Source organism: Cuculus canorus, chromosome 2 (genome assembly GCF_017976375.1).
Source record: "Cuculus canorus isolate bCucCan1 chromosome 2, bCucCan1.pri, whole genome shotgun sequence".
NCBI classification, from domain to species: domain Eukaryota; kingdom Metazoa; phylum Chordata; class Aves; order Cuculiformes; family Cuculidae; genus Cuculus; species Cuculus canorus.
Genome location: NC_071402.1, coordinates 157734573 through 157798738, shown reverse-complemented (window position 1 = coordinate 157798738; position 64166 = coordinate 157734573). Strand labels below are relative to the sequence as shown.

The following is a 64166-nucleotide window of genomic DNA, read 5'->3' as shown; positions in this document are numbered from 1 at the left end:
CAGATGACACCCTCAGATCACGATGCGGGGATCAGGTTCACAAAGGTCGTATGAGGACGTGGGTGAAGCCCCTGAGCAGGCAGACCTTTGCACCGAGGACGAGCTCCTTCCCACTGGCAGCTGCCGGCAGGCGAGTGGCAGCCGTGCCGGTGTTTATCCTCCCCTGCGCAGTTGAAGGGCTGCAATCCAAGCTGGGGAAGACGTCGTTACTCTACTCTTAAACACGATGATGTGTGCCAAGTTCATCCATCCACTGCTGTAAATCACAGCCCAGGCTGAACTGGCATCTCGCTGCCCAAGAGGGAGTCACCACCTCCCAAAGCTGCAAAATACACCTTGTCCCAAGTCAGACATTATTTTCACTTCAAGGAATCACAACTCCACTGGGAATAGCTTTTTTCTCTTTAGTAGGTGGAGGCAGGGATGGGAATCCACCCTGCAAATAGGATCCTCACCCATCAGACAGTCCAGCGAAGCTCCTGAATTTCAATTTTCTGTATTTTTCTTGCACTTAGTAATTTGCTGACCCATGGGTATCTGCTGCATCCAGCAGCAGCAAGGTTTTAATTTTCAGAGGAGGCCTTCTTGGATTCAAATAGTTATTCAGATTTTGTAGTAATCAGGTTTGCTTTTTATATGCAGCAATGCCAGTATTAGGAAGTTTACTTACAAGCCTTCAATTATAGCACGGTGAGGGGAAGATCTAAGTATTAAAGAAAAACTGCTTGGAGGAAAAAGGTGAAGACCCCCGATACACACTCTCAGATTCCCTACAAAACATTTAGGTTATTTTGCCCTGGGAAAAGAAATTGTAGGATCGTGGGTTTATGTTGGAATGGGTCTTCAGAGCTCATGTGGTTCAATGTCTTGCTCAAAGCAGGGGGGCTTTCTTCTTTTTATTTCCTTTCTGCTCTCTCAGTGCTCAATCCAAGGCTGTGAATGAAGGAGGAGCCTTAAGCTGTGTCCTTCACAAACACCAATACCTGAAGGGGGCCTACAAGAAAGCTGGGGAGGGACTTTTCATGAAGGCATAGAGTGACAGGAGGAGGGCCAATGGTTTTAAATTGGAGAGGGGCAGATTTAGACTACGTGTAGGGAGGAAATTCTTCTCAGAAAGGGTGGTGAGGTGCTGGCACAGGTTGCCCAGGGAAGCTGTGGATGCCCCATCCCTAGAGGTGTTCAAGGCCAGGTTGGATGGGACTTTGAGCAGCCTGATCCAGTGGGACGTGCCCCTGCCCATGGCAGAGGGGTTGGAACTAGATGATCTTTAAGGTCCCTTCCAACCCAAACTATTCTGTGATTCTATGATCTACCCTGCTACTGAGCACCAAGAAATAATTTTTGGATATCAAAACCCATGGCGAGGTGAGGCCGGGATCTGTCTATACCTACTACCCGGCTCAGCGTGGCTTTAGTGTCTTTGCATCCCTTGTGTGATGTCAGTGGTGAGAGAAATCAATTCATTAGCAGTGGGACTTGTTAGATTCGATGCTGTGCAAAAACATAGCATCAGAACTGGTGCCTGGGGTATTTTTTCCCAGTGTGTCACCTAAATCATAGAATCATAGAATCATAGAATCATAGAATCATAGAATCATAGAATCATAGAATCATAGAATAGTTTGGGTTGCAAGGCATCTTAAAGATCATCTAGTTCCAACCCCCCTGCCATGGGCAGGGACATCCCACCAAACCAGGCTGCCCAAGGCCCCATCCAACCTGGCCTTGAACACCTCCAAGGATGGGGCAGCCACTGCTTCCCCCGGCAACTTGCTCCTGTGTCTCACCACTCTCATAGTGAAGAAATTCTTCCTTATGTCTAATCTAAATCTGCCCCTCTCCAGTTTATACCCATTGCCCCTCATCCTATCACTACATATCTTTGTGAAAGCTTTCCTGTAGGCCCCCTTCAGGTACCAGAAAGTCACTATAGGGTCTCCTTGGAGCCTTCTCTTCTCCAGGCTCAACAAGCCCAACTCTCTCAGCCTGTCCTCGTATGGGAGGTGCTCCAACCCTCTGATCATGTGTTATAACAGAGGAGAGCACAGTGCAGTTGATGCTACCCTGCTTTTCGAACTGGTCCTGCCTGTCACTGGGATGAGTTACAGCAGAGGAACAGAGTGTTGCCAAGACTTCATTTTGGGGAAAAAGGGATTATTTCAAGTATTATTTAACTGCGAGTTTTAAGATAGAGACCTCTGCACTGGGTGCATCAGGCAAGCCAAACAACCCAAGCCAAGTTGTCCTCTGTTGCATTGGAGAAACAATCTCTATTAATAACTTGACCTGGCAGTTTTAACACGTTGGGGAAAGAAATACTTTTATTCTCCCAGCAGGTCTTTCTCTAGCTGTTATTGGCTACTGCTTTCCTGCATGAACCATTTAACTCCTGCTATATTCAGGGCATCAGATTCAATGTAAAATTCAATAAAATTTCAACTTTTTCATGAAAAAGCATAAAAATTCTGTGTTTTAGGTGAGAAAATCACAGGATTTCATAAATATATTTTTAAAAACCCTTTACATACTTGACAGGCTGAGAGTTGGGCTTGTTCAGCTTGAAGAAGAGAAGGCTCCAGGGAGATCTTGCAGCAGCCTTCCAGTAATTAAAGGGGGCCTACACAAAAGCTCAGGAGGGGCTCTTTACCAAGGAGTGCAGGGATAGGATGAGGGGGAATGGTTTCAAGATGAAAGAGTGGAAATTTAACTTAGATACTAGGAAGAAAACTTTTACTGTGAGGGTGGTCGGGCACTGGCTCAGGTTGCCCAGAGAAGTAGTGGATGCCCCATTCAAGGCCAGGTTGGATGAGGCTTTGAGCATCCTAATCCACTGAAAGGTGTCCCTGCCCATGGCAGGGATGATCTTCAAGGTCTCTTGTGACACAAACCATTTCATGATTCTAAGAACCCTAAAGAAACCGAGCTGTCAAAGGACTGGAGAGAAAGTCCTTTTATTGCTCAAAAGCTGGTTAAAGGACAAGAAGCAAAAGGTAGGACTTAATTGGTCACTTTTCAGAACAGAAATTAATCCATGGTGTGGCTTCCTGGAGACCAAGTCTGGGGATTTTAAATATCCTCATCAGCAATCTGGAGGAGTAAGAGCAGACCCACATTTCTGTGTTTGCAGGTCAGCTCCTCCAAGGTCACCAAGTGCCACAGTGATGGCAAGCAACTCCAGAGGGCTCTCAAAAAAAAATAAAAGAAAAAGCGGAGAAGAAAGTCCCAAATGAGCTTTGGTATAGGAATATATAAAGCAGAGTATCTGGGTGAAAAAGGTCTAAACCTTTAGGCCGTGCTTGTGGGATGCTGAAATTGGAACCGGCAGCCAGAGCTGAGAACTGGCAGCTAGAGCTGCTCTCTGAAATCACTAGCTCAATGCGTGGCCAAGGTGTGTTCAAGGTGGCAGCCAAGAAAAGCCAAGAAATTGTTATTTCAGTGCCTTCTGTGAGCACATGCAACACTTAGGGCATCTGCTGATGTGGAAACTCCTCTGCATTTTGAGTACTGTGTGTAGTCTTGATCTCCAAGACCAGCACAATGGTGGTAGAGAGGCAGAAAGAAGAACAACTAAAGTATCTAACAGTATCTAATACTATTAGATACTAATACTAATAGTATCTAATACTATTAGATACTATAGTATCTAATAGTGTCTAATAGAAGAACAACTAAAGTATCTAATGTGGCAGCTGCTTTACAAAGTGAGAAGATGAGCTCAGAACCTTCAGCCTGAAGGAGAGAAGGCTGTTGGGAGCTTATGAGCAAGGTACAGCAAATCATGAAGTAAATGAATATAGTAAATGCAAAACTATTACTCAAATGAGTAGCAGACCAGTTTGAAACAAATATCAAAGCCTTCATTTAGTCAGCAGGTTGCCACAAGAGCCAAATACGTCAGTGGGTTCAAAGAAGGGCTGAAGAAATTCACGGGCAATAGGTCTGCCAACAGGTATTAGAGGGAATCGGCACGGGTACCTGTGAACGCCCATGATGATGATGGTGAGAGAGGAGAAGGGAATGAAGTAAAGATGCTGCCTTGCATGTTCTCCTGAATTATTGTTGCCTGTCACTGCTGGAAAAGACTGTTAGGCCAGATAAACTCACAGGAAAAAGGTCCAGTTTACTGGACAAGGCTCTCCCAAATCCAGTAAGATCATAGGATCATAGAATGTTCTGAGTTGGAAGGGACTTAAAAGGATCATTGAGTCCAACTCCTGTCCCTACACAGGACAATCCCAACATTCACACCATGTGTCTGAGGGTTTTGTCCAGATGCTTCTAGAACATTGTCAGGCTTGGTGCTGTGACTGCTTCCCTGGGGAGCTGTTCCAGTGCTCCACCACTCTCTGCGTGAAGAACCTTTTCCTAATATCCAACCTAAACCTCCCCTGGAACATCTTCCTGCCATTCCTTCGGGTCCTATCATTGGTTGCCAGAGAGACGACATCAGCAACTGCTCCTCCTCCTCCCATTTTGAGGAAGCTGTAGACTGTGATAAGGTCTCCCCTTCAGTCCCCTCTTCTCCAGGCTGAAAAGACTAAGTGGCTTTAGCCGTTCCTCATGTAGCTTTATATCCTTGTAATACCATAGTGCCCGAAACTGCACACAGAACTCAAGGTGGAACTGCAGAGGTGCAGAGCAGAGCAAGACAATCCCTCCCTTGACCAGCTAGCGATACCGTGCTTGATGCACCCCAGGACACGGTTGGCCCACTTGGCTGCCAGGGCACTGCTGTCTCATGCTCTACTTGCCATCAACCAGAACCCCCAGATCTCTTTCTGCAGGGCTGATCTCCAGCCTCTCGCTCCCTAGTCTGCATGTATATCCAGGATTGCCATATCCATTGCGAGATGCGCTTGAATTACTACTTACCACCTCTAGAGTTCATCAAGAAGAAGCAATAAGCTTCACTCCTTGTCCAATCCGTAGCTAAATGTACAATAAGTGATTCCTGCATTGCACCATGCAAAAAACTTAAGGACTAGATATCTGTGACGGCTCAGAAACGCTTTGGTGTCACCTAAAAGTCATGTTTGCAGCACAGCGATGGGTTTGCTTGTTGACGCCAGGTGTGAAAGCTGCATGGGTCTTCCCAGCATGGGGCCTGCAGTTCAAAGGCATCTTTACATATCAAAGGATAACACTGTAAGAAACAGCATTTCATTAGTCAGGAAGTTATAAATGGATATCTTGATTGAAATAATTATCAAGAATTATAGGAATTACCTGAAGGTGCATTTATATTCAAGAGAGTCTTCAGGGAGCAGGTGAAACTTTGCCCCAAATAAGAGTTTCTGTTCAGGGATGCACCACATCAAAATCAAGTCCTACTTTTCAGACCCACCACATGGTCCTGCCTTTTATCAGTGTTTTTAGAACAAACCAGATTCTCACTTCTTTTTTTTTTTTCCACCTTAGATAATCTTGGGTAGGGACTGATTTTTAAGACTGCTGGGGAAATGCTGGTTCTTCATAGAATCATAGAATCAAAGAATGGTTTGGGTCGGAAGAGACTTTAAGGTCCATACAGTTCCTTCCATACACCTTCCACTGGATCAGGTTGTTCAAAGCCTCATCCAACCCAGCCTTGAACACCTCCAGGGGTGGGGCTTCCACAGCTTCTCTGGGCAACTTGTACCACTGCCTCACCACCCTCACAGGAAATTATTTCTTCCTAATATCACATCTAAATCTCTCCTCTTTCATCTTAAAACCATTTCCCCTCATCCTATCCCTGCAGTTCCTGATAAAGAGCACCTCCCCAGCTTTGCTCTAGCCCCCTTTTAAGTACTGGAAGGCAGCTATAAGATCTCTCTGGAGCATTCTTTTCTCTAGGCTGAACAACCCCAACTCTCTCAGCCTGTCCTCTTGTGTGAGATGCTCCAGTCCTCTGACCATCTTTGTGGCCTTCTCTGGACTTGCTCTAAAAGATCCATGTCCTTTATGCTGAAAACTTCAGAATGCAGATGAGGTCTCACAAGAGCAGAGTAGAGGGGCAGAATCACCTGCTTGGTGGAGTTGCGAAGCAGGTAGGTGTGATCTGCAATAATTTCGAAGCCCTGTTCCTTCACTCTGGCATTTGAGTCCCTGAAATCCATGGAGAATCTTTGCATCATGACATGGGTATAAATTGGCAATGTGAAAGACAAGAAACCATCTTATTCAGTAAATACTCATATATAGAAAAAACAGCGAACTTTCCTCCCCCACCTGAGCTGTGGAAAATAATCCCCCAAACAAAACCAAATTCAAGGGTGAAGTTCATATAGAAATATTTTTGTTTATCTTAGTACTAAAGTAAAATATGAAATGTTGGTATCTATGCTGGTATCCTCGATTCAAGGCGAATGCTGAAAGATATTCAGCAGAGAAGGTCACAGGGGTGAAGTGGAGGGCTGGAAAAGACGTCTTCGGGTGAAAAGCTCAGAGTGTTCACGCCGTCACTCAGGTTTTCAAAGAGAAAGTTACGGGGGCAGGGGATTAGAAACATGGTCTCCAAGGGTCACCATAGAAAACAAGCAACGGGCACCTTCAGTCAAGGGTTTGTAAGACCCAGCATCCAGAAGCTCAAATCAAAGAAGCTGAAGTTCAAATTAAATTTAGATGCCAGCTCCTGCTCCCATCCCTGCATCCCCAGCATGTCTGGAAGAGGAAAGATGGCACGGACAGATGACACGAAGCCAGAGGAAAGCAGTGCTTTAAGGAGGGAACATTGCTTAGCAGACTTATTTATGATCCGCCGGGAAACTGAAGCGATACACAGCTTGGGAGGCCCTGGGGATCTGTCCCAGGCCTGGTACAGCTCAAAATATTTTTTTAATAATTACTTGCATGAATAGAAAATTTGCTTCTTACAGCTGCAAACGATACCAAGCCGGGAGGGACTTCCAGTACTTCGGAGGATGGGCTGGAACTTCAAAACAATCTTGACACTTTAGAGAAATAGACTGGAAAAAAAAAATAGGCTGCAATTTAGTGGAAACAAAGGAAAAACTTGCTGCTTGTGTAAGAATAGATGAACTGCAGAGCACAGGCAGGGAATGGGTGAGATGGGATGCGGCAGCGCATCCCTGCCTGGACCAAGCAGCCCTCCTCATGCTGTTGCAAAAGCAGCAAACCACAGGGAGGGACAGGAAAATGTTGCCTGCAGGACACATGGAGTCATACTTCAGATCCACGTGGCACCATGAAGCCTCGGCTGGAGAATTGTTCACTTGGCTATGGTGATACAGGGAGGTTTTGGGCTGGTGGTCAGAGAGATGGACACAAAAAAGCCAACCAAAATCCCCAAATTCCCTCCCCCACCAAAAAAAAAACCCTCAAATAAACTGGAACTGTTTAGTCCAGAGAAAACTAGATTTGGGCAAAAGGTATTACAATCTTTTTACAAATATTTACAAATATTCCAGTACCTGAAGAGGGCTACAAAAGAGCTGGAAAGGGACTTTTTCCAAGGGCATGGAGTGAAAGGGAGAAGGGAAATGACTTTAAATTGGAAGGGGGAAGATTTAGATTAGACCTTAGGAAGAAATTCTTCACGATGAGGGTGGTGAGACACTGGCACAGGTTGCTCAGGGAAGCTGTGGCTGCCCCATCCCTTGAGGTGTTCAAGGCCAGGTTAGATGGGGCCTTGAGCAGCCTGATCCTGTGGGATGTCCCTGCCCATGGCAAGAGGGTTGGGACTGGATGATTTTCGGGCCCCTTCCAACATTCTATGATTTATGGTCACCTTTTTCCTTCTAAATATAGAAGTAGAAGGAAAAAGGTCATTCTCTTCCTCCCTAATTGCAAGAAGTAGCGGTGGACTTAAGTGGCAGCAAAGAGTTTTAGTTTGGACATCAGAAAATGTATTTATATGTATTTTTTACAGCATGGATAGTTCTGGCACGTTTGGTTTTGGCACTTCAACTGTTGCCTCTCAGCGCTGGCAGTTTTTACAGATAGGTTGGATAAGAACTGCTGCAATTTATACAGATAGAGTTGATTTTGCCTCTGGGAAGGAGGAAATGGTGCTGAAAATGTCCCCTTTTGCTATATTCTCTGGCAAAAATGTTTTCTGAAAGGCGTTGGTTCGAATCTATAGATAGAAATGAAAGATCATAGTGGCATCTGTGCAGTTTCCTGAAGAAAGTCTAGGAATTCCATCACTAAAGCTGTATTTCATTGTCAGTATGGAGGTTTTTTTTTAGATAGAGATGTTTCAATTAAAAAAAATTAGCTTTCTGGCTTTGTTTTCCTCTCTCCTTTAATGGCAAAAGAAGAGCGGTGTCTACCACATTCTGCATTGCAACACTCAGGACATCTAAAGTCATACCAAGTAGCAGAGGCACAAGTAGCAGCCTGTGATAATTTGTTGAACAAATTATCCTTAGACAGCTCTCATTTCTCTAATCACCAATCCTACCAAGCTCAGGAGGGAATTACATCTTCCCAGCACACTTGTGAGCTCTTGAGAGTACAGAATGGCCTTAGATGACATAAGAAGGCTTTGGTGTTATGGAGAAAACCAATGTCCATCTCAAAGTCTTAGGTAATGCTCTACACTGCAGACCATCTTTCCACCAATGAGAACATCAAGTAGAATCACAGAATCGTTAAGGCTGGAAGAAAACTCTAAGATCATCAAGTCCAACAATCAGCCCAACACCACCGTGGCTCCTAAACCATGTCCCAAAATGGCACCTTTACACATTTTTTTAACACCTCCAGGGGCAGTGACTCAACCACTTCCCTGAGCAGCCTGTTCCAATGCTTCATCACTCTTTCTGTAAAGAAATTTTTCTTAATATCCAATCTGCACCTCCCCTGGTGCAACTTGAGGCCATTTCCCTCATCCTACCACTTTTTATTTGGGAGAAGAGGCCAGCACTTATCCCAGTACAACCTCTTTCAGGTAGTTGTAGAGACAATAAGGTCTCCCTTCAGCCTCCTCTTCTTCAGGCTAAACAATTCCCTCAGCTGCTCCTCATAAGACTTGTTCTTTAAACTCTTCAACAGTTCCATTGCCCTCTGCTAGACATGCACCAGCAACTCAATATCTTTCTCATACTAAGGGCCTCAAAACTGAACACAGTATTCAATATCCTTGAATACTTGATATCCTCCCTGCCTCTTGTTTTTTTGACTTCCTAAATGGACAACTGTTTGTCACAGGAAAGAGATTTAATCTTTGAAAAAGAGAGACTTAAGGTCCAAGGTCAAGAGAGCTTCCAAGCATCCCCTTGAAGGCTGTTGCTATTCAGCCAGAGTTGCAGGTCTTAGTAAAGTCAGTGGAATATGGGAGATCTACCATGTTTCCTGGTTCCAGCTAGGAAAGGGTTAAATTCCTGGGTTTTGTTGGGGAAATATTCAATTTTCACAAGAAGCTGGGAAGGGACACAGCTACCCAAACTGGTCAGGGAGATATTCCATGCCATCAAATGCCACATCCAATATATAAAAACGTTAGCAGCGTGCGGTGGCTCAGTTGGCAGCCGGCTCAGTTTTTCAGCGTGCTTCAAATGCGTGGCTGTGGACCATGGCTGGGAATTCCAGATGGGAAGCACACCGAGTGTGGGTTTTCAGGTGGTGAGCGATTTGCATTATGTATCACTAATTTTGTATATTCTTTTATTGTTATTATTGCTGTACTTTCTCTTCCTTTGCTGCCCTGTTCAACTGTTCTTACCCCAACCCATGAGTTTTTACCTCCTTTGTTTAAAATTCTCCTCCGGATTCCACCTGGCTGTGGGGGAAGGACTGAGCAAGCAGTCATGTTGTTCTTTGTTGCTGGTGTGGGGCTAAATAACCACAACTCCCCAACAGTATGTTTAAGCCTCAGTTTGAAACAACAATTCTGCTTGCAGTCACTACTCTTGCCTTTGTGCCAGTGACTGCAGGTGACATTAGCAGCCAACGCAGAGGACCCCTGGGCAGCTCAGATCATGGAACACAATAAGGACTGATTGGTCCCAACAGGGAAGACATTGAAAATCAGCAAAATGAAGTGACCACGGAACCGTTGCTTGCTATTTCTTTCAAAATGAGAACTAAGGACATTCAGTGAAACTATCAAATTCCGTGTTCCAGTAGAAAAAATTAATTCCCTGGCCCCAGTTTTTGTTTCTTTAAAAGGTAGAAGCCATCATGCTGCAGAGCTCAGCAGTACAAAGAGATTAAATACCAAAATCCACAACTGCTGTACACAGCCATTATTAAACACGGGGGTCCACTAAGTTTACTGAGAAAGCATCGTATATTTGTCCTCTTGTTTTTTCTCTTCTTTGTGCACCTGCAACTTAGTCATAACCACTGCTCCATTACTTTTATTGTAGGAAAGCTTTGCAGCTGACTCTGACAGAGGCTGTGGAGAAGCTGGAACAAGAGTCCTCCGTATTTCATAGAATCATTGAATAGCTGGGTTGCAAAAGACCTCTAAAATCATCAAGTCTAACTGTACCTGTCCACTACTAAACCATATCCCTGAGCGTCTCTTCTACCTATTTGAAATCCCTCCAGGGATAGTGACACCTCCCTGCGCAGCCTGTTCCAGTGCTCGATAACCCTTTTGGTGAAGAAATTTTTGCTAATATCCAATCTAAACTTCTCTGCTGCAACTTGAGGCCATTTCCTCTTGTCTTATCGCCTGTCACTTGGAAGAAGAGACCAACACCCGCCTCGTTACAATCTCCTCTCAGACAGTTGTAGGCAGCCTCAGCCTCCTCTACTCCAGGCTAAACAACCCCAGTTTCCTCAGCCACTCCCCATAAGACTTGTTCTCCAGGCCCTTCACCAGCTTCGATGCACTTCTCTGCACACACTCCAACACATCATCTTGCAGTGAGGGGCCCAAAATTGGACACAAGATTCGAGGTGCAGCCTAGCCAGTGCCAAGAACAGGGCACCATCACTTCCCTGCTCCTGCTGGCTACGCTCTTTCTGATACAGGCCAAGATACTATTGGCCTTCTTGGCCACCTGGGCCGCTGCTGGCTCATGTTCAGCCACTTTTGACTAACACCTCTGGGTCCTTCGCTACTAGGAAGTTTCCCAGCCACTCTTCCCCAAGCCTGGAGCGCTGCATGGGGTTGCTGTGTGCAGGACCTGGCACTTGGCCTTGGTGAACCTCATACCATCCGTTGCAGATTACCAATCTGGCCTGTTCAGATCCCTCTGCAGACCCTCCCTACCCTCAAGCAGATCAACACTTCCATCAAGTTTAGTGTCACCTGCAGACTTACTAAAGGTACGCTCAATCCCTTCACCAGATCACAATCCCTTCACCCATCCTGACAGAAAAACAACCAGTGTAGCCATGCACTGTTTGGGCCCTGTATTGTGGTTATTAGCAAAGAGATAGAAAACTTTCTGCTAGCAGAGCAGAACTCTTCAGCATATCCAACACTTGAGGTAGAAATGAAATCTGCATGACAGTGGAAGAGTCTTCAGAGAGAAAGGTAGGGGTGAAAAAAGCACCAAGTCTGTGCATCTTTAAAAATGATTCATGACCAGTGCTGCGAAGCGGTAACTTCTTGCCCATGCGGCACCGCCTATGAAATTATAATGACTTCATCTCAGCCTAATATCTACCCCCTCAATAGAACAGGTTTGCTTTTTTCACTTCTTCTTTAACCAGTACCTGAAGACCCCAAAGCCTCCATCGATTGATTCATCTCACTGGTACATTCTCACAAGTGTCAGGCATCATTCCTGGAAGTGCAGTGATTGGGCCCTTGTCCTATCCCATTCCCAAGGATCTTCCCAATCCTCCTCAAGGATTTTTTCAGGCTCATTTTCGAAAAGACATCAGGGAGAAGTTATGTAGATGATGCCTGATGGGGACAGGCAGCTAAGGCACTAGGAGAGTGGGAGAACTCTTCCTTGTCCTCTCCAACAGGGTGCACAAAGAGCTGGAAGGACATCAAAACCCAAGTAGAACGGTAGTCAAGGAGTTAATGAAGAGCTGGAGCACCTCCATATGAGGACAGGCTGACAGTTGGGGTTGTTCAGCCTGGAGAAGAGAAGGCTCTGAGGAGAGCTTATAGCGGCCTTCCAGTACCTGAAGGGGGCTACAAGAAAGCTGGTGAGGGACTGTTCACAAAGGCTTGTGGGGACAGGATGAGGGGCAATGAGTATAAACTGGAGAGGGGCAGATTTAGGCATAAGGAGGAATTTCTTCACGATGAGAGTGGTGAGGCACCGGAACAGGTTGCCCAGGGAAGTTGTGGCTGCCCCATCCCTGGAGGTATTCAAAGTCAGGTTGGATGGGGCCTCGGGCAGCCTATTTTAGTGGGATGTCCCTGCCCATGGCGAGGGGGTTGGAAATGGATGATCTCTAAGGTCCCTTCCAACCAAACTATTCTTTGATTCTACGACTTTTGCAGGACATAATGCCAGGGTGGGAACCACAAGCGTCTACAAGCTGCATTGAGGTCAGGACTCTCCATATCAGACCATCCTTTAGGCAAGGACATTGGGTTGCTCAGGCAGAACCATGATCCTCAAGGACAGGCACACATCGCAACAGAAATATTAATTGACATCAAATTAACACCCACCCCTTTTCTGCACATGCACCATCACCTTCATTAAAAAAAACTAAACTCAAACAACCACGGGCTGTCTGATTTCACACATGCAATCCTGTCTACTTCACAGGGGTTACACAGACATTATTAAATCCAAGACTTGGTCCCTTTAATAGTCTGCATGATTTTTAATCAGTCTGACCTTACCTCGGTTAAGCAGCCCAAAGCATTTTAAACCCAGGTGGAAAATCATTACTGTGTCACAACCATATAAAAAAAAATTATTTATATGGATGCTAAGTAGGGGTGGAGCATGCGAAGCTTTATCTTCTCATGATTTAAATCCCAGGCAGTGTTCAGTTTGGAAATTACACCAGCTGGATTCCAGAGTGCAGCCCAAGGTCATCTAAATAGTGCGATCTGCTCCAAACTGCGAGTGTGATCATTGCAAACCACACAAAGCCATCAACAGAAATTTAATATGCTGTCAGATACTTGGGGATCTCCTGAAAGAGCACTTGAAACGCTTCTTACCCTCGAGTGCAAGGACACAAATAGCCCTTGTTTAAACGTGATACAGTAGGAAGGAAACCTCTCTGCATGCCACTATCATAGGAACAGTGCGCTTAGGCTGCTGCCACGTAAATACGAGCTTTGTAAGAATGGGCTGTTTGAGAGGCAGGTGGCTCACTTAATATTGTCTTATTCTAAACAAATTGAGTCACTCACCTGCCACCGGAGACAGAACACAACAATATTCGTGTGCAATGTAGGACCATCTATTGTTAAAACCACCGAACGGACGCAGATGTAACCTTATTTAGAACTCCTCCCCCTTTTTTCTCCCCAGATGAAACCTCTTATGCTCAATAATTTTACTATATTGCAGGACTTAAGACTTATTTTAATAGAAGAATGTCACTAATGAGTAATACATGAGCAGGTGTCAGCCACTCTATTTTTAACACTGAGTGCTCCAGCACGGCGCCTGCCTTCAGCCTCCTCCCCGCACTCCTGCTCGCTGCCGGAGCTGGCTCAAGGTGATGGTTTGACCTCTATGGCAGCAGGTCCGCAGCACCTGAGAGGAGCCCCATGATCCTGATGTTTAATTTGGGCACAGAAGATTTTTTTTTTAAAACCACAAACAGCAACCTTAGGCATTTAAAGGGATTTTTGCCAACCTCCCTTTAAGAAGGAAGACCGAGACAGTTTTACACTGCACTGCGACACGGAGATGGTCCAAACGTTTCTCACACTATCGTGTTTGTTTGCTGTCATTGATATAGATACTCATCCTTCCCCTACCTTAAATTACCATTTTTTAACACCTTTCATTGCTAATATAGCTCCTGTCACCCGGAGTTCCTACTTTTCCTGCCAGGGATTCATTGTGACTCCTCCTTAAAGGCAGTCCTCCAAAGTTTGGGAAATGCAAGGTTAACCAGACCACTCTAAAGACTAAATCAAACAACAAGGAAACACCCCCCTCCCATTGTCCTTTTTACCTCAGATCATGGCAATTAGCCTTTCCATTAGGGCAAAGCTGGATTTCATTGGAAAATAGCAGTTTTTCTGGAACAGAAGGTCTAAAAGACTAATGGATTAGTCCACTGAGCCATTACATCTGCTGACTTGAACTAATACCACATTTCCAATATACTACGGAAACGATGTGGGAATGTGTACTTAGGAAAGAATATTTAGCGAAGTAGTTAAACTCAGAAGATCTACACGGAAATCTCTACATGTGCTAAGTGTATCTTTGCACAACAGATAGGAACCTTTGATACATCTTGAGGAAATGGCAAGACCTCAAATCACATGGAAATTTCCAAATATTTGTTCCTCCAACGACAATTATGTAAACCCAGTACAGAGTCTTGCCAAGGAATCGTTCTCTCTGTAGGTCAGGAGAAGGAAAGGCAGCTTCTACATGGGCTTGTAAGGGACAAAAGCAGGTAGAGAAACCGAAGTATAAAAGTTTAATTTTCCTGCCTGTTCCTCTCAAACAGCAACAGATTTTTCGAGATGTAGAGAAAACAGCACTTGCAGATATATACAAAAGTTTATTTTACAAACAGCAACTACTTTCGAATAACAAAATTGTAAAACCATAGACCAACGTTAGAAAACCATATCGGGGTACATTCCCTATCTGAAGTACAATTTAACAGACTTCACTAAGTAAAAATACTTTCTTCTCCCTTCCCTCTCACTCCTTCCCAACCACCTACCAGATGGAATTTCTTTGCAAAGCTTTAATTCAAGACATGAAATAGATATTAGTCACATTGCAGTAATTTCGGACAATAACAATTAACTCACTGACCCTATTTCTATTACCTTTTCCCGACCTTAAAAACTAAAAAGTCAACTCCAATCTGAATTGTGACAAAGTCCACTTCTGGAGCAGTTTTTTTCCTGAATGGCAATGTTTATATTTGTGTATTTTGCTACACCACTAGTCCACTATTTCTATTTCCTCAGTAAGGGAAAAAGTAAGTTACATTTGTAACTTAGAACTATGAAACTGCTTGAATTAGCAATGAAATATTTGTTGAGGCCTCTGACATAGCTCCTACTTGTTAGGAACGTGTTTGTAAATGCATACTGACTTTATGTTAAACAGTATAAGAAGCTTACAAACCATCGATTCAAAAGGATTACATACACAGACATTTTCATTGAACTACAAGAGTATGAAGGGTTTAAGTCCAGAAATTTGGGTTCTTCTATAAAGAAATTCAGTTTTAGGAACCTGCATCCAAATGCCTTATTCAGCTGTTCAGGGACAGAAGTAGAGGGCATCATTACAGTTTTCAAACTTCACTTTGAACTCCCTTTTCATGTTTCAGAACTGTACCAAAAGCTGATTTTGGATAGCTTAATTCAATCAAAGAAACAGTATGAATTGACGTCTAAGAAATTAGCACTTTTAATTTTCAAAGCTGCTGGGTCCTGATGAGATTAAAAAAAATCATTTTTAATATTTGAAAGCATTTAAGAAAATGAAAGCATCTCAAGATATTACAGAAAGTCAGTAATGAAAACTATTATAATACAGCAGTATTCATTAGCTGTAATAAAGCTATGTTAGTCTGTTCACTACAGACTCCACTTTTCAGGTTACATTATGCCATTAAAAAAACCTGTTTCTTAGTACACAACTTTCTAAACACTGAAAAAACTTTACAAATTATTTTAAATCAACTCAATCAGAATATTGCAAGAATTACTCAATGCTCTTCGACTTAAATCTAGCAAACCGTTTACCTGTAACAGAGTCATTTTTGGTATTAAACTTGATGCTGAAAGTATTGTCCATGCTTTTTATCAGGCATACCAGTATTTTTTGTAGTCGTATCACTTTAATAATACGTAGTTGAATATCTGCAATATCAATATCTGATATTCCCTATGGAAAACAGGATACACCTACAGATGTTTTATAAAGGAACCATTATGGTTTGTTTACCCAAAAAGTTATCACCACTTAAGTTTTTTTAAGGTGTTTTGAACAAATTCATGATATACTCAACAGTTTACAACATTCACCTTCAGAAGGGGTTGAAGTAAGCCAAGCACTGTAATATTAACTCAAATGAAGTTCAAAGTGTGTTTAGAAATGCTTCTTTTAGAGTCTTAGGAACATTGCTGTTTATCACAAAATTCACTCTTGCACAGAAAAGTTTAGACAAGTTGGATATTAAGATCAAAATGCATTCAATCACACTTTTGCTCACGGCTTGTCGGTTTCATAATTCCCACTGCGTATCATCTCATCGTTTTCACCAGACGGCTGTAACATCACAGCACAGCAAGGATTAAGACAGAGTGGCAGACTTTGTTTCCATCACCTAGCTCTTGTGTATATACCATATATAATGCAATAATAAACAAACAAGACAGCATGGAACCCATCTTCCAGCATTAAAAAAAAAGCATTTTAATAAACTAGAAATGGCAGCCTTTGTCAGAAATCTTCACAGTTTTATAGTTGCTAGCATATAGGTAATATTAACAGGCAGAAAGCCCAAAGGTGTTTATAAAACTACTTCAAAACAGTACTGACTGCTGCGTCCAGAAAAGTGGTAGAAGGAAATTCACCTAAAGTGTCGTTCATGGCTTGGAAAATCCACTTCCAGGAAAGCAAACTGTTTTTCTCTTCTGTTTTGTAAAAGTAGCATTTGACATTAAAAAAAAAAAAAAAAAAAATCAGTTCAGTTGAGCTCAGTACTTCTCTCTGTAAGTGAAGAGTCAGTCGAGTTCTCTGTTAAATCGTAAAGCTTCAGCTAACTCGGTAAACACTCTTCAACTTCACTTGTGACACTGTCAAAACAGTTTAACATAACACTGACAACTTATTAAATAGTTTTCATTGTCAAAGAAACATTTTCAGCTGTATCTGCTGCTTTCACTGGGACTTCGATTGTTAGAGTAACTGCGATCACTTTCACTGTCAGAGCCATAAGATCTACAAAGAAAAGATGAAAATGCCTCAAAATCATATTTAGGGCTTCAAAATTGCATCAAACAAAATGAAAAATCATCAAGACAGACACACAGGAGACAAGAAGAAAACACAGAATAAGCCTTCTACAGCATCACATTTCACATAACTTAATTAGTCCTTAAGGGACACTCAAAATTAAGATAATTATTAACTTTACATGATGAAAATCCTGTCTAACTGAAGTTAAACTGTGCTTGTAACTACAAAATTTCTTGCTTCCTCTGATGCAGCTAAGAAATCATCCAAAGTAACTGGTTTTGCAAATGTTAATAGCTGACTGAGAAGTATATTCTAACAAATATTTGCTTTTCATATTGCAAGTCTTTCTCAACTGAGATAATTTCACAAATCCTTTCTTTCTATGTTGCAGGGTTTTGTTTGAAGAAGGGTCTTGAGAATTAGGCCCCATAAACACAACAGGAGTGTGTGTGTGGAAGTTGTAGATTAAAATGTTTTCGCTTCTTCAGAAGAATTCGAAGCTCAGCACCTGGCCAAACATCAAGATCGAGTCCAGATGGTTTCAGACAAACCACAGGACATATTTAAATTACACAGAATAAACTTCCATGACAGATTTTCTAGCTCTGTGCATGTAAAGAAAGCTTTCTAAGTGAAAGACGAGCATATCCTAACCCAACATTGTTTCTCTGAAGCTTTCCAACATCCTAAAACAATGACTTTAAGTCTATTTCCACACTCTCTGTTAAGCTCATTAATTGTCCCTCAAACATCGACGAAAGTTGTCTGTCAGAACTAGATTGGGGGAAGGGTGAGAGCAAAGTCCATTAAGAGTTGATACAAAACTGTAAAAAAATGAATATGAGGACAGCAAAGGATGAACATTTACAGTGGTCTGAGATCTGCTTGATTCACTAGTGACTAATATGAGACATACTAAAAGGTACAAGACAAATCATCACTGATACATGCTCACTACATCTATTTCTCTCCTGTTCCACTTCTCTCCTTTGTGAAATGTGCTCCCTTAAACTTATATAATTCCCCTGGACTGAGTAGAATAAAACTTATCCTAAATTCAGCAGCACACTGGATTCATAGGTAAAATGCTCTTTCAAAGTATGTAAAAATTTAATCCCAGAGAGCACTGCAATTTTTCATTTCCCTTCTATGCTTCTTTTTTTAATCCACTTTTGCAGTCTAACCAAGAAGAATTTACCACCCAATGGAATTCTTTGCATACCAGGTAGTTTTTAATCCTTAACAGGGCACTTCATTTAAATCTTGAGAGTTAGTTCTCTGCAGTTTTTAAGAAATATTTAAAGTTATTGGAACTCCCAAACCTGCTTATTTTTAATACATACATACGATGAACTGGAGCCTTCTCAAATTTTTCTTATTCTAGTTTCTTCATCCACACATTAGTATATTAGAAATTCTGATTTGTCACTCAGATACTTGCTCTAATTTTAATTGTTTTTAATTGTCACTTTTGGTAACGCTGTCTTTTATGCTTGTAGGGAAAAGCCATTAGCTTTGATGAACACCGTAAGTATGTATTTAGCAAATTTTTTTGCATATATACAATGTCAAAGTCACACTAGCAAAAACATACCTGGATCGCCTATCGTAACTTCTAGATCTTCGATAGCTGTCACTCCTTTTACTTCTACTTCGACTTCTGCTATAGTAACTATCATAAGTGTATGACCTACTTTAAAGAGAAAAGAAAGTTCTTGTAAATTCTCTATTTGTCTAAAATGCTGTTTCTCTTAAATGCATGTTTTAGAGATACTTATATACAGAGATGTGTCTTCAAAGCAACAGTTAAAATCTCAGATTTATTAATCTAAATAAGACTAAGCATTTAAAAAGTTCTGTCTTCCCTACAAATTGTAGATGCAGCAAAAATCTTGTTTGCTAACACTTCAGAAAACAAGTAACAAAGTGATTCCATCTCTAACTGAATTTTATTTTGACAATAAAGGGATACGAGTTCACTGTTACTTATTTCACATCATCACTTGTAACTGTAATGCCAAGATGATTTTGTTATTTCCAGCTTAAGTGCCTTATGTTGATTTTGCTTTGATCCAAGTTGCAATTGCAGAACTGAAGAATCGTTTAGGTTGGAAGGGACCTTAAAGCCCATCCAGTTCCAACACCCTGCCATGGGCAGGGACATCTCCCACCACCTCCCTCAAGGGTCCATCCAACCCGGCCTTAAACACTTCCAGGGAGGGGCATCCACAACTTCCCTGGGCAACTGTGCCAGTGCCTCACCACCCTCATGGTGAAGAATTTCTTCCCAATGTCTAATCTAAACCTTCCCCCTTCCAATTTAAAGCCATTCCCCTTCATTCTATCACTACATACCCTTGTAAAACATCCCTCCCCAGCTTTTTCATGATAATGCTATGTTTAAGTACCATTGATAAAGAAGTACCCTTATACTAAGATATTTTTATAGTAAGTATAGCTTTATACAAACTCTGCAATAAATGTAATCCATACCTGGATCGACTATGATGACCGTAAGAACTACTTCTGGATCTACTTCTACTATAGGTTCGACTGACAAAAACAAAACCACAGACAGATAATTCAGTTATTTTAGGTTAATTACAAAAGCTAAGAGAGGAGGAGGATGGGGGAGTGAGAGGAGAGGAACACGGTTTGCTCAGAATTACCAATCCTTACTACAAAACATTAGACAATTATTTTTCAGTAACAGGAAATTCTGAAATCTATCTATTCTGACTTGCCCATTCCAAGTAGAAACTTTAGGCTGCAGCACACAGAGCTAAACACATTTCCAATTCAGAGACTGAAGTATCACACTGCTGTGCCTAATTTACTGTTTTTGTAAGGCACCTGTGATTACAGAAACTCACCTACGACTCTTGTAACTGTGGTAAGAACTACTTCGACTTCTTGACCGATCTGTACTGTACCTTCCTCTGCTTCGGCTTCTTGTGTAGCTTCTTGACCTACAATCAATGAGCAATTTTGAAAAGCACATAGAATCATAGAACCATTAAGGCTGGAAAAGACCTCTAAGAGATCTCTTACAAAGTAGACTGTAACTGTAGAAAAGAACAGCAGAAAACAGGAAGCAAAAGCGTTACACAGCTTTATCTTTTAAGCTAACTAATTATTCCATACTTGCTAAACGATATAGTGCTGCCTAAAACAAAACATGAATTAAAACCAGGCCTTAAAAATATCAGATCTCTCAAGTTAATATGGTAGAGGCTGTGGGAATAGCACAAACATCTTACCTATAGGAATATGTAGAACTTCGGGATCGACTTCTTGAGCGACTGTAAGATACGGACCTTGTCCTGTGTCTGGACTTAGATCCAGATTTACTTCGTGACCTACTGAGACTCCTGGATAGGCTATTGTCATCTCTACTTGGAGATTCTTCCTCACTGGAACTTTCTTGGTTCCTTGGCCTTCGATTCAGCCGTGCTGTTTTTCTAACTTCATCAAAGAGAGATCCAGGCCTTACTTTATTTTTAGCTTTTATTTCAATTCTTAAACCTGCTGGTTTAGGCTCTGGGGCTGAAGCCACACTCTTAACTTCTGAAGCAGTACTAATTGTTGCTGGTTGTAAATTACCAACACCTTGCAAAGGCTTCCATTTGTTATCTATGATATTGCTTTGTGTATTTTCAATTATTTCACTTTTGGAACTACAGTCTTTAGCACCAGACACAGGGACAGAGTTACTTTCTTGCATTCCAGTCTCTTTTTCTTCCTTAGTATTAATGAAGTCTATAATATTGTTTCCTAGCTTGACAGCATCTGGTTCAGGGGTCTCAACCTGTAAATCTTTGTTTATATCAGCACTTCGAGCCTGAGGTTTAACAGTGAGAATGTCAGGAGACAAAATGTCCACATCAACCTTCCCTGGTGAGCTACGATCTGGAGTACAGATCTCCATGTTATCATCTGTCCGAATAACATCTTCCAGTCCATTCTGGTTACTTTCATCAGCTTGTTTAATCTCATTCCTGCAAGCAGTCACATTTATTCCTGAGTTTAAAATACTGGTTGAAGCATTTGTTTCAATGCTATCTTTATTAAGGTTACTGTGATCTGGTGAGGCATCACTTGTTGTGTTTTTACCAAAAAGGCTTTCACCCGCACAGGACTTTTCACCATTTCCCATTTTATCTTTGACTATTTCATCCTTTTCATAAACTTGATTTTTATCCTTTACGTTCCCAGTAAGCTGCTTGTCTTTTTTATCATCCTTGGTAAGCAGCTTTCCATTTATCTCATCATCATCATCTTCTTCACCAAATTCCAGAGGGGGCTGCCAATGAAACATTTCTTTTCTTTTCTGAACTTTGAGTTTCTTCTCCTTTTTCCCTTTTGATTTTTCTTTTGCCTTTTTGGAATGTGTTTTTTTTAAAGTTTTTTTCAATCCATGTTTGGGTTTTTTTGACTTTCCTCTCACGTTTGTTGAGCTCGAACAAGAGCTCTCAGATTCAGACGATGACAACTGTTTACTTCTCTTCCACACAGAATCAGAATCTAGAATGCGTTCTGAAGAATTTGATTGTTTTTTTATCCTTTTGGTAACGCTAAGCTCTGTATCAGATCCTGATGTGGCCTCTCCTTCTTCTTTACTAGAAGGGGGTCTGGAATCTGCCCTATTAGGCCTTGCCTCTCCTCTTTCAGAATTTGATTCAGAGTCCCACTTACTACCTGAATAGGATTTTCGTTTAGTTTTTGCACTGCTTCTAGGTTGCTCAGAAGATTTCTCCTTCGGTGCTTTCCTTTTAGAATGATCAGAATCCTGTTCAGACTTAGACCTCTCCTCACCTCTCTCAGAACTTAAGCTATTTTTATCCAGTTGCTGAGTTTTCCCTTCTAATTGAAGACGGCCTTCTTTTTCTTGGACTACTTTGGCAGAATGCTCACTGTCAGTAGAAATGTCTGAAGATGATAAACTGTCACTCTCTTTCAATTCTTGGGAAGACTCATCATAGTCTTTTGTACGCTTATAAGGGAGCGTACTTTCTGAGCTCGTTTCTTGTCTCAGTTTAAGGGACCGATCGTTTTGATCATTTGATGCAGTTTTTCTTTTGTTTCTGTGTCTATCATCATCACTAAGGGAATAATAAGATGTTGACTCACTATAACCTGACCGGTCACTGCGGCATTTACTCAGTGACGGGGATCTGCCAGAAGAACGAGATTTTGTCCTAGAGCTGGATGGACTTCTAGATCTTGTATAAGATCTTGAGTATGACCTACTTCGAGAGGACCTGCTTCTCGAACTATCTGAGCTTCTGTCACTATGATATTTGGAATAAGCACTTCGATCACTATCTGAACTCCTTTTTCGCTTACGATATGAGGAAGTAGTATTAGCCTCTTTAACTACTACTAAATTGTAATTAGTTTGTGTGGATATTAAATGGGTTGTTTTAGCTTTCATTTCCTGAATTCGCTCATAAGATGGCTTCCATGGTTTCTGCCCAGGTTTCCACCTTGAAGGTGGTGGACTATCACTTAAAGGGATGACAGGGAGGTTTTCTGGGACAACTGGTGGTACGACAACTTTATCACTTGGGAGTATAACTGCTCTTACAGGCTCAGCAGTCTTGTTCAACTTATTTTCATTTAATCGTGTTGAAATATTTCGTGGAGAATTGGAAACTGCCTTTGGATGCCTAGGGTTAGAACTTGACCTTGACCTACTTAGAGAACGCAGTGATTTAGAGGCTGACCTTGATCTAGAACTTCTTCGGGAATAAGATCTTGACTTAGACCTAGATCTGGATCTGGACCTATAGTATGATCGAGTACCTCTGCTTGATAAAGTGGATGAACTGTGGTCTTCCTTATCAGATTTAGACCAGTCTCTTCTGGATGAATGTCTAGAAGACAATGAAGAAGAACGAGATTTCCTCTCACGATCACAGGATGATTTCGTCCTCCTGAGGAAGGAACGAGAGGAATCTACATCTGATGAGCCTGATGTTTTCTTTTTTTTTGTTTGTTTGTGCTTCTTGAAATGCTTCTGCTTTTTAGATTTCTTTTTATGTTTCACCTTCTTTTTCTCTTTCCTGTGTTTTTTGTGATGGCTGGAATATCTCACAGTACTTAGATCAGAATAACCGTTATGTGACCAAGACCTTGATCTCCGGGATGCACTTCTTTCATCCCATCTGCTTGTGCATGGGTCGCTTAACCTAGAGAACAAGCAAATAAGCACCACACTAAGTGGAAAAATCTTTAAAAACTCCAGGTAAACTAATTATTTTCCTCACCCCCCACCGCAATTAAAAAAAATTAACATACACACCTTTTACTACCAGACAATTATCTTTTGATTGAGCTTCTTACACTTGTTTTAAGATAAGGAATTACATCACTATCAACTGAGCTACCTCTCTGTAAGAAGTGAATCAGCCAACATCAGCAAGTTTTGCATATTACAGAACCTGCGTGAAGGGACTTACTATTTTAACTAACACAGTCCACAGGACTTTGATTTTTACAAGTATGGCATTTGCAAACCATGTTTAAATACAAATTTTAGAACACCATCTCATTTTAGTAATCTTTTAGCTGGTACAATGCAATGCAGCAATACACCAAGCACACTCGGCATATAAAAAGACTTATCAGAAAAACATGCAATCATTCAATATTGATTATGTGCTTTCCTCAGTTTTTCTTCTGGGGTTTAGCTCACATTTAATATCAAGTCATCATATTTTGAAGAGCAGGACTGCAACTGCAGAAAGAACACAGAACTAACGCTTAATATACGATAGGTGGATTCACTTGTCCGATTTGGCATCCAAAAAAAACATATAATCAAGTTTGAGGCTAATGGAAATCGAGTTCTGTAAGAAGCAACCGGGAACTGGACAAATCAATTAATTACTTCTTACATAAGAATCCAAGACATCAGGAACAACTCTTCTGACTTTATGACTCTCTTCAGCATGTGTTCATTTGGTGTCACATTACTAAAGCAGAAAGGGTTTTGAGTAATTTTTCTACCTCTCGTTTTTGGAATTTAAATGGAATTTGTTAATCATGAAGCCTTTTACATCAATTATTCCAAGATGAACTACATGGTACATCTACGCAACCTGATAAAGCTTGTGTAAAAAAATAAGATGTTTTAAGTTTGTAGTAAGAATCTTACTTGTCGCCTTTGCTCCACTTTTCTCCACTAGGTGGTCTGTATGTTCGCAATCTCTGCATTTCCTCTTTCCAGTGAGGAGGGGTCTCACTGCTCTCATCATCATCAGATTCAGAACACGACCGTGATCGAGGTGGAGTGTGATACCGCTATGAAAACAAAGATAGATAGTTGCATGATTTTTAAAGAGACTTTTAAAGAGACATATATAGAAAATAATATAGACAATAATACATACATAGACAATAATACATACATAGACAATAATACATACATAGACAATAATACATACATAGACAATAATACATACATAGACAATAATACATACATAGACAAAAATACATACATAGACAAAAATACAGTGCCTCTTACACAGATTTTGTATGCATCTTCATAACACAGGACAGACAACATTGTTCACACAGTCTTTGAAGAAAACGCATTCTAGATTTCCTGCCCAAAATACCCACTTTTGGCATGCATATATCCAGCATGTGAGGCTGTATTACAGAGCTAATGGTACCTTTTCATAATCTGAGAGCATATCACAAAGCTTGAGAGGGGCAAATAGTTAACCCTTTTTTTCAAAACGTAAATGGGAGGCTTGAGGAAGAGGTCATGAATTGCCTTCAAGTAAAACGTTTTGGAACAACAATTATTACAGATAACCAACTTTTTTTTTTCCCAGACACTAAAGCAGAAATGTTTCACTTTGCTTAGCAGACACTTAACTGCTTCAATGAGTAAAGACAGGCCCTGATTTCAAAAGTTACTGCTGTTCAGCCCTGCAGAAATGAAGCTTCATACTTAAACCTGTGCTTAGGGACAGCATTTAAGTGAGCAATAAGAGCTACTTATGTAAGAGAGAAAATAACCTCTAATATTGCTAACTCATTATTTTCCATTACTCAGCTGGATACACACTTATGTAAATTCTGTGAAGAACCTAATGCTCCTTGACTCAATAAAGAAAAGCATCTGGATTTTACTCAACTATTTTGAGTCACTTACAAAACCAAGCACTAAATGAAATATATATATATATTGCCCCCCAAATAAAACTAGAAAGATGAATGAATCTGTTTATTCAGTTAATTACAGGTAGTAGTCTGTAAGACATCCAAAAAAAAAAAAGATAACCTGCCATGAAGATTTGTATCTTCCTTAATCTTTTAGCTGAAGCTACTATCAATGACTTAAAAAAAAAAAAAACAACAAAACTTTTACAGGTGAATTGTAGAATGGTTTGGAATGGAATGGACCTTAAAGATCATCCAGTTCCAACCCCCACCAACATCTTTCACTGGATCAGGTTGATCAAGGCGCAATCCAGCCCTAAATAAATTTCTGATATCACTGGTTTTCATTGTTAATTTTGTCAAAACGGTGCCAAAATTACAGGAAAAACAAGATGCAGACACACAAATCTCTGGCAAAGCCAATTCCACTCAGCTTTAAGCTATTTTTCCAGAAGTCTTTAATTACATATATATTTCAAAAATTCTGCTTAGGAGGCTTCCTTTAGTGGATATAAAAGGCATCAAACACAAATGAAAGCTGTCAGATGGAGCAAAATGTTATCAGATTTAATGTCAAAGCTGGCAAATAAGTGTTGGTTCTCAGGCAATGCCCAAACTACAATACTTGTTCCATGCTAAGACCATCTAAGCTGTTAATCTTGTGGCTTAAAATAATTGCATCTTGTGGATCAGTAGAAAAGTACTTCTCAAATCCAGGGGCTATCACATAAGAAAATCATGCTCAGAAGAGACTCAGTTAAGACCATCCTAATGAACAGTGTCTTCTGCTACACAGATATTGACCTCTCTATGTAAGAATTTTTATTTTGAGGACTTCCACTTGCAAAATCAATTTAGCAGGACAAACCTTGGTTTGGTTTATGGTTACCCAATTGCTGCCTGCTAAATTGATTCAGGACAACATTCTAAAGGAGAAGAATATGCTCAGTCATGGTATGCTACAATTTGGAATACACCAGACTCAACGGCATAACTATAAAAGCTTTACTTAAATTCCACCTCTTTTCATAGAATTGTTTGGTTGGAAAAGACCTCTAAAATCATTGAGTCCAACCATACCTGCCCACTAACAAACCATATCCCTGAGCACCTCGTCTGTCTTTTAAATCCCTCCAGGGATGGTGAATCAACCAACTCCCTGGGCAGCCTCTGCCAGTGCCTGAGAACTCTTTCAGGGAAGAAAATTTTTCCTGATGTCTAATCTGAAGCTCTCCTGGCACAACCTGAGGCCATGTCCTCTTATCCTATCACCTCCTACCTGGGAGAAGTGACCAACACCACCCCCCCCCCCCCGCTACAACTTCCATTCAGGTAGTTGTAGACAGTAATAAGGTCTCCCCTCAGTCACCTTTTCTTCAGGCCACACAAACCCAGGTCCCTCAGCTGCCTTGCATAACCCGTGTTCTCCAGTCCCTTCATCAGCTTTGTTGCCATCCTCTGGACACACTCCAGCACCTCAACGTCTTTATCGTACTGAGGGGGCCCAAACCAAACACAGGATTCAAGGTGCAGCCTCACCAGTCCCAAATACAGGGGCACCGTCACTCCCCTGGTCCTGCTGGCCACACTGGTTCTGATCCAACCGAGGACGCTGTTGGCCTTCTTGGCCACCTGGGCCACTACTGGCTCACATTCAGCCATGCTGACCAGCACCCTCAGGTCCTTCTCTGCCAGGCAGCTTTCTGGCCACTCTCCCCCAAGCGCTGCATGGGGTTGTTGTGTTCCAAGTGCAGGACCTGGCACTTGGCCTTGTTGAACCTCATACCATCATCTGCAGCTGATCAATCTGGCCTGTTCAGATCCCTCTGCAGACCCTCCCTCCCCTCAAGCAGATCAACACTTCCATCAAGTTTAGTGTCACCTGCAGGCTTAATAATGGTCCACTCAATCCCTTCACCAGATCACAATACCTTCATCCATCCTGACTGAGAAAAGAACTCAGTGTAGCTGTGCACTTCTTGGGTCCTATACTGTGGTTTATTAGCAAAAAGACAAGAAAACTTTTGCTAGAGTAGAGCAGAATTCTTCAGGATACCCAAGATTTGAAATGAAATCTGCATGAACAATGGAAGAGTCTTCAGAGAGAAAAGTAGGGGGAAGAAAAAGGACCAAGTCTGTGCATCTTTAAAAATGATTCATGACCAGCGCTGCGGAGTGGTAACTTCTTGCCCATGCAGCATCACCTGTGAAATTATACTGACTTCATCTCAGCCTGGACAACTGACAAAATCTGACAAACTACAGTAGCTAGAAAATGGAAACAAAAGGTTGACTTAAAATGTCAAAAAGCAGAACAAGCAATGTGATTCTGCCAATGCTGTCAAGTTTCTCAGTGATGCATGTTTCTCAGTGATGCATGACAACCATTAGGAGATGCAAATAGCAGAGCTCAGGAGAACAAGCGACACATATCCGAAGGGGCTGCATACACTTAGGACACTGTAGAAGAGGTTTTTCTATGGTTACGTGTTACAGTCCTCAGGTTTAATGGAAACAGTAAGGAAATCCAATGAGTGGAGAAGCGTAAAAGCTCTTGTCACTTCTCATTACTTTAGAACTTGCAGCTTGTGTGGGACTAATCTGGCTGAATTAATTTCAGTATTTAAAAAGAAATACTGTTATTCTCATGTTTGAATAGCTGAGAAGTAAGCGTTTGTTTTCCCAACCAATCTTTAAGTAAAGACAATAACAAGAAGGATAGGAAAAAAAGCACATTATAAAATGAACTACAATCTACAACATGTCAACAATAGTTAAAGCGCCACACAAAGCCTCCAAGGAAATTCAAAGCTCAAGGTCAGAGAAGATATTCTAAGTGAGAGGAAAGAAAAATAAATTGTCACATACTATTGTGCCTCTTCCTTTAATTTTTCGTCCAGATTTAGAGACCGATGGTTTCTGGTCAGCCAGAACTGGAGTAGCATCAAGAAGCTTCCTACATAAATTAATAAAATATGAGCTTATATGGATAAAACTTCAACTAATTTTAAGGCAGTCATGCAAACTGTTCATCTTATTCATTTCTGAGACAGCAGAACTAAGAATTCCATGAATTCTCTGAGAAATAATAAAAGCCACACAGTTCTGCAAGAAAAGGCAAACCAACATACACTTGTTTTCAACCAAATGTTTAGTCTGTTTGACATTTCTACATGCAAATAAATGCTAACAATGAACTTGCAGAGTACTCAAAGTGCTACATGGATTTTCTGAAGAGGTTAGCTTGTGTTTGATGGAAAACTGTACGGACAACATGGACAGAAGAGTTTCAGGATCTCAGCAGTTACACAGCAATGTCTTAGCATAGGGAACACCAATTCACGGTAGTCCATGGGTCCATGGAATCAGGATGGGTTGGATAGAAAGGGACATTAAATAGATTATCTTCATCCAACCCCCTGCCATAGGCAAGGACACCTTCCATTGGATCAGGCTGCTCCAGGCCTCATCTAAAGGTTCTAAACTCTTGCTTCTTTAGGCAATTCAGCACTTCTTTTTACAGTCTGGGCAATAGTAATTGCATCTTTCAAGGCTAAGGCATTGGAAACATGAGTAAAGTAATCTTTCATGGAAAGGAGTCTATACTGAATTTAACTCAAATTAAAAAAAAACACAAACTGATTTTAGACATATTTAGGCACATAACATATTAGCTCATCCGAATCCAAAAGTAAAGAAATTTGATAAAAAAAAACAACTGCAATTTTGTAGAAGGGCAAAACCAAACTGAAAGTAACTTGTGAACTCATGACTTCCTTTCTATCAAAAGGAGAGTATTTTCTATTATTTGCAAAATCACAGATGGGTCACAAAATACTGGTTGACTCATTTTGAGCTAAAATTTCTTCTTTGGTCTAAGAAAGACGGAAAACCACCTCTCCCAATGCCAAATCTCCCTTGCAATCAAATATTTGCTGTGGTTTACACTGCAAATTTATTTCTGGAACTACTTTTTTTTTCCCTGCATCATCTGTAATTGAGTTTAAGAGTATAACATACATAATCCTTAAAGACCAATGAAACTAACTGTAATATTAGATTCCATTGAAATACATTGACACGGGTTGTATGGAATACTACAAAGAAAACTGTAGAAAGAACAATTAAATTACCTCATTTAGAAAATCTGACACTACATCCATCAGTACTAGAAACAAAACGTTGGCAGGAAAATCTCATGCAGAGTTCCCACCAAGTCAACATAATAAGAAAGCTCCACGATGCTTACGGTTCAGGTTCTATATTGACAACAGGGACATCTCTTCTCAGCAAAAATCTGTTTTCAGGCACTGGGGGAATTTCTTCAGGACGTACCACAGGTTTGTCCCTCTTTGTGCTAACTTCGACTGCTTTTTCTGTTGCATCACTCTTGTCAGAAAGGCTGCTAAGGGGAAAAAATAAGTCGATAAATCAAAGTTAACCGTCAATGGATAAACATAGCTTTTCAGAGCAAATTCCAAAACATGCTCATAGGATGCACTGAGCCTTAAGATGCCTTAAAAACCAAAACATATTTCACTAACAATTCATTTTACGCTAAAGATGGTACACTAGTACTGGAAAGAAGTTTCAGTCCTTGCTTTAGAGAAAATAATTTTGTTTTCAGTTTGTTGTTTGTCATGAAATGTTTTTGCAATGCAGTCAAATATAAACAAAAGATCTCCTTTTTTGCCTAATATCCCACTATAACACAGGCATAGCAACTCCTGAATCACGAAAAGGTTTGGGTTGGAAGGGACCTCAAAGATCATGCAGTTCCACCCCACTGCCATGGGCAGGGACATCTTCCACTGGATCAGGCTGCTCAAAGCCCTATCCAACCTGGCCTTGAACACCTCCAGGGATGGGGCACCCATGACTTCTCTGGGCAACCTGGGTCAGAGTCTCACCGCCCTCACAGAAAAACATTTCTTCCTAACATTTCACCTAAATCTCCCCATTTTCAGCTGAAAGTTGTTACTCCTTGTCCTATCCCTGTGATCCCTGATAAAGAGCCCCTCCCCAGCTTTCCTGTATCCCCTTTCAGTACTGGAAGGCTGCTATAACGTCTCCCCAGAGCCTTCTTTTCTCCTGGCTGAATAATCCCAACTCTCTCAGCCTGTCCTCATATAGGAAGCACTCCAGCCCTCTGGTCATCTTTGTAGCCCTCCTCTGGACTCGGTCTAACAGATTGATGTCCTTCCTGTGCTGAGGAATCCAGCACTGAATGCAGAACTCCAGGTGAGGTCTCAGGAGAGCAGAGTAGAGGGGAAGAATCACCTCCCTTGACCTTATATTTTAAGATGGGGAGGCTTAATTGGGAGTTGCTCCACTTCCATCTACGAAGAACTTAAACTGTTTCATAGAAAAATCCCTCCAACAAGCTCAGCGGTTTTTTTTGTCTGGATTTGTTTCTTTACAAAAATCAACCATCAACATCCAAATTTATAGAACAAAAGCCCCCTCATGTTCATTACTCGAGTAATTCACAAAAAATAAGTAGAATTTCTCAGATTTTTCTGAAATTCTTAAATTTAAGAGCCTAGTCACCGTCTTTGGTTTGAGATTCGCTTGCACCTTGGATCCTCTTTCTTCCTTTCTTCCCTTCTTCGTTTTCTTGATTGTTTGGTTTTAGCTCTTCTCTTACGCTTTCTTCTTCTTCTGCTTCTTTCATTTTCATCTTCACTTTCTGATGAAGTTTCTGAAGAACTTGATGCAGTAGAGGAGGAGTCTGAAACTTCTGAGTCAGAAGACACTTTCTTCTTCTTCTCCAAAGCTAAAAGCAGATATTTTATATTTACAGGGTATACATGTGCATGGGTGCGTGTGTATATACAGCACAAAATATACAGATTAAAAATATATACATAACTAAACACATGTACTGCTTCAGATGAGTGACCTTTTTTCAATGAGTTGCACTGAAGTATAATAGAAGACTTATAATCGCGTCCAATTTAAACACATACCAATAAAATCATACAAATATTTTTCAGCATATAGATGTAAAAAAATTCCTTCAGTTGCTTTGAAGTAAACTCTAAGAACCTTCATGCACACCTTCCACCCTATAAGGCAACGTATCACTGCAAAGCCAAAGTAATACAGAGTAAGGTTCGGTAAGTGAAGCTGAACATTAATTTGTTGCAAGCTAATATAAAGGCAGGCTGAGGAACAAGTATAACTTTAAGAAGGAGGGCTGCCCCTTTTCTCTTTTGAAAATGTATTTTAGGTTACAACACTAACTTCACATCTTTTGGTTAGACTAGAACACACGCATAAGCAAAGACCGTTTATAGTAAAAAAAAAAAAAAAAAAAAAAATAAAAAATCTAGTTTCTTTAGAAATCAACACACAGGTTACCAAAAAAAGTTTAGGAAATAGTTAGATCTGGCCTCAGTATGCGTCTTATTTCTTAAACTTTGTCATCCTCTTCTTATAGCTTTACATTACCTATCCTCTTGACTTGCTCTAAAAGACATCAATAACCACATTATCCTCAAGGAGAGTCAAAAGTGAAGTAGAAAACTCAAAATTGTAACACTCTACAACTTCACAGCAACTGTCCAAATATATATTTAAGATAATGTATTCCCTACGAGCTCTCATGAAAACGAAAATTATGTTGACAACACAAGCTGTATATATTAATACTACATGACCTTAAAATAAACCTTAGGAAACTGCACAAAATTAAACTTCAAGAGAAGCTGATGTTTGTGTCTCCATCTTTCAAACTCAGAAAATAAATTCTAATTACTTTGTGTATGTCATACTATGATCAAATTAGTTAAGAAGAACAGGAAGCAGGCAGACGTTTTCTAAAGCACAAAGGTTCAGGTCAGAAAACCTCTTCCTTTGCTGTGCCTCCCTCACCGACACCAAGATTTAAGTTTTAAAGGCGTAAAAGAATTAATAAGATTCTAGAGACTCATGGTATTGATTTCTTGATGCTGGTATAATTTTAACACTCTGAAAACAAGGTCAAAATTCAGTTAACTTCAGCACACTTACCATCTTTTGCTGATTTCGTGACCAGCACCCCACAGTCAATAACTCGTACATCTGCATAGGGCCTACTTGCAGTATCAGTTTTCAAATTTTCTATTTGTTCTATTACTTCAAACCCAGAAATAACCAGTCCAAAGACAACGTGTACACTGCAGAAATAAAATATTTCAAAAGAACAGGCATTTATATATTACTGTAATTATTTTCTAATTAATTTCAGATTTTAAAAGTCATCCTGAAATAGAAACATTCAGCTTTACTGGCATCATTTGCCTCTTAAAATGTATTAAACTTAAGATTTTTATTACTTTTACATTTAAAAATGGTAAGATTTTATGTAATATGAAACAGAGGTTCACTCCAGTTCAATTTGAGACAAATACTTGATGTCATTCTACTCTCTTCTCACGGGTAGGGTAAACAGATCCATCATTTCTAATCCATCCTTCTACTGTTGTAATTTTGTGCAACAGACATAAAGAGTCATATAAAGATGACAAAGAAGTGCAGAGAAGCAGCATTTATAGGTCTGTACTAACCCAGCATATAAATTCCCATTGGCATTGCAGGAACAGTTATAATTAAGTAATCGCCAAGTTTGTTCTGTACCATATTTCTCTGTCTTTCTTCCATCTGCCCCATAACTCATGCTTCCAGGAACTAATATATTTGAGGGATTAAAAACATGCCGCAAAAACAAGAGTACTATCCATATACATTAAACTTGACAATTCAATTCACTGACTTATGGATTTGGGCAGCAACCAGTTTTAAGGAAATGAATGTTAGGATTTAAGACCTTCCAATTTTTGACCGGTTTTAGAAAATAAGTTGCAACTCAGAATTTTTATAGAACTGAAGCTTATGTTTTCCACGTTCTCCTATTGCATACTCTTCCCCAAAATTAAGAATTTGCTTCCCCACTGTTGTCTACTTTCAGTGTAACATTTGAAGACTCACAACCTTCAAATTTTAGCCATAAACTATAAAGGATTCTTACCCGTCGAGATGAGGAGCAGGTTTCGTCGTTCTGTTTGACAAACAGCAAGATGGCAAGATGGTAAAAAAAAAATAAATCAGGGATTCAGATGAAGTAAAAGAAGAGAATGGCACAGGAAAAAAAAAAAAGAGGTGAAGGTAAGACAAAAAAATAGTGAAAAAAACCAGTTACATACATGGAACTAAAAAAACTTTACAGATTATATACAGTCTTTTTATACATTTACATTAGATTTGAAGTTTAGCTAACTGCACATACTTGAAAGTTGTTCCAAGTATCATTTTATGCATGCAATAAACAATCTTCAAATAAGTGTCTTTAAATACACATTCAAATGTAACTTGCTAACGTGTTTAATCACAGAGAAGATACAATTTGGCAATAAGTACTGGGTAACTAATGGAATTTAAATGTCTCTGAAATTGTTGGGGTTTTGCACTACAAGGTCACTTTAAAGTCAAGTTCATTTAGAAAAGGAAGAGTTATCACATATGATAGATTCTTTGCTTCCCCACCCCACTACTTGCTTACTCTCCATTTACTTCATGGCTCAGACACAAAGCAATGCATCAATCTTTAAAAACCAAGACTACAGCACTTCAGCTACTAAGCTCACAGGCTTCCCAAAAGCAAGAGCAGCACAATGCAAGCAGACACTCGAGGCTACCCTACAGTTTACTTCCCTGATAAAAGCAGATTTCATCCCTATTTTTCAGCTTCCCCTGTCTGGCTGTTTCTAGCCTGAAGGGGAAATGCAACCACGTTCCATTTTCTATGCTATCCTAAAAGGCATTTGGAGTTATGCCAAATTTCTACACTGACTTCAAATTGGAAAATTGAAGGCTGCGAGTATATAATTATATGTTAAGAGTCACCTTTTTGGTGATAATGCTATGACGTAGTATCTCTCTATATCCTCTTCCAAAATAAAGACAGGATAATTACTTCTATGAGTAAGCCTGCATGATGTTGCATAGGGTACCTTGCTATCCAGATAAAATTCAGTAAGGAACATCGGAACTTGCATTAATCTTTATTTTTTCCCCAATAAATTAAGGAGTCAAGGAAATTTGCATTTGAAGTTATTTTAATATTTGAAAACATTCTTCCTCTCTCCCGTCCCAGGCACTAATTTGCCTTTCCAGGCTCCTTCTAATGAGCTCTGCCTTTCCAGACTCCTTCTAATGAGCTCTTCTTTCTCAAAATCAATCACAGATGCCTCTTCTAAATTTACAGTAACACAGATGTGATACGAGGAAGTCAGTTTTGCACTGCTATAATAAACTACTACTTCTTAAGCACATATCTGCACTCAAGTCTTAAACTATTAGGTCACAAACACTGCAGTATGGGAATGCATGCCAGAAGATGGAACTGTGAATCAGGAGTATTTATACTCTTGATCACTTCGAGCTCCAAATGCCAACTTCTGTAACGCTAAATAATACAGAAAACTTCAGTTTAACACAGGGGGGGAAAAAAAAATGTTATCAGGGCAACATTTAATTCCTCAATAGTACTGGATGTTTTGCTTTTCCCTTGCTAATACAGGATATTGCTACAAACAGAAAACTTCTTACACTTTTGGAAGTTCTTTAAGCAAAAGTTAATTGTGTTATCCACCTGCTGTTAAGTAAACAGTTTAAGCAGGCTTAATTATAAAGCTTATTTCAAGTAGTGGAAAACTGTACAGAAGTCAGTTGCTTCAATGAAACAAATAATAAATGAGACTTATTGCTTAGAATTAGTTAGAAACAGCAATAGGTTCAACCACACTTGATGTGAACGCTATAGTGAGGTGCTCCTGCCATGCAGCAGAAGCACTTGAAGATGAACTGAGCAAATTGCCTACACACATACTTTCTTTAGACTCATCCTCAACAGGCAAAGAAGGGGACAGCTGGCATGTTAAAACCCATGTAGAGGTTTCTGCCATTACATGGCAAATCGACTGCTAAAATGGATTGGATTTTTCCCACCTATTTCTTCATGAAGTGAAAACACAAGAAAAAGCATTATCCCAAAAGAAAGCTTTTCAGATGTACGACAAGGGCTGAGGTGACTTAACAGACTTCCTACGGGAAGCAGAAACTCAGCTCCTTACTGTGCCTCTGAAAGTTATCTCAACGTTAGGGCTGTAATGCGACATTTATTGTGTAACCATGCATTTTAAAAGACCACTTCAAGGTTTTCTGCATATATTCTGCCTTTCAATCCTTGAACATTTGCTTTGGCTTCCAAACTCAATCAGGAGAAAACCCATTTAGTGCCTTTGCGCTATAGGAACCTAGAGTTCCTCCCTCAAAATAATATTTTATTAAACCATTCTGTTCAGAACGTCTATAATTTAAAACACTAAAAAATCTGCCTTACAATATATATACTATTATGCAAGTATTTTACAGGACAAAAACCTTTCTTCACTCAAGTTTAAAGTAAATAAGATACTGCTGAAGAGAAAAGCATCTTTTTTATAAAAGCACGTTATTATCCCCCCACCCAAGAACCTCAGTCCTATCAAAGGATTCAATGCACATAACAATATGTTCAGAAAAACAAGAAAGATAAAAAACAGAAAGAAAAGGACACAGCCTTAGAGGAATGAGACATTACCTTTGGAGCGCACGATGTAACACTGTTTCTGTAAATTTTACACAAAAATGGCAGAAATAAATTGTAATACATTTTTAGACAAAACTGAGTCTATGTTTTATTAAATACAAGTTTTAAATTAATATTAATTAAGTTGTATGCAGAACAAGGATGCCTAAAAGAGGGCTCTAAATTTTCTTTAGAATACAAGGTACTTTGAAAACTACAGTTAAATTCGCCTTGAAAACAAAAATATAACACAACCTGCTTGTATACGCTGTTACAAAGATAAATTGTTAGAAAAGAGAATCCTCCCACTCCCCTCTAAGTCTCAATCCAGTGTTAGAACACATGCACAACTTTAAGCAGATGAATAACTGATTTCAACAGATTTATTCACATGCTCGCAGTTACATTCGTGTTCAAATGCTCCGCAGAACCTGGTCCTAAGTATGTACTTCATAGGATGGTCCACGACAGCTTAAATGACTTGATTTACAAGTGAAGCGTGTTAAGTCAGTAAGTCTGCAACTTCATACATTTCCCTATTAGCTGACACCTTCCTTGTATCATGAAGCTTTTCTAAAACTAAGAGAAATAGGGGTTTTCTCTAAAAAAATGGGCATTGCTATTAGATTACTGGTGTTCAGAATTACAGAAAGACTCACACTGCAACAACTATACTGTGCTTTTGCCCCGATGTAATTCTGGACAGCTGCACTGCCTGATAACTGCTTGATCAGTTCAGGTTATCCATCTCTTTTCTCCCAAAAAACCTCTTAGTTCTTAATTGTCTCTCTACACATCCGAGCATTGAAGTGATCCGTTACCTATTACGCATAAAAGCATTCTGTGAATGTTTTCACACAGGCTCTGCTTTTACATCAACTTTTGATCAAGCCAAGAGGACCTGCCTGTGTGATAAGTGCCTATACACCACTTTGGGTTGAAGATAATGCAACATCACCTCCTTCATTTAAAATCTTTAGGGTTTTATGTTACTGTCAACTGTTCAAAAATTAGCTTCAAGGTATTTCACTCCCAGTGGAAAACAAATAACTGTTGATTGGAAAAATACCTGGTTTGGGTCACCAAAAAGACTTTGAAATGAATCACTATTAATAAGCTGCTAAAATTCAGAAATAATTCATAAAATCAAAACACAAAAGTCCTCAAAAATTATTTTACCCTTCATTCAGCAGGCTAAAGCTATTAAGATTGTTTGAATTTAGTAACTAGGCACAGCACCACAGACAAAACATTTCAAAACAAAAAAAAAAGCTATTTAGTTTTGAGCAAGAAAGCAGAGCTTGAGACACACTGAAACAACGATACGCTCAATGCGTAAAATATTAATCTAAATCTAGCAGTAATAGCTAAACAGTTTAGTTTGAAACAGCTTTTGAACAGAGAGGCAAGAATTTCAAGCGTTTGAATGGATAAGGAACACAAAGACTCCTCTTTAAATTGTAATTAAGACATATTCAACAGTAAACTACATGGCTAAATAACAAGGCAATAAATTAATTATTAAACAAAATTTCCTATTGACAACAAAGAGGCTGGTTGTTTTTTTTCGCCTCCTATGCTTTTTCCTTATGCTTCGTTCTGCACAGCCACTTCTGTTTTTCTAGCAAGTGTAGCTTGACAGACTTCTACAACAACAGAAGCAAAGTTAAGCCCATTTGCAGGATCAGGAGTCTCATTAATTTTATAGTACTTTATCTATTCATTTTCAATGCTTCTGTATTGTAATTTTCCTTACTGAGTATGGCCACAGGCATGATGGAGCTGCTTTAAAGAGACAGGCTTCCATTATCAGATCAGCTCAACTGAAAAGCAGAAGACATTGTTTGAGAAGAACATCACTTAACAACTAACACAGCCACTGAGCTGGAACTTCCATGAACACACCATCCCCCGGTCCAAATAAATCAGGGACCTAAGGACATTAGTCATTATAGAACAGTTTGAGTTAGAAGGGACCTTAAAGATCATCTAATTCCAACTGCTCTGCCACAGGGGGGGGACATCTCCCACTACATCAGGCTGCTCAAGGCTCCATCCAACCTGGCCTTGAATGAGCAATACTCACACAAGGCTCTGAATGCAGTCCCTTAATAAATAATAATAAACATCCTTTTGGCAGCAGCTCAAACAGAGATTGGAGTCTAAAGAGAAAGGAAGATGATTCAAGTGGTACCTGTCAACCTATACCCCATCCTTAGGATTCCATATATCAACATGGAAACAGACAATTAACAGAGATGAACACACTCAGGTGGTGTTCAGAACACTTGCTAAGTAACTGATAGTTCTAAAAAGTTATTCACAGAACGGAAGAAAATTAATAGTGATGCCATCTGAAAATACAAATAGCTGATTTATAAACTGGTACCTTACAACTACCTTCAACACAGGTGTGCAATAAAGCGCTACAACAGATCCCTCTGAGCACAGAAAAGTGAAATCCTAATCACACAAATCCAAACATTATAAAGGGGTTACCTACGTATCCTGCTCTAGCTAAACACTGTCCTTCCAACCCAGCTGTTAATCTTATTCAAGTATGAAAAAAAAACTGGTGAAAATCAGTCTACGAGCATTAAACACAGCATTTCTGACATTATATACACACAATTCTGTCTCTCTGTTCTCCATCTTCCCAGTTTCTACCAGTGCTTTAATTTATGTTCATTCTTTTCACATTGTCCTAAGCTTCCTAACAATATTTACACTGTCTTTTCCATGCCCAGTTCCTATTGTTCCTTATAAATGCTTCAAACTCTTTCATGCCAGAGAAATTCCCAATGAACCAAAAGCAAGCTGATGGTACTTTAGGATTGCTTGGATGCTTGTTTACATTAAAACTAATCTGGAGCTTCTATTTAAAGTAAAACTGACCACCACTGCTCAACTTTCAACAATTTTTAGACATTACAGGGAGTCTTGCTGTGACCAGTTTGTTAGTGCAGTCTGTCAGAGAGATTTGCTGCCTAATTACTTTCTGTAAAGCCTAGTTATTCCAAACTGCAGTAAGCAGGGAAGCACTTCTGATGAACAAGCAAAACGGTTAGAGTTAGGATTCTTGCTATTATTTTAGCCCTACTAGGACAGATAAAACAAAATACATTATCTGTACTCTTTATCTGCTACACGAAGCACATGTATGATAGAAAAAATGCACTTCTCATCCCTGAAGTTGTCTATGGAAAAAAAAAAAAAAGATCTAAAGAAGTTCAGATTGAGATGAACTACTTCCCTTCCTATAAACCTAGCTGATAAAACTCAACATGTTCTAACCATAAGACTGCCCCTAAATGCTGCCTTTCACACAATTTTCAGGTTATGCATCTGAAGAATGTATTTCCTAATGAGAAATTACTGAATAACTGAGCATTCTTTCAAGAATAAAAAAACTATTTCAGATTAAAGTATATCACTAAAGGGAACAAATATATTTTATTAAAAAAGCTCTACAGATGCACAATACCTTCCCTAAAGTAATCAGACAAATGTCACCAAGCAAGACTAACTGCTTTAATATGTTGCACTTTAAAGTTAAGTCAGAAACTGCCTAGATAGTCCTTAGAAGTTGTTTCCTACTTTGAAACATGAAACTAAAACTCTCCATATTATGAAGCAGAAACCAAACTCTTCCATTAAAAATCTATACAAAAAGGCAGATGGTCAAGCTATGTATTTCACCATCCATCTTTGCCTGTTCATAAGTAGAGCTACTGAACATGAACCTGACTCTGCAACCGGCTGTGCACATCCACACCTGCCTCCATGTGCAACCTCAGTGGCTCCTGTATGGATTCTCTAGTTGAAAATAGATTCATAGAATGATTTGCATTGGAAGGCACTTTAGAGCCCATCCAGTTCCAACTCCGCTGCCATGGATAGGGACACCTTCCACTGGATCAGGCTGCTCAGAGCCCCATTCAACCTGGCCTTGAACAGCTAGCTATAGGGCAGGCGCATCCAGAACTTCCCTGGGCGACCTGTGCTAGTGCCTCACCAACCTCACAGGGAAAAATTTCTTTCAATATCTCACCTAAATGTTCTCTCTTTCATCTTAAAACTGTTACTCCTCATCCAATCCCTGCACTCTCTGATAAAGAGCCCCTCCCCACCTTTCCTGTAGGCCCCTTTTAAGCACTGGAAGGCTGCTAGAAGGTCTCCCTGGAGCTTTCCCTTCTGGCAGCTGAACAAGCTCAATTCTTATTCTGTGCTCATATGGGAGAAGCTCCAGCCCTCCGATCATCTTCATGGCCTCCTCTGGACTTGCTCTAACAGATCCATACCCTTCCTGGGCTGAGGACTCCAGAACTGAACACAGTAATCCAGGTGAGGTCTCACGACTACACATTCATTCCCAGGATCAGCTGCCCTACTGAAGGCCAAAAGTGGGTTTCAGTTTCAATGCATAAACTCGAGAACAGCAAAGGCATCTGCAAGTGAGCCAGGCACTCTGGCTGCTGGTAGGACCTAGGGAGTGTTTTGAGCTACCCTACTGCGCCCTCCCTGGCTTCCAGCTGCTATTCCAGGAGCTCAGGGTGTCTTGCAGGTGCTACATCATACCTGCACACCCTGTCTTTGAGTTCCCAGTGGTGCCTCAAACAGCATTAGATGTCTGCATGCAGTAAGATAAAAAAAGCTCCAGTCAAGAGGGTTACAGAACTCGAAGCATTAAAGCATGTTTTAAAGACTTAAGACAGCAGCCCACCAGTTTCCTCCTGGCTTGATTCACTCACTTGACTCTAGGTCAAGCTGGTGCCTTTTAGAACACTACAGGCCATCCAAGAAATCCACCTGGGACAGGCAGGCAGGACAAAAGACCTTCAGAACATCCATGCTCCTCACCCAAGCAGCTGAAGGCCAGGCAGGACATCCCAGGACCCTAAAAATGACTTCAGATTCCTATAAGCAGCTGAGGTGAATTTAGCTTACACAGAAACGATTACGTTAGGCACCTTACTCTGTCCAGATTCCCACCAAATGAACACTTCCTCTTTACAGTGATTTGATGAAAAAAACAATTTTTGAAGAAATCAGCATCTTCTGTATTTGATTAAAGTGCTCTTAAATACTGTTCATTTTATTGTCTCATGTAGATATAATTTAGCACCTAACACACCTGTAGGTTGTTTTGGTGTGTGGGGAGAGACAAGGCATTTGTGTCTGTTACAGCTAATTGAACGAGTAAGCCGAGCCTACTAAGCATAAGGGGAAGAAGATGACTTCTGAATCAAATGCAGGAGAAAAGAAACTTTAGAGCCCTCAAATGACAGCTTCTTGACTGATGTGACAGCATTAAGGTTTCACGAATATTGTTCAGATAAGCTTAAAAATGGAAAATTATGACAAGAGAACCAAAAGATAAGTCGCAAAGTAATAAATAGCGAGCTGATGTCTTGAAGAGCTTATTAAAGCACAAGGTTTTTTTGTATATAGATAGTTTTCCATATTGATGTATCTATATATCCATTCAGATTTACTGTAAGGAACTACGACAACTGAAATTTAGTTTGAAGGTAACAGAGAACAAGTTTGTTTTTTTTTTTTACACTTAGAATTTTATCTCTACAGAAAGTCAGAACAGTGGTAACTATGAAAGACTCTCTCTTAGGTTCCTATTAATTTTCCATTTCTAGGGCATTCTTTAGGAAGAGACCTAAAAATGTCTCTTATCTGAACTTCATCGTATCATACTGAAGATCTTTTTCAGGCAAAGAAAAAAAAGAGATAGATTCTCGAGGACAATTTACTCTTTTATGGAGGACAGCGAAGCGCCATTCATTCTTATCCCCCAAGAAAGATGGCAAAGAGAAAATAGCATTTCTATTTAAGTAGCTACACTAAAATTTACTTTTGAAACCACCACGGTTATTTCAGAAAGTTTCTCTCAGCACAAGCCCAGATCTTTCCAAATACAAACTGTTAAACACTAACAGAAGGCAATTTTTCTTAGAAGCGAGTTAACAGGAGGAATAATTGGGTAAAACATGATATTATTATTAGCAAGTTTCAAAATACTACTACTGAACCTAGAATACAACAACTTCAGCCACAAGACCCTGACAAAGCAGACCTGAGTATTTATTGATAGTAGAGTCTCGTGTGTTTTCTACAGTTTAACAGAATATGGCTACATAATGGAATAGATTTATTTATTTTTTTAAGTTAATGAAGGAAAAATCTGATCATCAGCATATAATTTTACATCGTATTGGTACCAAAGCAGTCATTATATGCACAAGTAAACAGAATTATGCAGCTGTATAGAAGAAAAGCATGTCAGGAACAAACACTCCAAAATAAAAAAAAGCTAAAAACACCCAAAATACCAAACAAAAGTCTCAACTGTCTTTCACTAAAAAAAAAAGTCAACCAACCTCCCCCCCAGCTAAATTATAATTCATCATATTTTGAAGAGGACACGCAAACCCATACAAACCACCTCTAGATCTCACTCTCTTTGCATACAATGCTCAACATTGTAATCTGCAGATAATCCGTTAAGATTTGGTTGGTACACACATAAAGCCAAAGAATCTATTTTCTGGACACTAAGGATTTATTGCATAAGCCATATTTTTAAGGTAAAAAACAACAAATATGGGACATCCATGTAGTACTAGCTTCTAATCCAAATTAATGCACAAGCAAATTGCAATAACTAATGTTTCCTATTATAGCTTACACTGCAAGTACCCACTCAACCCTACTTAAAATAAGGCGGATAACATATAGGTAATTTAGCAATACCATCTTTCTCATGAACAGCGCTTCTCTGTTTAAGAAAAGCTCAACTGCAGTATTACATCTACTCACATGAAAAATTGGGAACCATTGGTATGTTTCCCTCGGTTTGCCATTGACAAAAGGAACGCTCTGTCATGTTTGAGAATAAAGTTTTCATCTGTTTGAAGAAAAAATACGTTTGTCAGATTTTCCCTGACAGGGAACGCAAGTCTAATTTTCTTAGTAATTTACGGATGCTATAAGGAGAAATTCTTCTGCCGCTGAGAAACAAACAGGTTTGGGGGAGGAAAAAAAAAATCAAGTTTAAATGAGTCTTTCAAAAGTTACAGTAGAAGCAGATATGAGACAGAAAGCATTCTATAAGTTTTAGATACAGCATAAACATCTCTAATGAAAAGAAATTTAAAGTCATTATTAGTGTCTTCAATAAACATTAGATTTCATCGGCTTGGATTTAAAACCAGCACTTTCTGAATAAGAACAAGGCTGGCAGACTTAGTGACATCCTCAAACAAGGCTTAACACATGTGGTACCATTATTTATGCGGCATGCACCTCAGGTAAAAAGGTGGAGAGAGAAAACCAATTCCCTGCTACAGCAAGCTAAGAGACAGCCATTCAAAACAGGACATCTCAGAACGTACAAGGGAAACAGCCCTGGAAAACTGAATAAGAAACTGAAGAACATTCTTCTTGCAACCTAAGTATAAAACCGGTTCAGGCTAAACTAAACATGCATTTTACATTCCAGTGAATTAAAGAGGACTTCTGGTTGAACAGCAGAATATAAAACAAGATCTTCTGAAGCTCATTTGCAAAGCTAGAAACAGCAATTGCAGTGTACAAAGCCGATATTTTTAAGACTACATATCAAAACACAATGGTGCATGTTTAGCACTCACTGCCTTTAGAAACAAACCCTAGTAACTTCTTAGCAAGCGGATCTATTCAAGACTTTACTTTGACTAAAGGCTGTAATATTCCAACACGAAACTACATCTCTGATGAAGACAAACTTAACAGCATGCATTTAACCACGCAGAGCTGTTTGGAAAACAGAGGACCAAGGGCTGTCACATAAAAACATACAGTGCCTTTATTAACACCTCAATACCACAGTAACTGCAATTATATGTCTTAAAAGGAATACTTTACAAACTCACCACTTTCCTTCCCACAACAGATTTTAAGAGGTAAATGTACATTTATTTACACATTCTTTGCAAGTAAAATAACATTTGTGTGGCATATAAACGAAGTCAAGCACTTCTAGAAATAAACACTAAGCATACAAACCTTGAATAGGGAAGGGGAGGAAAGGGACATCAACAAAAGAAGAAATAACTGTTTAGAGCTAGAAATTATGCCAGTATTCTCTCCCAGAATAAGTCATTAACCCTCAGAAAGGTTAGATACAGAACTCTTCAGTTCTCCAAGCAACACAGATATCCATCTACAAACGGACGTATCAGTTGTCTATATATTTACTAGGGAGGGTACAAGGGAACAGAGTTTGAATTTGTGTTACTGAGCTTTTGTCTCTTACCTTTTCATTTTGCAAAAGACCACATTCTCTATAAACAAAAGAATATGTTGACAGTTTTAGGCAGGAAGATAGGAGTTTATTCATGAATAAAGTTGCCTAACCTCCATGCTGAAAGTCATGTTTAACCAATAATGTTAGCCTTAATTAATTGTCAGTTAAAGTTAAAAATTACAAAAAAAAATTATCTGGAAGTCATGCATATAAAAATAATTCTCATGCAACATTAGTTTCATGCAAAGGGTGATCTATAAGTAGACCTGCTTTCATTAAGTAGCTTGAGAATCAGGATTCGTTTATCTCAGAACTGCATAAAGAATCTGCAAAGACATTTGTCCTCTTACCTTTAAAATAGCCACCATAAATAGATTCACCTCCTTTTCCATTACCTACACGTTAAAAAGCACGAGTTAAACCTTTTTTTTTCATTTATGAGAAAAGCTTACATAATAGTTTATAACAAACCAGGATACTATGGTCAGTTACAAGTAACTGAGCATATGCTCCTTAATTAAAAGTCAGAGCCATGCATTATCCCCTTGACACTCAAAATATTGAGCATGAAGATTGCCTTAGGGCTTCTGAACATTGGGAAGTCTCCAGCAGGGCTCCAAAGGCAAATCCTCACTGGTATTTGCTAAAGCAGCAGAAGACTGAAAAACAACAGCAGCAAATAAACAAAGACAACAGTAGGTATGACCAACAACCTTGCCTGGCTCAAAGCAGCTGAGAAACTATGAGACTCGATCAGATAAGAAAAGATACCCTTACTCCTTGACTCAAAACAAGATATTCCCTCACCGAGCCTGTTTTACTAGGTATAAGAGTTTAGGATAGAGTGAAGAAAACAGATCTTTTGGTAAGGACAGGTACTTGGGGAAGGGCAACAGGCTAAAAGATTATTTTGTACACATAATGCAGGGAAGGAAACAAAAAAGGAAACTCCTGGAAAATCTCCTTTTAGAGACTTGTCCATTAAACACTTCCAGCTTGTTTATTACTTTGTTATTTCTAACCTTATTCAAACAGTTATGCCCTTATATCAATAGAGCATTACTAGCATTGCAGTTCAGACTTCAGCATGGATTTAAGTTGTTTTAATCATGGATAGAAAGGTTTGGGTTGGAAGGGACCTTAAAGACCATGGGCAGGGACACCTTCCACCAGACCACATTGCTCAAAGTCTCATTCAGCCTCGCTTTGAACACCTCCAGGGATGGGGCATACATGACTTCTCTAGACAGCCTGTTCCAGTGCATCACAATCCTCACAGTAAAAAATTTCTTCCTAATATCTAATCTAAAATAATAAGCCAGGTGTTACCAACTCCAGTAGGGCCTTTTTTTATTTTCCTATCTTCACACATTTTTCTAACCAAATATTACTTCAGTTGAAACATTTCAGAATTTCAAAAATTAACAAACAAATCGGTGATCTGTGTTACACTTCACAGCAAAGGAAATAATTTTATGGCATTGCAATATTTTCATGGCGTTTTTTTAAATTACATTATAACCATAAGTTACAACATTTCTGTTCTGTTAAAAACATTTCAGATCTAAAAACATATTTTACCTTCGCTGAAGTCCCCACCCTGAATCATGAAGTTTTTAACCACACGATGGAATGTAGTGCCTTTGTAACACAGCTTCTTTCCAGTTGTTTTGCCAATTCCTTTTTCACCTGCAAGAAGGTTGAACAAAAAGAATCTACAGATTGTCACAGAACAAATTCCAAGGGTTTGACCTCTCTGGTGCTAATGGATATAAAAGAGCCACCAGAATAGCACAACTATAAAAGATAATACTCTCCTGCCTTTTCACTGCCCATTAATAGCAGAAGGGACTCATATACAAAGGACTCTCAAGTGAAAATTAGGTTTCTTCCTAAAATAAAATCCCCTCCCAAGAAGGGATGTATTTATTAGCAACTTTCAGCTTTGTTCCACCACTGGTTATGGAACAGGCATTCCACACTTACTTAGAGGACAGTTAATCAGTATATTCCACACCACACTCTCCAATATGTACCTGTACTTGTTATCCCAAGTCAACACCCCACTTCTGCAATCTATTTTTCCTCCAACAAAAATTAACTGATGGCCTAATCACCCCAAATTTGCCATTCCAAACAGTCCACTTAGGGCCAGGACAAGGGCAAAAAGCAGTTTGTGGCACAAAACTCATGCACGGCACTGCCATTTATCACACCTGTAGAAGAATACAACTTATTTGCTATTACCCTGACTTTCCATACCCATAACCCATGCCTCCTCCTGCTTCATCCCGATTTTCCACAGCAAAGTTTTCCAAGCAAAGCCAATAATTACAGGGATGGACGCATGCCCTTTCCCCCCTAACACACGCATCGCTTCGCCACAGCACTGAAAACCCCATCAAGAAGTATCTGCCTATGTTTTTGGTCATGTTTCAGCGTGCCCCTCAGGCTATGGATAACCCCCTCCCCTTAGAGAGCAGAATCCTGTACTGCACTTGACCAGGTAATTGAGTGGGTACATTAAGGTGAGAGCTGAGCTTTAGACCATGGGCAGACCTTGCAGTCCATATCATAATAAATGGCAATACTTGTGATGTTCCCTTCCTTTCACAAACTATACAAATGTGGGCAAAATCTTAATTCAATGACCTCCCCAGAAGCCACAGACACTTTAGACAACACATTTAAGCTGCTGGCCAAATGGCAGAGCACTAAGTGCTTGCAAAAGCTGCTCTGTGTACTCTGATATTCTAAACCACACCTTGGACTCCCAGTCTGGCCAAAGACACAGACCAGTTGTTCTATGAGTAAAGCTGCAGCACCTCTGTGGTCTCAGACACCTTTCTGTAACAGCCAGAACAAAGCCCAGGTGCTGGGCTTCTTTTTTCCTCCTAGCCAAATACCAGCCTTACCCTTTTTGCCCCAAATATGCCTGAATTTTGTCTGAAAAATTAAAAAAATTGCCTTTGAGCCCTATCTACCTGCACTCTTCCTGCCTAAGCAGTTCCTTCCATATGCTGCAAGTTACTTGCAAATGGAATGGTGGAGGAGAACGTGCACAGTCATTGCAAGAAAAAAAACCCACTGGCTGAGGAGGGCCCAACATGAGGTCCTTTATCAAAGTGCCCTTCTCGCTTTGGCAAGTAAACTTTGCTCTTGTGCCCTATTAACACCCTGCACTGCCAACACAATAGTCTGAATTAGGTGCTCAATAGTGGTCTCCCTTTGAGATTATGAGAAGGGAAGCTCCTAACAAAGCATCAACAAGCAAATAACTTCTGCTTATTCAACAGGTGGACTGACTGGACAGCATGCAAGTCCAGACATTTTAGTTTAAATACAAGGAGCCTCTTGCTGTCAAGGCAGACAGCATTCCTTCACAGTAACCAGGTCTATTTCTGACAACAATGTCAGGCTGTAGGACAGCAGCCAGAACTGCCCTGTCCTCCTCCATCTGGTTTTAACAAGAACATTCTGGCTTGTTTCACAGAGATAATGGAAGGAGCAGCAAGCATGATACTGGGCACAGCATTTCAAACCTGGGTCTCCAGTCTTTCTATCACCTTGCCTTGGGACAACTGAAACCAGTCTTCAGAATGATATAATGGAAGTGCACAGCCCAAATCAAGTCACCATGAGGTTCGTAACAGTATAGGGACACATAGTACTCCACAGCTGTGATGCCTTTATCAGCTACAATGGAGGTGGACATCTATGTATCTCAAAGGAAAAAGAACATGCTGGATCAGCCTAGCGTGTAGAATCCTGAACTTACGTAGAACAGAAGCGTATAATGCTCAGTCTGCTGTTGAAGTATTCCATATGTAGACTATGTGGTCTAGAACAGAATATTATGCAGCTATACATCCCCTTCGATAAAAATAAAATTCACGTATGGCTACAAGATGTAAGTACCAGAAAGTAATGTGGTATTGAGTAAAGTTCCAGTAATTCCAATGTGCCCTCATGGTCAAGAAGACCAATGGTATCTTGGGGTGCAGACGCGTGTAGCAAGCAGGCCAAGGGAGGTTCTTCTCCCCTTCTGCTCTGCCCTAATGAGGCCCCATCTGGAGTACTGCATCCAGTTCTGGGCTCCACAGCTAAAGAAAGACAATGAGCTACTGGAAAGAGTCCGGTGGAGGCCACAAAAACGATCAGAAGACTGGCACATCCATTTTTTTAATGAGGAAAGGCTGAGAGACCTGGGTCTGTTCAGACTGGAGGAGAGAAGACAGAGGGGACCTTATCAATGCTTACAGATATCTAATGTGCAGGCGTCAAGAGGGTAGGGCCAGACTCTTCTCAGCTGTGCCCAGCAGCAAGATAAGGGGCAATGAGTACAAACTGGAACACAAGAAGTTCCACCTGAACATGAGGGGAAATTTTCTTTACAGTGACAGACCACTGGAATAGGCAGCCCAGGGACGTTACGGAGTATCTGTCTCTGGAGACATCCAAAACCTGGGTTTTCCTGTGCAGCCTGCTGTAGGTGAATCTGCTTTAGCAGGTGTTTTGACTGGACAACCTCCAGAGGTCACTTCCAACCCCAACCATTTCGTGATTCAAAGATTTCTTGCAAAGACCAAAAGATAGGGATAAAAGATAAACCTTTCTGAGACAGAAACTCGTACTTCTGTGATGACTGAAGTTCTACCAATGGACCTTGCTGAGAAAAGTGGCGGGAGTCAGGGGAGCCCACCTTCTGGAAGCAAATTACTTATTTAGTCTCTGAAGATTGTACAGCAGCACACGGCTTCAAAAATTTAAAGCAACTTTTCACATCTCTGTTCCGGTTGCCAGAGGTCAACGCAATCTTACCAGTACGCCTGCATCTCCCATCACAGAACTGCTGATCTTCTGACGACAAGCTTTGTAGGTCCTCTAACATAATCTAGGCAAACACAGAAACAGTAGCCCAACTGGAACACTACATCAGTCCATAAGGACATGGAGAAAGTACGTACCAGAAACTGCTGGATCCTACTGTGAAGGATGTGGATGACCCTAAGACTCGCCTAGCACAGTTCTCATCTGTGATACTGTGCAGGAGATAGTATCCTTGCATAAAGCATTCCATTTAGATGCTAAGGCAATCGAGATTCTGACAGTACAAGGCAAAAGGGCAGGGAAAACCACATGTATGATGCAGATAAACCAGCTGTAACAATTGCACTGGAAGAACCTGTCAGTTCAGAGTGGTTGATGGGGAAAAAAAAACCCTCAGGCAAACTAGCGGTAGTACAGATGTAATTAGTGCAAATGAGAAAAGAATTCATGTTAACCAATGCAATGCTAGCCTCCAAGCTCGGCCATCTTGAGATCAAGATTGATAACTACCGCAGCAGGAAAGAGATGGCTTCAACTAGCAAAAGAAATTAATATAACTTAATTCTCTTAAGCATTACATTCACCAAAAGAAATGACATTACTTCAAGTTCTTCTCTATGCTTCTCTCTCCCCACAGAATTTAGTTATCATGTGTTCATTAGCGAATTTTTAAAGCTATTTGTCAAATCATCATTCTATCCTACGAGCATGCAGTAGCAAACACAATTTGGAAAAATGAAACAAAAGTTTCAGGTAGCTTTTAAGTCTGCGAGTTTGATTTCAAGAGCTGATCTCCTAACTTTGAGCTTACTTTCAAATGTTCTTTGAATTAAAGATAAGTTCCAGCCGAAGACATGAAGGAAACCTTACAACCAACGGCAGGACAGAATTAAAACAAGGATGTCATACAACAAAGTCAACCTTTTTTTTAAAGGTTGTTCTTTCTTTTGCTTGTTTGTTTCAGTCCCAATCATCCCCAACACTTTTTCCTTCCTTTGTATTTATCTCCACCTAATATATTTCTAGCAAAGGTGCTAGAAAGGATTTGATTAAACAACCCTACAGAGCTACAGAACTCATGGCTCAGACATTACCTTCTCCAGTCTGCTACTACACTTTGTTCTTACCTTTTGTAATCTACTCTAACCAAGATAAGCCTCAAACGAGTTCCCATTTTTCTATGAGAGTTGTACCATTCTCTCCCATTTTCAATCTATCACAAGGTATCTGTTTAATAAGCTTAACCGATAAAATAAAATCAGGAAACAGAACAAAAAGAGAGGACATCACCACACAGACCTCAAAGAAATGAGATAGGTACTGTTCCTAGCACCTATTCATACCAAGTTCACAGTATCATAAAGCTCTTCTAAATCTTTACTTAGATTATCTAGTATACATCACATTCTGGGATTTGAGCTTCAACACCATGAACTTAAATTTGATGCCTAAGTATATCAACAAATTTGTTTCACATAACTAGTGAACAGCTTTGTGCTAACTGAAGCCAGATGTTAAAATGCTGCCTGCGAAGTCTTGCTGCAGTATCTTAATGATTTGGAAAAGAGTTATTTCATATACAAGGCAGAGGCGTCACTGGCACAGTTGACTCAAGGTCCCTTGCTTTCTCATTTCTTTCCTTGCTGGAGCTTGGGTTAGGCCTGGGGAGCAGAGGGGATTCTCTTTTCTCTTTGCACAGAACAGAAGGGGCTTGAGGGTAAGATGACACAACTCATCCCTTTAATTTATTTTTTGAAGAATTTTAAAGATTTAAGTGGTTTTCAGCATCAACAGCAGAGCCAGCCTTTCAGTGACCCCATCACTCAGAAACCCACATCTCTGCCTCCTTACCCCAACATTCTCTGCTAACGGACTGCCTTCGATCTCAAACCATGGACGAACCAAGCCTCTCCCCTCACAGAGCTCAACTGCTGACCCTCCCTGCTCGCTTCCCCACAGCTGTAAGTTGCTGAGCTTTCAGGTATAAAAGACCGGGAGACTACTGAGAGACACAGAACACATTATTTGCATAAATAACACAATTCCATAATAATCTCATCAAGATTTTTCTTAGGATTTTTCAGCTGTAAGTTGAAGGACCTGTGCAAAACAAAAAAAAAAAAAAAAAATAAACCACAAACCACTACAAACCCTCACTCTTCCAATCATTAGAAACCATGTTTTAGAAGTTAAGTACTACTTTAAAAAAAAAAAGGGGGGGCGTTGGAGGGTGCTACATTGTACCCAGACATTCTTTGCCAGTGCTGTCCCTTTGATTTCATACATCCCTTCTCTCCTCTCTTCCACTAAACAATCCCAGGATTTCTAAAGGGCCATCTTATTCCCTTTTAGTCCTTTGTTTGCTAAAAACGAATACATTTTCTCAGAGTTAATAGATGCTCCTGTTCTCTGATCCCTGTGTAGCACATCTATGAACCTGAAATACATTCAGAATTTTATTATGTTTAACCAACATTTTATGTGAGAAAAATATTATATATATCCAAAATTTTACATAGTGTCCCAAGTCAAATGTCACCATTACAGTGTGCAGTGACATTAATACTTAATGTCTCTCCTGATAAGCCCTAAAGCCATGACAAATCCTAAAGAATTGCTTGCCTTTATTACATTTGTGCAATTCGAGTGATCAGTAATTCTATCATCATCTCAGCCTTGCCAATCACTTCTACCTACAGGAGCCTCACATTAGGGACAAAAAGAATTTCTTTGTTCCCTAAAAATCAGTTTAGCACTCTTTAATCATGTATTACCTCTAGTACTCTAACTCAGTCACAGATACAGAACACCATGCTATTTCCTGCTATGCATTATTCAAATCCTCCTCAGCACTACTAAGTCTCAGCTTTGTATTTACCACAAAAAAAGCAATCAGTGCTTATTATGCTGAGGGTTATACTTGCATAAACAAATAATTGTGGCAAGAAATGTTAAAAATGTTAAATATAAGCATGCTGCTTACCTGAGCATAGGCAAAGGAAGTTTTTGCAAGTCTTCGGACATACGTCTGAGAAAAGCTGAAACATAATTCGACCAACTAGAAGATAAAAACCAAACAATTAGGAGTTTTACAACTCTTCATGATATAAGAAAATCTGCATATAAGGAAAACAGCATATTCTGAAAACATAATTTTCTGAGAGGAAGTTATTTTACTAAGCAGAATAGGAAAACATCTCAAATACGCACATAGTTAAACAAGGCAGGAAAGAACAATAGCATAATTGTAAAAAAAGAATAATATCATTATATCCAATTTATTTAAAATCCTAATGATTCTATTTTTATTTGAACCTGGAAAGCCAAAATGATTTATTAAAATAGTTCATCCTGTCCTTTCTGTTTTGCAAAAGATTTGCATAAATACAGGTCCTCAGAGAGCTGGAGCAAGTCCTCCCCTGTACTACGGTTAAAGAAACATACTAATTACATTTCCACAATTTTTCCTGTGATGGCTACCTAAAAAGCTCCATGCAGAGCTAAGGATTATAGATGTATTTGACGCTTTCGGCCTAAAATCCTTTAGTTTAAGAAAAAAAAATATATATAAGAACCAAATCTGAAAGATGAGAGGCAGGCAGAAAAATAATAGGAATGTCAGGGCTAATGCTCCACTTGCCAAAAACTATGACCCAAATACAACTTTCTCACTGTATAAAGTGAGCGGAGTAATTCTCACTAAGTCTGCACTCTTAGTGGCAGTTACAAGAGACCTTGGAAAACTATTAAAATACTAATAAGCAGTTTAATAAAAACTATTTTAGAACTGATTCACATCTTCTATTCTATTTTCCAAGATACTGGGATGTATATTACTAATTAAAAAAAACCCAAAAGCTCAGAAATATATGCATTCTTTTAAAAATAGACAAAAGAGTTGCTATTTCTCAAGGTTGTGGAATAGCCATAAAGCCCAGCAACTAGCCAGTAGTGGCATCAGGAGGCCAGTATCTGTCAGCAAGCACTGTCCTCTGGTGGTGAGCACTGGTAGGACTTAAAAAAGTAACTACTACAGGAATTGTTTCTCTTTTCCTTCCCTTAAAGAAAAAAAGAAATTTACATTCAAAAGTACTTTATTCAATAGTTCGTCACCAAGAAAAATCCTGAGAGGCTCCTAAGAAACTGCATTCAATTTCAGGGCTTTGTCCAAAGGGACACAATTGCCAGAAAGGTGAATTGTTGGTTCAAAAAGGGGAGAAATAAATAAAACAAAAATAACACAGAGACCACCTGTATTTTATGCCCTCAGATTAAAATTCAAGATGCTTTCAGCTGTTTTATTAACTGCAGTAAGAATGTTCTCCGAGTGTTCATCATTACAGCAAGAAAATCTAAAGAAAATAGGTCAGGACAATCTCCAAAGAATGAAGAAACGGCAAATAATCCAAGACACTACATAAAACAGTGGCAACTGTAGCCATCACTATCTGGAATAGAGAAACCATTAAAGGCTACATGGACTGAAGATTCATCCTGAGAACATAATAGCGCAGACAGGTTTGCAAGAGTTATCATTTTTCATTTCAAGCACAGTAATTCAGGAGAGCTGAGTAATTCAGGAGAGCTGAAGTTCCACTCCTCTGCTTGCAAAAGAACAGTGACAAAGTGCTTTAAAAGCCATGTACAGATTTCCTCTCACATTCGCTGTGTAAGATAACATGACGCCTTTCAGAGATAAAGTCATTGCTATCTCCATCCTACTAAGAGCAAAGAAACATAGTGCAGCTGCTCATGTACCAAGGTGATAGCTCCAAATAACCAAGAGGTGTTACTGCCCAGGGGCTCCAGAAGGGACTTGTGCCCTCAGGAGAACAAGGAGCCTCCTGGTTGCCAGCCACATCCATCATATTCAGCCCCTCACACCTCTGCTTCTCTTGTCTGGTAGAAGAACGTCATCTTTACTTCTTGAGGATGTCAAGGCAGAACATGGAAAGAGACATTCATTACTGAGGTTTAATGATTTCAACAGTGTCTTTCAACAGTGCTTTGTCAGTATTCCAGTCTGCCAGCTTCCCATGCCTTTCAGCTCCCACAAACTGTTTGTGATGCACATATCCAACATCCAAAGACTACAGATCCAGTTTAGAAGATAAGGATATCTCTCCTCCCTGTAGCCTAAGGTACTGTTTACCCTGTTATATATATATACACATATATAAATGAAATGTTGCTGTGTGCTTACAAGACAGAAACCACCTACCGTGCACCCATCTGGTAGGTTACTCTCTCTATTTTACTTCAACTGCATGAATATCATGATCACTGAAAGGTTTTATTTTCCACTGACAATGAATTAAACATGCCAGAGAAAGATCAAACACGTTTTCACACCCTGATCAGACAAATATGTATGAAAAAACACCTGTTCATAAAAAAAATTAATAAAAATCTATATAAAATAGAGGGATACAAAGTACGTTTAGAACCTACGAATCTTTCTCTCACCTCTTCCCTCAGAAAACAAAAGGAACCATCTCATTTTAAACTTGGAGCTGAGGTATATGCTGACACAACACCGATCAAAAAAGCCTTGAAGATGCTACTGATTCCCTCAGATTTAGAGACATCTTCTCCAAAATGATATAGCTCCACTGTAGAGAGAAAATTTCAAATACTTCCTTCAGCTTCATTTCCCAGATACAAAATTATATACAAGCTTTCCGTGACTAACCGTAAGCCCTGAACAGTAAATTAAAACACCTATAAAAAATTGCTAAGAGGAGTTATTTGTGTAGGTGATATCTGCTCACAATCCTGCCCAGACTCCTCAGTTGGCCCTAGCCAAAAACAAAACCTGCAGAATTACCCCACTTCTAGACTGAGGCAAAAAAATCATGGGTTATGTTTTTAATAATGAAATGAAATGTTTTTAATAATGAAACCTAACTTGAGACACAAAACCTTCCAGTACCACGAGGAAGTTATACAAACTATTAAAATCTTTATTTTAATGCATCAGCAGGCAGGACACTTTGATTTAGTGTTGTTCTCAACAGACGAGTGATTCTCCTGTACCACAGTGTAGATCTGATAGTACATTACTTTCAGTGCTAGCCAACACCATAGAAACGTATCCAACCATAACATAACATTTGCCTGTTATTCATCAAACAACACTTTGATAAAGTATTCTTATTTGTTAGCATGCTTATATCTTGCTTTTTAAAAATATTTTTGATAGAAATTAGAGTGATGAAAGAAGTATTCACATTACTGGTAATTACACACAGTAAGTGACGCATAATGTAAAATCTAAGATGTTCTGAAGTTTGATTTCATAAAGCACTATCTGTAGCTAATGAGCAATATCAATTACAGAAACGAGAAGGCTTAATGATCAAAAATAACCCAATTTTAGAACACTATTTTCAAACTGAGAGATGAAAACCCTTTTTTGTTTCGTTTTGAATTCCTGATCAATTCTTCAGCTGAGGAAGAACTAGCACATGACTCAAATTAAGTGGTAAAAAGTCAGGGTAGAAATATCCATGCTACACTGTAATAAGGACTTCTGCTAGCAAAGCTTATCAAAGCAATCATTGATTTCAAATGTTTATCCAGCAATTTCCTCCAATTTAGCTGCTTAACTATTTAGAAACAGCCTCAGGAGACAAACATGTATTGCTTGAACGTGTTTTTCCATGTAAGACAAACTGCTTTGCTAGATTATGTTATGTTTGAGCCATTAAGGTGTCAATTTCAGACAGACACTCCCAAGATAAACCTAGTTATTCAAAATTAAATTTGCATATATTGGTTTTGTCTATTTCTGACTTCTTAGAGCAAACTAGTAAGAAGCTGTTGCAGGCCTTTTCCTTCTATATCAACAGTAATATCCTGCTGAAGGAGAAAGCAGGGATTACCACCACTAAGACAGCGATGCATATCCCTTGCAGACGACAGGAAGTCTATCAGGGGTCCAAAGGCCTGGATAGATTTGCATATAGGTTTAAATAATGGCTCACTAAAATGACCGTATTTTGATGTTATTAATTCACTTATTTCTGAATTTGTGAGCCCTAAGTCATATAAGTTTAAAAAGACTGCTTTAAAGTAGAAACATAGCCACAGTTTTAAGAAAAATAAAACCCTACCATGGAAAAAGAACAGATTTTATTTGAAGCACCAGTTATAAGGATGGATGTCCTGGCTTCCCTAAGCCGAGACTTATAGTCTTCACACATTAACCCTTTGCTAATGCTTCCTTATCCCACCTGACGCTCTCTGCAAGGAAAGATCCCCAAAACTTCTTTCCCCAGCTCTCTACTAAGCCCAGTCTTCCATAAATACTCCCTGAAGCTCCCTCCATTCCAATCTTTCATACTCTCCACAAAAGCAAACATATTTTAGGACTACACACAACACCTATTTACTGTCTCCAGTTTCACAGAGGTACACAAGTGAAAGGCTACACTTTCTCTTCTCCAGGAAGAAAAGGTTGATCAGTCTGGTCTTCCTTGTACCAATCCAATTTGTTCTAGACCCCCAGGTAAGTCTTTAGGACATTTCCTCCTGCACTGACAACAATCTGGATTGAATTAAGATTTTTATTAAACCGGTTCCCTTCCAGTCTATATCTCACCTCCCTTCCACATTCTCTGATGGGGTCCCACACACAGCACACCCTTCGGCTCCTGCTGTTACACACTCAACCAGATCTTGCCATCAGTTCACAGACAAAAGTGCTGATCTATTTTCTGCTGATCTACAATTTTTGGGTTTCAAAAGCCTAAAGGATAATAGGAAGCCAGTTGAGAACAGTTCCTGTCTTCAGGAAGGGTGACAAAAGCCCGTAAGGCATCTCTAGTTCTAATAATCCAGGCACAGTACTACAAGGACTTTTGCAGTCGAGCTTATTTGACATGAATTCACAGCAGCTGAAATCCCAAAATACACTGAACTTCAGGCAAGTAACTAGAAAAGAGAAGTAATGAAAGAACAGACTGAGAAGGAAGGAACATACCCCAGTAAGGAAGGAAACTAAAGCTGGATGATAAAGTGAGCAAGGGGACAAACAATAATAGAAGATGAGAGGAAATAAAAGTAAAACAAAAGATGAGAAAAAGGAAAAATCTTCAAGAATAAGAATGAAACAAAGCAAAAATTAGTAATTATAACATACTGAATGATGGATAAAGCCAGTTGAGGGGGTTGGGAAGAGGCAATGCATGAAAAAAACTTGGATTGCCACACAAACTAATCCAGCAGCAGACTACGTTATGGACATCCTAGCTGGACATCTGTTCTAAGTATCACGGTACCTGAAAGACTGAAACTCTACATAGATTTGACACCACAGAGTAAAGACAGAATTATTTAAATAGGCATCTGCTGTCATCCAAAAGTTCCTGGAATACTGCAAGGAGTTTACTCCTATGTGCATGCTGCGTCCAAATCCACTGGTAGGGGGCAACCAAAAGAGGTGCTGTCTGTGCCCGTATCAAAACATATGCTTATTCTTAATTAAGACTCCATTTGCTCTTTAAAAATTAAGAACCACAACATGCATTCATAAAAAAAATGCTTATCAGGCAACTAAAAGCGACCTAAATTTAGACTTAAAAACCACAAAGCCTACGAAGCTTGCCCCACTGCAAGAGGCTCATACACGCAGGCATCAAGTTTTATCCCAAGATTCTGCAGCTAAAAATGAAAACACATACACAAAAGCTGTAATAAAGCTTCTGAAAGCACAGCCAAAGCTCCAGTATTCACCCTGTGTTTTTGCAGGGATCTAGTTGAAGAGTAGAACTAATGCAAACTCTGCAGCCCCATCCCCTCTCTTGTTTCCAGATCCTTCTCATCCAGTCTGTGCGCTGCTCTCCTATTTTTGATTGCCACAGGTATCTTAACAAATGCTGGGTAAGCAAAGTCTGTAAAGGGAAACCTAAGAGTTGGCAGCTCTGTGGAGAAACGTTTTTGGACTCCAAGCAACCCACACTGTTAAAAATGACACAGTTTCGTATTCCACAGGCGGAGAGATGTCTGCAGCACTGCGAGAGGCTTGTCCTCTTATTCTCTGCATTCTGGGGAGAGCTATCAGTTCAGCTTTTCAGAGTAGACAGGGCAAGGGCAATGTCTTATTTATAGGCTAGCAACAAAATGTGTGGTTGTTCTTTTCCCCACTTCTTTCTCCCTACATATAAACTGTGAGGGTGGTGAGGCACTGCCACAGATTGCCCAGAGAAGCCACGGATGCCCCATCCCTGGAGGTGTTCAAGGCCAGGTTGGATGGGGCTTTGAGCAACCAGATCCAGTGGGAGATGCCCCTGCCCATGGCAGGGAGGTGGAACTGGATGATCTTTAAGGTCTCTTCCAACCTAAATCATTCCATGATTCTATAAAAAAGAAAAAAGACCAAGTAGATCAACTAATAGTGCTAAAGTAAAAAAAAAAAAAAAAAGTTAATTTGGAAATCTGCTGGCAGTTTAAAAGTTAACATTACTACCTCCCTACCTCCCTAGTATCAGCAAGAGAGTACATCTCTCCAAGTTAGTGGTTCATGTCATCTGGAAGCACCGCTTTATCATTCACAGTCGATTCAGCTTTTGAAGGTCATCTTACAGCTGAAGAGCAACATTTATGCTTCTTAAATATAACCTTAAATCCCAAGACATAGTTGCACAATGAATTAATAAATAAACACTAGAATAAAACAGTATAACCAGATTACACACAAGTCCCTTCATTGACATTTCAGAAACTGGCACATTTTCCTACAAAAATACAAGTCATTAGTCAGGTGCAATAAACCCAGCGGGGCTCTGAATCTGATATACAGCTGTGAGATTCCTGTTACATTAAAGAGAAAATAAATACAGACACTAACAGAGCCAAAGCCCCTGTGCCTGCTTCAGGTAAGGAAAGCTCTGCAGCACCAAGAGCACCAACGCTGCAATTTCTCTCTTGACATTGCTATCAGTCATCAAACCCAAAGAGATGCAAGGGAAAACAACGTAATCCACTTCCACTCCAGATGCACAGCACACGGCTGACAAGGGGACAAGGCAGGCAACAAGAATTACACTGAAATGGGAGCAGTAACGGGTGCATAAAGGAAGGGCAAAAGAAAACAGCACAAGGAGAGATTCTTCAGATGGAGAGTCAAAACAAAAAACCCTAACAAAGATTATAAGGAAACGAAATAAAGAATGAACTGTCTTTGCTATAAATCAATTCCATCAAAATGCAACTGCAAACCCAGCCAACCTAGAACATTTTTAGTAGTCTTATTCCACAGGAAATCTGAATTTAAAGCAACAGAAAACGTTAAAACTCCATTTATATTAACATTTTTCTCTTCAATAAAAGTACTCAATAAAAGGCCATGTTAGTTGAAATGACTCAAACAGGAGTCAGAATAGCAACAGATTTATAGATATGCCCTATCAGGTCACTGAAGTTAGAACTGAACCTGTCTTTTTGGTGAAAATAAAAGGTAAGCTAAATGGGTTACAGTCCTATTTAAATGCAACTGAAATTTGAAAATGCAGAAATACAAACTCTTATTTCAAAGGCTTTCAGAGAAACACTGAAGCAGAAAATGAAAGTGAAAGCATGATGAAGCCATCATATTTATTCTTTTTTTTGGAGACAGATAGCAGCAATATAAAGCAGAGTATACACAAGATAACTCATATGCACAGATTAATTCATGTTCCAAAAGACGAGTGAGTAAATCCATACAACCGTTTTTACCAAGTGGGGAAACAGAAGAGGGAATCAAGCAGCTATTCCAGGATTAAAACTCAGTCTGCCACTTAAGGGCGATTACACTTCTCACTGAGAAAACGTGAGTGGAGAGATGGATTATTTGTTAATTGTTTTTTTTTTTTTCAATCAAGACACCTCATCAGTTCTTCCTGGAGGTTTAGAAGGCTCGGTCTGAGCTGAAGGAGGCCTGATTTAGCTCTGGTGGACTCATTTAACTCTGATGGACCCCCAAGCTTAATTACACCATGATTAAAAACACCTCTTGAAGCACCTCTCCAGCTCCCTCCCAACATGCCCTAGTTTTCCTCAGTTTATACAACTGCAAATGTGTGACACGCAACCAGAGAGCTCTTGTCACACAGAATGCTTTTAATCTCCAAAACCCAGCGTCAGTGGGAGCCTTAGGAATTTCTTGTCTCTGTGTAGGCAGATAAAAATACAACCCAAGAGCATCCAACATCCTAGTAAACATCAGAAGTTACTAAAAAGTGACCAGGCAACAGCACATCCGTGGCCGAGCTCATTGCTGAGTCAGTGATTAAAGTGGAAATATGTTAAACCTCCCAAAAATTCAGGATCTGCTTCCCATCCAGGGGTTTGCTCCCTATCTAGAGTCTGCTCCTGATTCAGGGCTGTGCTCCCGAATTCACATGGTTCCTGCCCTATCCATGGGTTCCCTCCCCACCCAGGGAGTTGCTCCCTAATCCAGGGTTGCCTCTTCCTGCCCAGGAGTCGCTCCCAATTCACAGGGTACACTCCAGATTCACAAGGTTTGAGCCCTTATTCGGGGGTTCCTGCCCTATCCAGGGCTTTGTTCCCAAGCCAGAGCTTCCCTGCGATCCAAGGGGTTGCTCCCTAATCCAGGGGTTGCCCCTTACTGCCCCGGAGTCGCTCCCTTATCCTGGGGCGGGGGGGGGTATCTCTCCCCATTCACAGGGTTCACTCCGGATTCACCACCCTTATTCGGGTGTTCCTGCCCTATCCAGAGCTTTTCTCTTGAACAAGGGCTTCCTTGCGATGCAGGAGGTTTCTCCCTAATCCAGGGTTGCCCCTTCCTGCCCAGGAGTCGCTCCCTTATCCGGAAGAGGGGGTCGCTCCCCATTCACAGGGTTCACTCCGGAGGGTTTGCACCCTTATTCATGAGTTCCCACCTTATTTGCTCCCAAAGAGGGATTTCCTCCCGATCCAGGAGGTTTCTCCCTAATCCAGGGGTTGCCTCTTACAGCCCAGGAGTCTCTCCTTTATCCTGGGGGGATCGCTCCCTATTCAGAGGGTTCACTATGGATTCACGAGGTTTGCGCCCTTATTCGGGGGTTCCCTCCAGATTTACAGGGTTTGCGCGTTTCTTGGGGGTCGCTCCCGATCCGAGGGGGGTGGCTCCCTTATCCGGAGTCACTCCGGATCCGCAGTCTCACCTGGCTCGCGGTTGATCTCGATCTCGAAGAAGCACTGGGGCCGGTCCTGCACCCCCATGGCGCCTCCTGGCCACCTGCAACACAAAAGCAGAGGCTCCTCAGATCACCCTCCCGGATCCAACCCCTCCAACTCCCTCCCAACCCATCCAAACTCCCTCCCACCGCTCCGAAGGGTCCGGTTACACCGCACCGCCCCCGGGCTTGGGGGGGGGTGGGAGGGAAATTCACCCTCGGGGAGCGCCCACCCCGCTCACAAACAGCCTCTGCGAGGAGAGAAGAGTCCCCACCAGCACTAATCACCAATCTCATCCCACCTCCCTGCCTCACCTGGCACCTCCGCCGCTTTGTTTCTTCCTCCCCCCGCCCCGAACGCCATTACCGGGCGCGCTCCATCGCTCCGCCCCGGCCCCGCCCCCCCCCGCGCGGCCTCAGGGAGGGGCAGGAGGGGCTCCTCCCCGCGGGAAGGGGGAGCGGGGGCTGCTACTCTGAGGGATGAGGGGTGCTGCACTGAGAGCTGGGGGCTGCAGAGTTGGGGGGCTGCTGCGCTGAGGGATTGGGGTCTGCTCCACTGTGGGCTGCAGAGAAATTGGGGTTCTGTTCCCTCCCAAGAGCTGGGGGCTGCAGAGAGTTGGGAGTCTGCTGCGCTGAGGGATTGGGGTCTGCTCCACATAGGGCTGGGGGCTGCAGAGAAATGGGGGTTCTGCTCACCCAAGATCTGGGGGCTGCAGAGAAATTGGGGTTCTGTTCCCCAAGTGCTGGATCTGTAGAGAGTTGGGGGTCTGCTGCACTGAGGGACAGGGGTCTGCTCCACTGAGAGCTGGGGGCTGCAGAGAAATTGGGGTTTTGTTCCCCCAAGATCTGGGGGTTGTAGAGAGTTGAGGGTCTACTGCACTTGGGGATTAGGGTCTGCTCCACTGAGGGCTGGGGGCTGCAGAGAAATTGGGGTTCTGTTCCCTCCCAAGAGCTGGGGGCTGTAGAGAGGTGAGGGTCTACTGCGCTGACGGATTGGGGTCTGCTCCACTTAGGGCTGGGGGCTGCAGAGAAATGGGGGTTCTGTTCCCCCAAGAGCTGAGGGCTGTAGAGAGTTGGGGGTCTGCTGCCCTGAGGGATTGGGGTCTGCTCCACGTAGGGCTGAGGACTGCAGAGAGTTGGGGTTTCTGTTCCCCCAAGAGCTGGGGGCTGCAGAGAGGTGGGGGGCTGCTACCCTGAGGGATGGGCGGCTGCTACCCTGAGAGCTGGGGACTGCAGAGAAATGGGGGTCTGCTGCACTGAGGGATTAGGGTCTGCTCTGCTGAGAGCTGGGGGCTGCAGAGAAATGGGGGTTCTGTTCGCCCGAGAGCTGGGGACTGCAGAGAGGTAGGGGTCTGCTGTACTGAGTGATTGGGATCTGCTCCTCTGGGGGTTGAGGGCTGCAGAGAAATCTGGGTTCTGTTCCCCACAAGAGCTGGGGGCTACAAAGAGTCGGGGGTCTGCTGCGCTGAGGGATTGGGTCTGTTCCACTGTGGGCTGCAGAGAAATTGGGGTTCTGTTCACCCAAGAGCTGGGGGCTGCAGAGAGTTGGGGGTCTGCTGCCCTGAGGGATAGGGGTCTGCTCCACTGAGAGCTGGGGGCTGCAGAGAAATTGGGGTTCTGTTCCCCCAAGTGCTGGGTCTGTAGAGAGTTGGGGGTCTGCTGCACTGAGGGATAGGGGTCTGCTCCACTGAGAGCTGGGGGCTGCAGAGAAATTGGGGTTCTGTTCCCCCAAGTGCTGGGTCTGTAGAGAGTTGGGGGTCTGCTCCACTGAGAGCTGGGGGCTGCAGAGAAATTGGGGTTCTGTTCCCCCAGGAGCTGGGGGCTGTAGAGAGTTGGGGGTCTACTGCGCTGAGGGATTGGGGGCTACAGAGAGCTGGGGGGTCTGTCACACTGGGGGTTTGCAGTCTGCATCACTGAGGGCTGGGGGCTCTGCTCCGCTTCTGAGCATGGAAGGATGAGCCCCTCAGGGCTCTTATCCCGTGCTGGGGAGCAGGCACTAGGAACAATACATATCCTAGGCTGCATCGAATGAAATGTGGCCAGTAGGGTGTGAGAGGGGATTCTGCCCCTCTGTTCCTCTCTTATGGGACCCCACCTGCGGTCCTGCGTCCAGTTCTGGAATCTTCAACATAAGAAAGATATGGAACTGTTATAGAACGGATACTGGAACGGGTTCAGAAGAGGTCGTGAAGATGATCCGACGGCTGGAGCACCTGTATGAAGACAGGCTGCGAGAGTTGGGGTTGTTCAGCCTGGAGAAAAGAAGGCTCCAGGGAGACCTTAGAGCAGCCTTTCAGTACTTAAAGGGGGCCAACAGGGAAGCTGGGGAGGGGCTTTTTATCAGGGAGTGCAGTGATAGGACTAGGGGTAATGGTTGTAAGCTGAAAGAGGGAAGATTTAGATTAGATATTAGGAAGAAATTTTGGGGGGCAACTTGAAGCCATATCCCTTCTACACAGGAACAAAGCTGCTTCGGGGGCCATCAGGGGTGATCCTGGCCCTTATGGAGCCTCAGCGCCATAGAAACTTACTCAGCTGTGGTTTAAGGCCCAAGAAAACTTCACCCAAAGAGATTTTAATTATCGTGGCAGGCTATAGGTTATTTTTTCTGTGAGTTTGGGATGTTGGACCATCCCAGAGTGTGGAAGTGGTAACTTCAGCAACTGATGTGTCAAACTCTTCAGGAATGAGTATTGGGGGTATAAATCTTCAGCCTACTACATCCTTCAGGCCAAATTACTCACGCTGGGATGCCCAGCAGCTTAAAATAGCATTTTAATTGGATACCAGGAAAAATTTCTTTACTGAAAGAGTGGTGAAGCATTGGAACAGGCTGCCCAGGGAAGTGTTAGAGTCAACATCTATGGAGGTGGTTCAAAAGAATGTGTAAATGTAGTATTTCGGGGTATAATTTAGTAGGCATGGTGGTGTTGAGCTGATGGTTGGATTAGATGATCTTAGAGGTCTTTCACAACCGTAATGATTCTGTGAATTTATGTAATTAATTTTGTAACTTTGTTCCTATCCTTACAGAGATGGGATCCCTGGGAAGGCAGAGGAAAGCAGCACCTCTAGCACAGCATACACACTGT

General features: G+C 40.8%; 1 protein-coding gene across 4 annotated transcripts; it reads right to left on the bottom strand.

Moving 5' to 3' along the window:
* Positions 1-14546: 14546 nt before the first annotated feature.
* NKTR (natural killer cell triggering receptor) lies at positions 14547-61462 on the bottom strand. Of its 4 annotated transcripts, XM_054058543.1 has the most exons (17): positions 61390-61462; positions 61063-61136; positions 51897-51971; positions 45665-45772; positions 44434-44478; positions 42616-42703; positions 33184-33213; positions 32187-32332; positions 30723-30948; positions 29422-29577; positions 28041-28128; positions 24157-24302; positions 20258-23188; positions 19871-19966; positions 19491-19550; positions 18592-18690; positions 14547-16979 (listed from the first exon to the last, which is right to left on the bottom strand). In XM_054058543.1, exons 2-17 carry the CDS (start codon positions 61118-61120, stop codon positions 16901-16903), a joined length of 4431 nt encoding a protein of 1476 aa, XP_053914518.1. In that variant the 5' UTR covers positions 61121-61136; positions 61390-61462; the 3' UTR covers positions 14547-16900. The 4 variants fall into 4 exon arrangements, with proteins under 4 accessions (XP_053914518.1, XP_053914515.1, XP_053914516.1 ...); XM_054058540.1 differs by lacking the exons at positions 42616-42703; positions 44434-44478; positions 45665-45772; ... (1 more) ...; positions 61063-61136; positions 61390-61462 and having other exon boundaries at positions 14550-16979; positions 18592-18687; positions 33184-33340; XM_054058541.1 differs by lacking the exons at positions 42616-42703; positions 44434-44478; positions 45665-45772; ... (1 more) ...; positions 61063-61136; positions 61390-61462 and having other exon boundaries at positions 14550-16979; positions 30750-30948; positions 33184-33340.
* Positions 61463-64166: the final 2704 nt, after the last annotated feature.

What these genes read in the sequence shown, in the direction of transcription:
- NKTR (XM_054058543.1), bottom strand. Translation starts at nt 61,120, where the DNA reads ATGGGGGTGCAGGACCGGCCCCAGTGCTTCTTCGAGATCGAGATCAAC. An exon ending in CGAATCTCAAACCAAAGACG is followed by an intron (nt 29,578 to 30,722) that starts GTGACTAGGCTC and finishes TTTTCCCCTTAG; the next exon opens with CAGCCTTTCTGACAAGAGTG. An exon ending in GTCAATATAGAACCTGAACC is followed by an intron (nt 28,129 to 29,421) that starts GTAAGCATCGTG and finishes TAATTTATGTAG; the next exon opens with GAAGCTTCTTGATGCTACTC.